Genomic DNA, 72,089 nt, shown 5'->3' with positions numbered 1-72,089 from the left:
GCCTAACATCATCCTCTAAATCGTTGCTTAAGCCTGGGAAAGACTCTGCTATCTCTCCTTTATTTATTTATTTATTTGTTTTTCTTCTCCATTAGTAGCTTTAGCAATTAAAATGCAGTACTGGATATAGGGAAGAAGCCAATCTGGAAATGCAACTCCTTAACAACATCTGTAGATTAAAGAAGGCCTTACTGCTGCTGTAAGCCCTGTCTGGATGGATTCTCTACATCCTCTCAGTTCCTGACCAACACGGACTTGAAATGAGTCTGGCTGAAGCCACAAGCTCCCAGTGATGTCCCAGCACTGTATATACTGTGATTCTTCTTGCAGGGAGTGCCAGCCCATGCTCAGCATCCTGGGAAAAGGAAATGCCCAGAACTGCAAAAACACAAATCACAAAACAAGTTTGGTGAAGTCTGAAGAGCAGTTTTTGAATACCCCAGCATGGACGGTAAACCACAACAACAGTAACAGGAAAAGCAGCACCACAAACGAAAACCCAGCACTCCATTTGAAACTAAATTAATTTAATAAACTAAAAGAAATTGCTCAGAAATGAAAATCTCCAGCACCACCACCCTGACCACATAAGATATATGAGAATAAACAGACTTGTGGGCACACCTCGAGCAAGCTTAAAACAGCAACCTCCTCCAAAAGAGTCTCCACACCCGCAAGGTGATCTCACTATCAGGTAGAAATAATTCTTGTTGGCTAACTGTAATCAATCTATTTCACAGGATGCTTGCTATATATGAAAATTGTGGTTGGTAACAAGGGCAGGACGTTTGTACCACATCACTATTTTCAGACCTCAATGAAGAACCAAACTGGAAGCAATTCTCACGGAAACCAGTTTTAGGTTACAGATCAGGTAATAATTTGGGAACTTCAGCAAAGGATAAGTCATAGCCCAGCTAAGTCTCCAGAAAACATTTGCAGTTATTTTAGATTTGGTAGCAGAACACCACCTGAGGTCTGCTTTTGCAGAGGTTTCCAAGAAATTAGTTTTATTCTTGCACTGGCAAAATACCCCAGCTTTGGAGAGTGGGTGATCTGTCTGCAGAGCCAAGTTATAAAGGGCATGAATGTTTACTTGTTGCAGTGGATGGCTGGTGACCAGGAGACCCTCTGTGATGCTCAGGCACTGGACCAGATGATTGAGCAGGGTAAACATCAAATTTTTCTGATCATGAGCAAGACTGTACATCTAGACACACAAGTGTTGTATGAGAAAAAGGTAAAAGACAACATTTCTTAGAACTAATAGTTCCATTATTAGTGTCAAGGAGTTGACGGGTGGAAGTGGAAAATCAATAAAAAGTATGCAAATCAGACATTTAACCAACATTTTCTATTAATAAACAAAACCCCAACTGCTTCAAATGTGCCTGGTGTTTTGTGGGGAAGGTTGGCTAGAAAAGGCATCAAAACAAGTTTTGTTCCTACATCCAATGGATGTATTAAATAAGGGAAGTAGTAACTGTGCTTAGTGAATGGACAGGCTGTTCCTGGTCACTGTGAAATAGGTATTCAAAGACATACAAGTCCTTAAAGGTAGAGGTGAGCTCTCTATGGCATTTTCCAAAGCATCTCACTGGAAGTTAGTGACAGTTGTGGGAAATGGGAACCATACCTGCTTGAGCTGCAGTTTGGAAAGTCTCAACCACATCCTTTATGTTTCTAAAATGAGCATGTCTTGACCTTGCCCACCTGCTTCAAGTCACAGGCTGGAAGAGGAAATGAGCTTTACTGCTTCTTCCACTCCCAACTGATTTCTTAACTGTGAATGAATGAGTGCAAATGAAGAAAGTGGTCTTTTTCACACCCATTAGCCAAACTGAAAGCAAAAGTCATTCCACTAAACATGTTGCTGCATAACAGAAAACTAAAGTCTTTGCATTTAAAAAGGGCAAATACAAAAAAAAATTATCAATGATACATGATGGTTCAAAACAATCTGAAGAATTAAAATTAGGCTCCTTTTATCCTGTGCCTTTGCACATTGACTTGCAACTGGCAAATCAAGGGCAACAACTGTTAGATAGGAAGAGAATGGTTTGTCTGAAACGTCTTCTCTGCATGACCTCTTCCACTGGGCAGCCTGGACCATCTCCTCAAAAGAACAGGGCCTGATCTCCCAGTGTGCAAGATGTAATGGAGATTGCAGATGGAAAGGACAAAAAGGAATGGGGAAAAGGAAAGTGGTGGGAGCCTGGCTGCATTGTCTGAGGCCACACAAGAAATTTGTGGCGTTCAGGTGAGCCAGCTGCTGGCACCTGTGGAGGGGTGTGCTGATTTCAGTGATTGTTCCCCAAGAAGCCAACTCAATGATACAGGAATTATCGGCTGTCATCCAAGTGTCCCTTCACAGTGACATTATCATTCATCAGCTCCTGGTAGAGTGACTTTGCAGGGAAAAAACCCTATCTTTTGTGCTAAATGACATTCTGCTGCACTTTGCACAAAGCAGGAGGTATCAGACCATCTAGCAAAAAAGGGAAGTGGTGGAAAACCACTTAGTAATACTGTCAGGATACACTTGATACCTAGCAAACTCCATTTCTCTCAGGTTATTGCCTAATTCAGCCCAACCAGAGCACACACAGGCTGCTGGGATGCATCAGCATGGTTGGGGTTGGCACTTGCCATGGTAGGAAAGTTGGCCTTCACAGTGGAGGTCATTTGGCAGGAGACTATAAACTACTGTATCTCATGGTAGCCAGTGAGGAAAGATTCTCCATTTTGACAGCAGCTTTGCTACCAAGAGTGGACACTACAAATACCAATGCGAGCAGAGATTGCAACAAATAAATAGTCCTGAAGGAGTTTCACTTTTTATTCCTGGGAAATTATTATCATTAGCTGAGGAAAACGAGGAGAGTTACCTGCCCTTGCTAAGGCCACAGAGGTAGGTAACAGACTAACCAAATTCCTGTAACTTGTTTGCAGGGATTCCCCCGGGTCTCTTTGCATCCTCTTCACATAAACTCCACAGCCCAGAGGCTGGGGACTGGATGGATCCTATAGGTGAACTTTGAAAATAGTGAGCATCAGGTATTACTTAAATTCTATCAGGCTGGGGAAGGAGAAACAGGGAATGGAAGAAAAACACTACATACTTTCCTCAAGAGCAGTAGGGCAGAAGCTACAAATGGAAAACGGTGAATTTTCCTCTGCAACATCCATAAATCTGGACTCCCTTCCTTTACTCCCCACGCCCTCCTAGGAGCGTCTGCTGAATTGTAGCTCCCTCGACAGGGCCCTCAGAGCAGTGTGTGGCTTTCTGCCACAGTGTTTCTAGCTCTCTTTGGGATACAAACTTTGGGCTTCATTCAAGAAAGCACTTAGGCATGTGTAATTCTTTAAATTTCAATGTGACTATTCATGAGCTTAGAGTTAGCACATATTTAATTGCCTTCCTGAACATGAGCCAAAATAGAGAGAATCCCAGGAGTGCAGGGGAAAAAAACCTTAGTTTTCATCGCTTTAATAGAGATAGTTGCTCCACTTAGAAGCATTTGCAAATGGTTTGGGAAGGTTTGGGACTTCTAGCAAGCGCATCTCTAGAGGGTAAAGCAGGCAACCAACCCTACCACAAATGTGATGAGGATTGCTGGTGTCTGCAACTGCCCCAAAGAGTATGACTCACATGAAAATTGATACTTTTTCTCATTTTTAGCATGTTTGCCCAACAAGTGCTCATGTCCAATGCTCTCCCTCTCTATTTTTGAATTTGTCAGTTTTTATTAATGTCCTTTTGGAAAAAGCTCTGGATTTGAAGTATTCAATTGTGCAAGTAAAAGTAGAAGAGAAAACTTTAAAAGTGCCTCATTTTTAAGACTTTGCTTTCCATTTTAAAAATAACTAGAAAATTGTCAGAAGAAAACCATTCTTTTTATGATAACTAAAACATGATAACAAAACAGAGGTACAAAACCAGTAAGGATGGTACATTTCCTCCTAAATCCCACAAACCTCCTCTGCATTCAAATGAAATAGTTATTGAGTGGGAAAACCCCTCAAAATCTTTAGTGTTTTGCACCAGTTCTTGGTCAAATACCCCTTCTACTTTTCAAAAACTGCTCTAAAACCTGATGTGAGTTGTCAGTGAGTAGCAGGAGTTTCCATTTGGCTTTTCAATTCTAAATAGTGAACATCTGAAACGGTGATGAAATTTAAAAGATGAAGCATTTTTCCCAAGATCTACATTCATTTATCTACCTGTTATGGTGGATAACTCCACATCTATGATGAGGATTGCCTGGTCATAGGATAGATGTCTCTTGGATGACTAATTGAGGCTGAGAGATCATTGCTTAATTTTCAGGCTCCAGTTTGCAGCACTGGCAGCAAGCAAAGAAAACCTCCTTTCCTCAGGATCACTTTGAGTGGTGGCTTGGCCCAGGCCAGCCGTGACCCACACAGGCTCAGAGATCAGCACAGTGACTGCTCCTGCAGGCTCACAGGGGGTGGGCTGGAGGCTTTCCCCTCACCACCGGTGCTGCTTTCACTGGCTGCAGTGCGAGGCGGTGGAGGAAGGAGGTTGAGCAGGACACAGAGCGTGCGTGTCCTGCTTGTGGCAGCATCAGATGTGCCTGCTCAGCACTCTGGGTGGAGGGCGGGTGTCTGGCCTCTGCTGTGGGCAGGAGAGAGCGTCTGGTTGATGCCTTGTTGGCATGAGACTCCGAGGGGGCAAAGTCCTCTTTTTGTGGAGAAAGGAACACGGCCTCTTCCTCTCCTAGGGCACTGCAGAATACTGGAGGGGACACGTGGAATGGCTGGGATGTGATGGAGTCTTGGCACAGTGCCTGTGTATCCCCCTCTGCAGACGTGCTGCTCTTCATAATGTAAAGGCTCCTTCAGCTGGAGGCTCCTGGGCCATTCCCAGTTTTGCAGAGGGCAGGGCTCTCTGGGATGTGAGGGTGAAAGCCGAGTAAGGCACGGTCCTTCTCTGTCCTGCAGGAAATGGGGTCAGTGTGCACAGGAGCGTGGGGCTGATGATGCTGTGCAGCAAAGCACATTGCTGATTTTGCAATGCACTTCTCTGCCTGAGGTGACACGGGAATGTCTCCCTGATGGAGGCCAGAGGAGTGCTTTTGAAAGACGTGTGAGAGAATGCCAAAGGTAATTTCTACTTTAGCTGTTTCTGAGGAGGATGGCCCAGAAAGGGCAAACACAAAGGCCTACTCACATCTACACACAAGAACATTTTGTTATGCTGTGTGTGAGGATGGTGACTGTGGTGGAGAGAGGTAACAGAAAGTTTGCCCGGAAAAATGCCAATTCTAAAGCAAAGCTGTCCTGTACAAAGGAAATGCACTACAACTGAAAGGACTATTTTCCAATTAGAAAACCTTGATGGTTCACTTTGTTTTGTTTTGGTTTTTTTTTTAAATCTTATTTCTAAATATAAAGCCGTGCTTATAGTGGCACCTAGTGGCTATTATACTTATGGAGTCCTCTCCAGGACAGCTGCAAGGGTAGGGCCCTTGGCAACACCAACCTTTGTGTGCAAGGTTGACTTTCCAGTATCTTTCTTGTGCTGACACTTTTGATTAGAATATTGTCTGATGGACCAATGTAAAGATCAACACTGAAGTCAGAGGAGTCCCAGCCTTCAATGTTGGGTTAGAACTCCTTAAAAAAAAAAAAAGTAGGTGAAGTTCCTGATTCAGATTTTCACTTTATTTCAGAATTACAGAGGACAACTCTCAAAAGACAAAAATTTGGGGTGGTTCATATTGATGAAAGCTGGTGGCAGCTCAGATCCAAGTTCCTATTTCATGTGTCAGGAAAGGGAAATCCACAGGGACAGGTTTGCAAAAGGGCATGTGAGCCAGGCTCTGGCTGTGCCCCTCCTCACACTCCCTAGGGTCACTCAGCGGGACAGAGTCAGGGCATTTGGTGAGAGATGGACTGTGCTTTCTCCTGCGAGTGAACGCCCTTAGCAGGACTCTGACAGCCAGGATGCTGATAAAATGACACAGTAAATGCTCTCAGGAGACTAACCTTTTAGGAGAAATCTTCCCACAAGACAGAAGGAAGGAAGAGAGAGGTCAGTGTGACCCCATGCCTGTGGCCTGGCTGCCTGTCTCCTGCTCCTGTCCCCCATCTGCAGCGACCTGACGTGGAGGGGACACTCTCCTGCCTCTCCTCTTGGCTGCCTGCTGGCTCTGCCTCCAGGGCAGCCTGCTCCTGACCCAGCTTCCCTGCTGCTGTCACCCCAGCTCTCCTCAGACCTCCAGCCTGCCAGCTCCTCACTGCTCACAGCTCCTGGCATTTCTTTATGCCCCTCTCAATCTGCTCCCCAGCTGTGTTTGTCTGTTTCCAGTTCTGTGGACATCACCAATAGAAATATTACGGTTATACTGACTTTTCCCAGTTTACCCAGTGCACGTTCCTCTTCTGGCTTATCTGTCTTTGCACTAGCTGGTCTCTCCACTTGCATTGAGACCTATACCAGGAATTGCAGCTCCTCCTTTGGCCCAAGCTTTTCTCTTCCCCTGGGGCACTTCCTGCTGTCCCTTTCTGCAGAGCTCAGCAGGATTTGCTAAGAAAACCAGCGAGCTCTGCTGTGAGCTACCATCTCTCCTGTTTGACCCACTCTTCCTCTTGCACTAGCACAGCTTTGACTAACACAGATATTCTGGGGATTACAACCTCTCCTCCTGTGGAGGGCAGACACAACAGCCATGCCTCTGCTACAAAGCTCCAGTGGCCTTGAGCAGGGGCAAGTCATGCTCTGCATGGTTAATTCACACACTAGAGCTCTCTCCTCAGAGCCGAGGCATTCTCCAGGAGTATTCCTAGCTGTCAGCAACAATTGGACAAGGTTACCTGGGTGCTGTGAGAGGGTGGGTGTTGGACTCTGGAAGCAGTCTCAGGCACATTTTATTTAGTAAGGTAGCTGTAATTAGCCTGATCAATGCTGTTATGATGAATGACTCACTCATCAGCCAGAAGATGAAACAATTCCTCACTGAATAGCTCTCTGCTCCCTTCCTCTCAGCAAACAAGGGCTGTACTGGAATGGCTCTGCACCTCCCATGAGACCTGCCCTTCCCTGACATGCCTGCCAAAAAGGTGCCACACGTTTGGGGAAGCATTGAGGTAAACTCATACCAGAAACACCCACCAAGGAGCTTTAGACCCTTCATTCTTTCTTCAGAGATTCCCAGGTGGCTGTGAGGTGAGAGGAGGATCACCTCACACCTGCTCTGATCCTGGCATGGTTCCCCAAGCATCCCCCACTGGCCAGACTCAGAGTGTGGATGTGCCCTGGGTGGCTGCTCCTCTTGGCTTGCCCTGTAGGCAGCCCCAAAAGCAAGTCCAAGGACAAGAGCACTAAGGGGGATGTTTTCTTTAGTGTGAGGACAGATAGAATTACACACAATAAATGTTAATGTTAAAACAAGTCAGGCAACAGCACTGGGGAAGACTCAGAGAGCTCATATGCTGCAAAAGCCCAAGGGAGTTTTTTCTTATGTGCATACCTTATATTGTAAAGTATGAAATATTGTAGCTAATGAGTCCCATTTACCTGAGATGTTAATACATCCACATCCTGTGCCACTTTATCTTTTGACATTTTAGAGCTCCCTTTTTTTTAATGGAAGCCATAATTTTCTTGAGTATATTATCATGAATTCATTTCAATACCTAAAAGCTCAGCTATACTTTAATTGTGACATAGATATTGGCAATATGAAATCTGATTTTGCAATGCAAATGCCTGTCTATTAGCAGAATATTGTAAATTTGATTTGGACTCTGGAACAGCAGCTGTTTATTCAGTTCACAGGTTTCTTGTGGTTTGTGGTTTCTTGTGGTTTAAACATTTGCAGGGTGTAGACATTAACGAGAGCACTGAATTGTTTATGGTGATCTTTGAAGCAGAATTGCAGATTTGTTATGATTTTTTGCCAGGCCAGCAGAAACCTATTAACCTCTCCTTATGCAAAGTCCCACATGCAGAGTAACCTCTCTAATCCAGCACTTTGGGACCATGACATCATGCAGGTCAGTGAAAGTTTATGCTGCTACTATATGGCAGCTGGTCACGTCCTTTCTTCTGATCTCTTATCTGAAAGATGGGCTTTTCCCCAGAATACACCACTCTGGCATTAAGCAAAAAAGCCCAACAAACCAACAACTCCCCAAAATTTTTGTAGTGCTTACAGCAGAAGCCCCTGTAAGAGTACTGGATAAGGCAGCAGGTTAGTGGCCATCTCAGCAACTCATGATCTAGCTTTGTAAAGCCAGCTCTGCACTGGGAGTGAATGAAGGGATCCTCCTCACAGGAAACATGTCATTGTCAAAACAATATTGTCCTACAGAGGAACAGGAAAATTATTCTCACAATTATTCTCTCTTTTCTACCTAATTCTTGACAACGTGCCTTCTTCCTTCAGGTACATAGGAAAAGGGAGCCCTCTAGAGTGAGTGTCATATGGGAGGATCTTGGTTTCCAGATGCTTTGCAGTTGGTTTCATTTTGTACTTCAGCAGCTGTGAAGGTTCATGGAACACAGTGATTTATGTTGCAGCCTCCAGCTCAAGGGAAGCACAAGCTGCTCACGAGGGCCTGGGACATCCTGCCAGAAGAAAGATCTCATAATCTGTGCTCTGTTTCTCTAAGCATTCGTCAAAGATTTCATCCATCAAAGGCTGGAAGGGTTGGGAGACCATTGTACTGGCTCAGACTGGCCATTCTCATGCTCCCTAAAATGAACAGCTGAATGAATGCTAGGGAGCAGACACCCCTCTCACCATGCTAGCTTTCACCTTTTGCACTTCTGTGAATCTTTCACAGCTGCTGAAGTCCCATGGTAATGCAATGCTTCTCCTTTTCCCACTGTTATCCATCATTGTGCATTGCTCCCAGTCCCACTCACCTGTGTGCTGCCAGCGCTGCAGCACAGTGGGTGACATGACACAGGAAGTGTCATGTCCTGTTTATTTCCTTTGTCTGTAATGACCATGCCTTTTCCTCCCCCTGCTCTCAGACTCCTCCAATAAACCAGCAAACCCAAACTGCTCCGCTTGTGTTAGCTGCAGTGGGGGGAAGGAGCAGAAGGGCAGGAAGAGAAGAGTCAGCATGGTATCAGTGGTGGGCCAAGGAGAGAGATAAAGGAGGATAAAGGGACAGCTAGAATGAGTGGGATGAAAATTCAAAGTAGAACTTTGGCCTTGGCAAATCAAGTGGCCTCTGGTTTATGTATGGTCTCTTCCTTGCTGGTGGCTGAATGCCAGACTCAGACCTGCTCTGTGCCTGTGACAGCAGCCCCAAGGACAGGAGGGTGCAACAAGCCCCTCAGTGACCATGGACATCCTTCAAAGGGGACATGGCAGACCTTGGTCAGCTACAGCCCTCCTGAGCTGCCTCACCATCCCACCCATCCCAGAGGCACCACATCTGATGGGCCCCGCAGCCTCCTGATGTCTCCTCAGTAGAGAATTACTGCTGTGCCAAGGCTGACAATACTCCCTCCATTCCCCATGCCATTTTGGCTAAAACACAGAGCAGTAGCTCAGGTAAATTACAGGCCTGCACCAAAAATTACTGGGTGTAACTCCCTGGCCTGAGTTGAAAGGATGATAGACCTGGGGATTGCAGGTCTTCCTTGTGAGCCTGGGAAACCATGAATCGCCTTGTGGAGCCTGTGGCTTTACTCAGTACTGCAAAGTCGTCTCTTTTTCCAGCCCCTTTTGTTTACAACCCCAGTGGCAGTGCTTTCACCATCTTGGGCAGCTGCATACCTAAAGGGTTACACATCTGGATATTCCCTGGTCTCTCTTTCTAACCCAGAAACAGTATGGAGAGCAAGAAATTCTTGCTCAGAAATGACTGTCAGGGAGGCAATGTGATGCATTTTGATTTTAATGGGATTTCCCATTTCTTCTTTTTCAACTCTCACATCAAATTAACAGAAACAAGCAATTTTTCCTTGGATTCCAGCCTGTGGTGGCTTCTTCATCACGTGTGGCAGCTTGGCCTTAGGCTTCCACCAGGACTGAGTTCTCTGCACAGTGCCTGACTGCAGGCAATGAAATATGCGAGAGAGTGAAGTTGTTTGGGTGAGAAAGACACAACTTTTGTTCTTGCTGTCATTTTTAATATTGGACTAGAACAAGGGTAGCAACAGCAAAATTAATTTCCATTTTTTTCCTAATCAGATGCCATAGCAGAATCAGAGATAATTATGTGAAAGCTTCCTCTCAGACTTCACTGCTGTCCTGGAGTGGGCTTTAGATTTCAACGTGTTAATTTTTCTAAAATTTTTATCCAGTTTTGTACTGGCATAACTTGGGAGACATCCCTGTGCCAATATGTCCCTCTGCTCTGTGCTGGGGTGCCTGGGGGTGCCGTGGGCCAAACCCATTGTGCTTCTCCCTCTGCAGGGATGCATCTCCTGTCACTCCTCACTCTCCCATCTGACCGAATTTCTGAGCTGCATCCTGGTTAACACACAAACACAGAGGGACTCCAGGCATGGGAACATGGCTCACAGGAGCTGGAAGTGCTCCACTGGTACAGCTTATAATGAGATCCATCTGGAAGAGAAGGCAAAGGGAGCACTGGCTGGCAGGGCAAAACATTTTCAGGAGTTGTCATCTGGCACAGTGCCCTTACCTTCCCCTGATGGGAACAGCTTGTCTTCATCAGAGAGGCATGAAGGCTTCGTCTTGAGTCACCAGTGGCATCAGTCCCCAAAAATACCTTCCTGCTTCTGGCACAGCCCTGGTTATTAGGTCAAGCACATTCAATACCCAGTAACTAATGCAGGAGTTTGGCTGTGACACGTGCTGATTGCAAAAGGCTTCACCTGATGAGGAATTGCTCAATTAGTTAATGAGTTGCTCTGAAAGAACAGAGAGTGGCAAAAGACCAGATTTTGAGGTATTGGCTGCCACTTCTGGAGCGACAAAAATCAGAGTGTAAAATGGTGTACACAGAAAAGTCAGACTGTTTCCAAGCAGTGTACTTGTCTCTGAACCAGAATGGGGGGATAAGGTATGACTGTCTTTTCTTTCAAAAAGGTCTTTTCATCCCAGCAAGCTCCATGTTCCCAACACTTGTGCTCCTTTTTATCCAAATACTCCTTCTCTGGAGGAAAATACTTTAAAAAGGATTTGGCAAAAACCCATCCAAGGACAATACATCAGCAAGCAGAAACTTTGGGACCTCGCTTAGGACAACATTCCCACTGCTTCTTGAATCTTTGAGGCTTGTTTCCCACGCCAGTGGGGCAGCACCATAATGCCTAGCTAGGTAGGGATGATACCACTTGCAAATTAGCATCAACAACTGTATTACAAAAATTGATTTGTCAGATGCTCATACAGATGCTGTAGCTCCAGAGCATTTAGAGAGGCAAAGGGTAACTCAAGAGCTCCAAACTGGCTTTTAGAGGAGGAAGCACTGTGCTTAAGGCTCACCAAGAAAAGCAGCATAAGCAACTCCTCTGAGCAAGCAATGCTGCTACACCTCGTGATGCTTTAGCCTCCTGCAGTGCCAGATGCAGCTAGTGTTTTACTATTTCTTTCTTCAAATAGCAGTGCTCAGGGGGGATAAACTTTACTTAACCTAATTAATTTTAATCACAGCTTTCAAATCTCATACTGTGCAAAGAATTACAAATTGGAATACATTAATAGAAGCCGTGGTTTATGCTGCAAGCTAATCGGGAAGTATGCATTTACATTTTCTGCATGAGTTTGCAATTACCATTAAAATAAAATTCAGTTATGTCCTTTTAAATTACTAAAATGTGAAGAACAGATTGAGCTGGTCCCATTTGTTGTAGAAAATTACTTGAAAATGGACTAGATTTCAAAGAATTAAATGATTCTTAGTGAATAAGAGGCTTTAGAAAATGATTTCCAGTCGTCTAGAGTTAAGGTGCTTCCAGGCATTCCGGTTTAAACAATCTTTCTTTAAAAAGAATAGATTGCCTACCTACCTGCTTCAGTAGAGGTTCATGAAGGGAACAGAGAGAGTTCTCCCATGAAGCTTTGGCTGTATCTTCCTTTAGGAGAAAACCAGAGAAACATCTCAGCTGACCACATGCAAAATCTAACTCCAAAATACCACAGTACTGAGCACTAGGGGAGGTTCCTTTTCATGTTATGAAAGAGGGGTGGGTTGGGAATAAAAATACCCCCAAGAACTAAAATGAAGCAGCTCTGGATTATTGTTACAAACACACAACTCCTCCATGTGTCTTTGAAATTGTAATTCTGGTAGGACCAGGCAAAAAATTTTACACACACGCAATGATTTAAGAGCCTTTGTCCCATTTAAAAATAAATGCATGCACTTGGAAGACTGATCCCTCTGGCCACTGATGGTGATTGGGGCCCATTCCCCAGTGCCTGGCTGTGAGACCACTGGACTACTTTTCAGCAATACCCACTCTTGTATCTGGAAAGTTAGGTGTCAAATTCCTGTGGTCTGTGTCACCCCAAGGCTGAGGGCACCAATGACCACAGAAGAAGTAGCAATAATGAGGCCCTGGTTTTGCTGATACATTTGCCAAAAGACCTGAATTTTTTTAACAGGATTGTTACTCCAGATAAAAATGATTTGGCCAACTGGCACTCATCTTCAAAAGCAAATTGATCTTTTAGGAATGCAAGTCCCACCCAATTCAGTGAAATGTAGGTTTCAGGGTGCCAAACACTCTGCTGAGCATGGAGCTCAGGTCTCTAAGACATTCAGTTCTTTGAGACAGTGTTATCTCGTTAGAAATGGTCTCATTTGCTAGAAAAGTTGAATTGCTGTGACAGCAACATTGTCCTGAGGAAAGTACAGGGGTGCAGACTGACAGTGTGCAAAACTGGTTTTAATATGAAGCTTTACGTCATAGCGATGATGTTCAAGAGAGTACAGCAGTGTTTGTATTTATTTTCTGGCATAAACATGCTGCTGCAATTTTCTTTTTCTTTAAATTCAAAATCATGCAAAACGAGCAGGGCAAACTCTAGAGGGAAAACCACAGTGTCATCATAGTTTGTACAGACACAGAAACACTTTATTCTTTTGTATAGCAAAAAGGCCAAAAAGCACGGCTTTGAGGAAAACACAAGCAGATGAATCTATTATAGATGATAATCTTTAGCTAAGTTGTAAGCTCCATGCTTATTAAATAATTGATATTACATCAGAACTTCAGGAAAGCCTTGTTTAACATGCTGAGGTAAAAAAAAAAATAATGGTTTGTCATTATACTTTTTTCTAAAACATAATATAAAGAACAAACACTGACACAGAGACCAACAGGATGGAACATTTCCATGTTATTAAACAGATCACTCTATATAAAATAGCACTAAACCTCACTAAGATCTCTGGAAGAGGGAAATTAACCATGTTTTCATGGTGAAATATCACTTCAAACTTGTATTTGCAAGAGGAAACTTGCGGAGGGTTTATACTCTTTAAAAATGCAGCCTAAATGCTCTTTAGAGTGCTCATAACCACAGAATGATATAAGTAGCTTTAAAGGAAATGATGAGCTGATTCTTAACTGATGTAAATCACCAGAGCTCTGCTAGAGTAAATGGAAATTTATTCAATGGACAATTTTAATTTTAAATGAGATACAGATTGCAGATCCACCAAACTAGTTTCCATATACTTTCTTTAAATTGCAATGAGAAAAGGAAAATTCACTTTTCCACCCTTCCAGTTTCCGTAGGTGACTGTGAGACTGTGTGCTCATTTGGCAGAAGGAAATGTAAAAACACACCTCATTTTCCTCTCTGTCACGCTCCAGTAAATCGCTGGTAAGTTTAAAAAGGTTGCAGTGCTGCAAAAAGGTAGTCAGAGGCAGCATGTAGTTAAATGCAGAAATCCTTCACCTCCAAGTGATTCATCTGCATCTTTTATGCCAGGTAGGAGGATGAGAGTCGTGCAAAAGTCCCACTTCTTCCCTCTAAAGAGCCCTGCCCACTGCTGAAACAGAAGCTGGACTCCAGCAAGTGCTTTTTGAGCTTCTCAGGGCTAAAGGTAAGTGCCTACTATGGATATGGAGACTTACATCAGGGCTTATCTTGGAGCAGGAGAGCCCTGCACTTGTCCTGCTGCTCTCTGGCAGCTACTGCAACTACTGAAAGCATCCTCTGGTTGTTTCAAAGGCTACTCTAGAGATTCATCTTTGGGCCTTATGTACTATGCTGTGGTTTGGTTGGCTTTGTTTAAATGTGGAATTTTCTAAACCAAAAGAAACACAAAAGGTATTTATGAAAATAAATACAGGTTAAGTTCAGATACCTCTGAGATTAATGCTTCTTAATGGCTATAATCCAACTTTTTTTTGATTTCAAGCCTGGCCAGCTATAATCAAGATCAGCCTAGACTGTAAGTAGGCTCTTGGTAGCAGCTGCAAAGCCTAGCCTCTTCCCAAGAGCACATTTTCCTTGTTCTTACATTATTAACAATGTCTGATTTTAGACACAAAAAACCCCTAAACCATTTTGCAGCCATTGGAGATGCTTTGTGCATTGACTAGGCTCTCCATGTGATGTTCTTTCCCAACAATTCCGGACCATAAGGAGGAAACCACTGCAATTCCCATTTCCAAGTGGGAAAACAGCTCTCAGCACCACCAGCTGACTACTTACTGCATTTTAATTAGCTTGAGAATGTTCCCAGGCCACTGCTTTGAAATGAAACGTGCACACAACTGAAGACTTGCTCATTGGCAATCAAATTTTTAAGCTACCAAGCCTGCCAGGTTCTCTTTGTGGAGCAAAGCCACTTCTTCAGAAGCACTGATATTTCTCCAGGGGCAAGAAAAAAGACCCTATTTTTGCATAATCACAGTTTTCAGCAGCACAAAATTCACTGCTCTTTGGGAAATGGCAAGACAAAAAGTCTTAGTAAATATGAGGTCCTCAGTGCTCAGGCATGCTAATGCAAGGGAAAAATTGCCTTGCACAAAAGAGATTATGAGGGCTGTTTGGCATCATTTCTCTGTCTCCAGGTCATTACTCAGGGTCTCATCACTGTTACAGAGCAGAATGCCATGATTTGAAAGGCTCTTCAGTGAGCAGTATATCGCAGAAAAGGGGCTTTGTCCTGCTCAGCTCTCCTTCTGCAGAAGTCTCTCACCTCCAGGAAATCCAGGTTATAGCATGACGTAATTTAGCCCTTGCTGACAGTCTCAGTATTGGTTAATTTTTTTTTTTCAAATTTATTGCAGTTTCTTGCAGATCCAGCATAAATGCTGTGTCTTGGCTACTGCAAAGCTGACACCGAGGAATTTTGCAGAAAAACTACTTGCACTTATGATCACTTACATAGTGAAAAAAATACTGCTTTTGTGTACTAGTGTGCTCAATTAAAAAGGAATAGCACATTTTTCTTTTCCACTTTGCCTGAATTGAAAGGCTAACGAGTGTCTCTCATATATTTATCTCTACGTATTAGGAAATAAGGTCAATGTCTAGGTAGTTTAAAACTCATGTGGGCCCATGTCCAGTCTTACAACAAAGATTGCAGGTAGAGGATGACCTAAGGCCTCAGCTAAGCTTCAGTGATAGAAGAATATGGGAAAAAGAAACCAGAGCTGGGCACGAAGAAGACATTGATCAAAAAATTGACTGATCCTTTCAATCACAGTGTAGGGTGTAGGTGGCACAGGCTGTGGGCATGTTCCTCTGGACAGACATTGGCCTTGGCTGGCTCTCTGGCCAGGAGCCCCAAGGATGGGTAACAGAACCCCAAGCTGAGCACGCACAGGAATTTCTGCAGGACTCAAAGAGGTTCTCCAGGAGAGGTCAACTCTCCTGGCAAGAGATGATGAATCAGATCTTCACTAACACAGCAATGATACACTGAGAGTAAGCGCAGAACAGTGCCATTCTGTAGTGGGCTGGATTCTGGTGTGTGCTTTGGATTACTGCAAGAAACGCTGGCATTAATATTTTATTTTTACTTTTTTCTAAGTAAAGGGAGTTTGACCTGGTTTCTCAAGCCAAGTAGGCCGCAGTTCTTTCAAAATGATGGGCCTCCAGGGAACCAAGTGTAACTGAGCTAAGTCAAGAGACTCCCACAATTTACTGTTCCATAGAGCCCTAAAGGTTTTCTGCAGATGTAAGGGAAACATTTATTTATTTAATTCTTATTTGCTCACTCGCAGGCATCACAAGAAAGAATTGCATTTTTATTTACAGCTTTGCAATCACTGCTAGATTCATAAAAGAAAGATGATCTTATGTTTCCTGTGTTCTAAATAGCAGAGAAGATAGAATTTGAGCTTGGTGAGAAATTCTTTCTTCTTATAAGCACTGCATGTGGAGATACAGCTTTAGGCACATTCTTTCCTAACTGCACAGCATTTAAATGTAATTAAGCACAGTCACTTGTACCAACCAACATCATGAAGTCTATAACAAAACAGATCTCTGTTAACCTCTTCCATCAACAAAAAATGATACCTTAATTTTAAAATTATTTTGTAGAATTTTTAACAAGTTATAATGTGTTTGGTTTAGAATATTTTACTCTCTCCTTGAACCAAAAAGTTCTTTGAGGCATTACCAAAAAGTTCTCTCTTAAGGTTTTTATTTCTTTAACAATTATGATCCTGAACAAGATTAGGCATGGTCAGGTAGTTTCTAACAAGCCTAAAATTCATCGTCTTGTTTTAAAGCCTTTTAAATGTAGGAGACACCTGATCTCATACTAAGATGTAATTTCATCACCCACCCTGCTATGCATACCCAAGAGATGTACCCATTCATTGACTGCCACCCCACTTTCACAACGACAGCTGACCTGGTATGTAATTGGTTTCTTTCCATTCGTGTCATCTTAATCAATGCAGACAGCTGAGAAATTAAAAATGTACCAAATCCTCACTAGCTAAAAGGATGTTTCCTGGATCTAGCTAAACTTCTCCTGAACTCTGCTGCTTAACTGATAATTAAGCAGTGACAGAATCACTGGAGCCCACCACATACATTAATGGAATGACCAGCAGGAAACATGAATTTTATGCCAAAATTCTTACTCCTTTCTGGAAGGTCAGCTGTGCTCCCTTGGGCCTCTATTTTTCTGTAATCATGCATTTTGGAAAGTGATTTGAAGCTTTCAGGTGAGAAATGCTCTGCAAGTGTTATATATCAGTAATAAAATAGGCCTAATGACCACATCTTTTCCCTTAAAGGCTTCCCATGGAGCCAGCATCCTCCATGGAGAGGGGTCTGCAGGATTTTGCTGTTTTTTTCACCCTAGGAATCATTGCAAGATGGGCTCCAGTTACTAGTTTATTGTTATGAGCCTGTGCTGAGACTTGCACATTTAAATACTGGTAAAAATTCAATCACCAATGTAAATGTCCTTATTACTTATGCTCCGTGCATTGCCAAACAAGCTTTTGCCTCCTGGTTGCCGCAATGACATTTTTTACAAGGCACTGCTGCCTGTGAGACCAGATGACAGTGCTAATGACCCATGTCCTTGTTCTCTGCTTCCCTTGCTTACGCCTCTTGTTTCTCCACACTCAATTAAGGAAAAGGAATTGAGGTTAATATTCCTGTCCTTGAAATTAAATCTACCCTTGCCCCACAGTGCAATTAATGAAAACAACTTGGATACAGAGCCTTTCATCTCTCGTTCACTGGTTTATTTAGTAGGAGTTGACAATGACTCACGCCATTAATTTGTCTGCTGAGTGGCAACCACAGAGTGAATTAGTGACGTTATCCGGGATTGTAGGCATAAACCTTGCAAAATCAGTGCCACGAGTTAACAGCCCTGCTGCTCTTTGAGGTGAGGAGCTGTGGTGAGTCTCAGACTTCTCCTTGTGTCACAGGTCCTCCTGCAGCCTGCCTGCAGACACACAAAGGATATGCATGGCCTGTGCTGCTCTTGCTGATACTAAATCTAGGGGTAATTAGATAAAAATGGCTATTATACATAAAACATTAGCTTTGGTCCAAATAACAGGGCAAGTTATGCTATGCACTCATACTATGAGAAGTGTTAATTATATTTGGCTATTAAAAGATTTTAAAGTCCAAAATAATGTTCAGCAGCAGAAACACAACAGATGGGTCAAAATGAGTGTAGGTATCATCTTTGATTTTCCTCACTGGCAGATGCTGATGACTGGGGAGTTCTTGAGGTATTCACAAATGCTAAAGGCATCTGAGAGTAATCTCTCCTGTATCCACCTGTGTAGCCTCACTTGTAAGGCAGAGGGAGTTATTTTCTGCACCATTCATTCCAGGACTCTGAATTAGGCTCACAGCTTGATTTACCATGGAGAAATACGTGTCTCCCTTGCCTGAAGCAAGTGGGAGGAAGAACCTTTGTGAATACTTCTACCAGCCCTCTAGCTACCTGTTCCAAGGTAGCTAGAGCTCTGGGAAAATGGTTGGTATAGGAAGACTAACCACATACAGAGTAGGGACAGCACCATCCTACTGTGACAGTGAAAAGGTCTTGGCCAGCCCTGGTCCTCTGGGAGGGTAACGATATCAGACCAACTGACAGAGCAGAACAAAAGCAAATTTTTCAGAACAGCATCTCTCTGTAGAGGTGTGAGGGTAATATGTGATTTACTTCCTTGCCAGACAGTTTAAGACATCTGGATTAACATGCCAAAATTGCAAATTCATTTTCCTCATTGGCATTTTCTTCCATTTTCCTTGTCAATTTTTGAGATTTCAGCATTTTGTTTGATTTCAGAAATGAACTAACTAGGTTTACTCTCTATGAACCCAAAGCTCTGCTTTTCCCCAGCAGATAATTTCAATATCCAGGCTAGAAGTAACTGTTCAGGCCAGGAAAGCCACAGTGCTGGCTTAAAAACTTGCAACATCAACACCAGCCATGAGACTGGTGTTCTACTTGATAAAGATATTCTGAAAATCACTCACCTGTTGTGAAATCTGTCCCCAAATAAATCAAGTAAGGGCTAAACCTCAGTAGAATCATCTTCTTTAAAATTATATTTTCCTACTTTCCTTAGCAACAATCTAAACTCTGTACACAGAATCACAGAATCACAGAATCATAAAATCATTTAAATTGGAAAAGACCTCAAGAATCAAGACCAACCACTAACCCAGCACTGTGAAGTCCAACATTAAACCATGTCCCTAAGTGCCACATCTACGCAGCTTTTAAATACCTCCAGGGATGGGGACCCAGCCACTTTTTTGGGCAGCCTGTTCAACGCTGGACAGCCCCTTCGGTGAGGAAATTTCCAATCTAAACCTCCCCCAGCAAAACTGGGGGGCATTTCCTCTTATTACTTGTGAGAAGAGGCTGAAGCCCACCTGGCTACACCTTCTTTTTCAGGGAGCTGTAGAGAGTCACAAGGTTCCCCATGAGACTCCTTTTCTCCAGGCTAAGCACCGGCAGCTTCCTCAGCTGCTCCCCACAGGACTTGTGCTCTAGACCCCTCACTTAACCTCACTGACAGAAACTAAACTTGTAGGAGCTGGATTGAATGCAGAAAAGCTGTGTGCAATTGGTTATATTTGCATCTTTTCTCACTCTGGGACTGGGCACCAGGGAAGGAAAAAAAAAATCACCAAAATCTGAGTTTTCAGATGATTAAAACCAAGTTAGATTCTTAATGTTCATCACTTTTTGCACCTTTTGTGATTTACCACAATAGGATTTTATTAAAAAGATATCTTTACCTGAGGTCCTGCTCCAGGAATATATATTCCCTCCTCTGCTTTTTTTTTTGCTCTGAGGGGCAAATTCAGCTGTGAAGGCGAGGTGAAGGCTGAGGTTTATCCAGGAGGTGCAGATTACATGGTCCTAAAACCACTGAATTAAAGCAGCTGAGATTGGAAACTCAGTTCCACCTCTAGCACTTTATGGGGAGATCATGGCATAATATGCAAAACTATTAATAAACCAGCCACATTCATGTCCCTAGCTGTGTTGTTATGGTTTTTCCTTTTATTCCCACTTCTTCCTTTCAGGTCTGAGAACTCAGAGCCCTCAGGGAAGCAACTATGAGAGCCTTTACCACTTGTTTCACCACATGGTTCTTTTGGAAGCACACTCAGAAAAGGGCTTGTGCCAAGGCTACAGGCGTACTTCCCTGATCCAGAGATGAGGGACACAGTGCTCTCAATGACCCTCACCCCAATTTTTTCTACCCCAAAACAAATAAACAAAATCCCTCCTTAGCCATCTCTTTGGAATCAGGGTTTTTGATAAGCATACAACTGCCACCTTAAATCTCACACTGCACAGCAGCTGTGGTGTCTGCCAGCACCCAAGACACCCAGAGGGGTGGCTAAAGGCTGCTGATGAAAAGCAGCAGCCCTGCTCTCACCACCAGCCCTGTGACCTCAGCCACGGCACTGTGCTCTGGTGCAAAGCACAGCGGCACTGACCAAAGGGGCTCCTGGTGCTGACTCTTCTTCTGAGGTCCCTTCTGAGCACTTCCCTGACAGAAGCAGTTTGCTCCTAGCAGCCCTGCAGGCCCCAGACAGCCCTCAGAGGATGAGCTGAATTATCTACTCCTCCTACCTCATGAACAATTCCTGGCTGTGCCAGGAATTTGCCGATGATGAAGGTGATGTAAGAAACATGAATAAGAATCTGATTCACATGTGGTGGCTTCGCAAATATGGATATCCTCACATGATAGGATGATTTACTCCCTCTTTTAGCCTAATCTTTGTGACTTTGCCTGTTTTTGGAAGGGAGTCTGAGTAGTCTAAAGCATCTACTGTATAGATCCAATAGCAAAGCTGCATGAGGTGTTCTCCATGCCTTAAGCACCTTTTTGGCCACCCCTCTTTCTACACTGCAGGAGCTGCCAGGTCAGTCATGTGGCTTTGCACATCACTCAAAGGTGGCCACAGCTGTGGCATCCACGCTGCTACTCTTAATGAGAAAGAAGGGGAACAGACCGAGACAGAGCTCTTTGCATAATGACCTCATCATAGAATGGTTTGGGTTGGAAGGGGCTTTAAAGATCATGAAGTTGCAATCCTCTTGCCATGGGCAGGGACACCTTTCACTAAACTAGGTTGCTCAGAGCTCCATCCAGCCTGGCCTTGAACACTGCCAGGAATGGGGCATCCACAACTTGTCTTGGCAACCTGCTCCAGAGCCTCACCACTTTGTGAGTGGAGAAAATGTAAAAATTATATAATCTCCAAGCTTCCTACACATAGGAAATCTTTTCTAATTTTCTGGTATAAACTAAGATTTTGTTCCACAGCACATGCTAAACCCATAGATTATATGAATGCAAGCCACCACTCAGTCTTTTGCCTAATTACCACAGGAGAGCAGTCTGCGTGCAGTTGCTCCATTGCTTTTCCTGTTCAGTGGAGGGGAAAAGCACGACCAGGCAAAGGGAAGGTCAGTGCATTTCCACCAGGCTGCGCATCAGTGTTAACAGATTCACAGAATGGGTAAGGTTGGAAGGGATGATAGTGGATCATCTGGTCCAGGCTCCAAAGGTCTCCTAGACCATGCTACTCATGACTGTATTCAAACATCTTTTGAATATCTCCAGTGGAGGAGACTCCACACTCTCTCTGGGCAGTCTGTTCCAGTGCTCAGTCAGCCACACAGTTAAGTTCTGACTCATGTTCAGGTGTAACTTCCTGTGCATCAGTTTCTGTCCAGTCTCTCTCTCCCCTATTGCTTGGCACCACCAAGAAGAGACTGGAAACACCTTCTTGTCACCCTCCTTTAGATACCAATACACACTGATGAGACCCACTCCCAGTCACCTTTTCTCTAGGCTAAATAGGACCAGCTACCTCAGCCTTCCCTCATGAGAGAGATGTTCCAGTCCCATCATCATCTTCACTGTCCTCCACTGGACCTGCTCCAGTAGCTCCATGTCTCTTCTGTACTAGGAGCCCAGAACTGGACACAGCAGCTTCACCAGGACCGAGCACAGAGGAAGAATCACTTCCATAAACCTGCAATGCTTTTTCTAACACCCCAGGACACCATGTGCCTTCTTGGCTACAAAGGCATTGCTGGCTCACAGACAGCTTGTTGTCCACCACATCTTTTCCAACCTTAATGATTCTGTGACTCTATGATGTGTTCCTCTCCATCCATCTGTAAAAAGAAATGGTTCCCAAGTGCATGGCTGACTTTATCCTAAGTTAGAAGGGGACTACTGACTAGCTATGTGGAATTATGCAGACATAAGCCTGTTGTATCCTTTAGAGTATCTCAAATTTTTAGCTACTTAGTGTAAAGCACACAGCTATGAACAAAAATCTTTTCTTCATTAATACTTGTTTAGGCTAAAGCCCTAGGATTAGTAGTGCTATAAGTATTTTAAGACAGTATTTTATTAATAATTAAAAATTAAAACTACTTAGTCTACATTCCTTTTGGCCCTTTAATTAAGTACTGCTCCATAACCAGAGAGATGTAGGTTCAAAGTTAAAACATTTGCAGCAAACGTCTCCAAGTTAAGTAGAGGATGTGAACTGTCCCTGCAAGAAGCAGTTAACTGCTACATGGGCACAGAAAAAAAACTAATGCACTCTCACACCTCTATTTATCTGCCTCTAAAGAACATGATCTTCACAGGCATAGAATATCACCCATCTAGTGACATTACCGAAGTAAATAAAAACTAAAGAAAGCTGATTTTGGAAAAAGATATCTATCAATTCTGATTTGATATATGCAGCTATGTACAGAATCACAGAATCAATGAGGTTGGAAAAGACCTCTGAGATCATCAAGTCCAACCTACGACTGAAAACACCACATCAACCACATCATGGCACAAAGTGCCACCTTCAGCCTTTCCTTAGGCATCTTCAGGGACAGTGCCTCTACCACCTCCCAGGGCAGCCCATTCCAAAGTCTAATCACCCCTTCTATGAAAAAATTCCTCCTAATGTCCAAGTTAAATGTCCCCTGGCATATCTTAAGGCCGTGTCCTGTCCTGCTGCTGGCTGCCTGTGAGCAGAGGCTGACCCCCCACCTGGCTGCATGCTCCTTTCAGGTACGTAAGAACACACAAACATGTAACACCGTGTTTATATCTGCATATACATCTACACAGGTTTGCTTTTCTAACATCCTGCTTGTCAACCAGCACACCAGGGATATCTCTATTCTGAGGGGTTGGGTATGCCACACCTTTTTTCTTTCCCCTTGTTTTTTCAAACTTTCCTGGCAAGTTACAGCAGGGCACCTGAAAGGATCAAGCTGTTCAGAACACTTCAGAACAGATTTGAAGCACAATTTTGTGATCTTCACAGGCAATGAGAAACTTCTGGGGGTCATCTCTGTCTCTGGTATGGCAGCAGAACCTCTCAAACTGTAACATCCAATATGAACAAACAGACAAGTTACAGGGAATGGAATTTTTCTGACCTGAACAACAGAAGACAATCACTTATCTCTTTGCACTACATCCACAAGGTAGATGTGGCATTCTTAAAATATCTTTATACTCAGTTATGAGTAAGACTATTCATCCTACACCCTAGTTCTGCATACAGGAAGGAACAAGCTCATAGCAGAAGAAGTTTTTTTTGGCAGTGGGAACAACTGCACGATGATTATCTTCCACCCAGTGTGGGATTCCATGAGAGATCACGGATGCTCTGGCAAGTGTTGGGGCATTACTACATGTTTGTGGAAGTCTCTCAGCTTTTATTAATTAGACTCCTGACAAAGCAGTAAAACCTTGTAACAGAAAGCCACACTGCTCATTCCTGAATCATATGAAATCATTCACCATTTTATGTACAAGTTTTGAATTACAATCTTCAACTCCTCATCAGAAAAAATAACAAACCAAAAAGCCTAAAAAAAGCATTTTTGGAAGAACTGCATAGTATACAGAAGCATACTTCAATTACAAAATATCTTACAGAACACAGACTGTAACAAAAACCAGAGCCTGTTACCTTTTCTGAGAAGGCAGCGCCCAGCCCAACCTAGATGTTTCACCTCCATTATTAGAGGACCAGCTTTAACTGAAGAGTACATGAAAAAAGTTCCTGAACAGTCCAAATAGTTTAACAGAAAAGTAAAAGTACATTTGTAAACAACTTTAAAACAAGAGCCTTATGAAAACAATAAAGGTCACTGAAAGTTAGGCTGTTAAACTCTTCTTAGCCCAAGCTGCCTTGTTTTACCCTTACAGTTTTTTAATGATAAAGAAATTTCGTGATATAGAAAACCTCAGTGAGAAATCTGAGTATTTTTAAAATTTTTGGTAAAATTAAGAAAAGAACAATTTGAAGGGAAAAAGCCAAACTCCAAATTCCTTCTGAAAATTAAAAGAGTGATAAAACCAAACTATTGATTGAAGCCAACAGTGCATGGTAGCACAGCACTTATTTTATAATCTGAGACCCTTTTTAATGTAAACCCTGGAAAATCATAAACAATTGCTAGAAATTAATTTTATATTATGTACCATTAATTTATCACTGCATTCAATTTCATTATTCAAACCCTGCCATAAAGTGACTTTTCACATACAGCAGATTGACCTTAAGCATATCTTTTACTACACAGCAAAAATGTAAAAACTGTCCTGAGAAATGATTTTGCGTATGTAACTATCAATGCCTCTGAAGTTGAGCATCAGTATTTATGCTGCTCTACTTAATGCTTCAGCATATGTTAAGTAAGCTGCTGATCACTGAGTGTCTCCATTTTGGTAGATAGACAGATGTATGTGAACAGCAATGCTTTGGAGAACATGTGCTATTCCTAATACTAGAGTTATTTTCTCCCTCAATTACATTTTGCTATAAATATGTGTGCCCTTAAGTTGATCCCAATATCAGTTTCAGCTAACTAATCAAATTATCTGTTAAGGTTTTGGGAATGAGAACCCTTCCTTTATTTAAATAAAATGAGGGAAAGGTTTCTAACTCCCAAAGCTTTGCCAACAATAGATTTAGTTTCAAGACAGGATGTTTAGTAAGTTGTTCGTCCTCTTTGCTGTTCACAGATAAGCACAACTGCGTTGATGGTTTTTATCAAGTAGGCAGGAAGAGAAATAGAAAATAGTATGAGGTTTTTCCCTTAGGGTTTTTCTAAGTTCTGCTCATGGGTATGAGTAAGTATTAATTTGAAATAAGAGTACTTCAAATTTCACTACTTCTCTTTTATTTATAGGGTGCAGCAGCTAAATTTCAATTTCCTATTTTGATTTTGCACACATGTGTTATTAAAACCCTGCCTGTAACTGAGAACATATTGAACTTATGTATGTACGTAAGGAGTAATTTAACATTGTATACAGAAGTGCCTCCTTTTTGTACCAGTTAAAAGTTAATTCATAATCCAAATAATCAATCTGCAATGTAAACAAGTAATTATTTTCTCCTATGAAATGATGGTAAATATCAATACTGAGCATTACATATTCCACTCCAGCTCATTAAATGCAATTCTTCAGTCACAAAGGCAGCAGGCATTCTGTGATGAACTTCCTTTGAGCTATGTTCAAATGAGTGGAATAACTGAGATTCCTGATGGAGATCTAAGCTATTTCCCTCATTTACTTAATAGTTTCCACTATTCACATACTCAACTCCATTTTATAATTTGCTATTTAAAATAAAGTAATTTCCCCACACTCTTTCCCCATTCTATCTAAAACAAACTTATTTACATTTATGGTAAATGCTTTTCACCAAATAATTTTAAGAAAAAAAGCTCCTGAAACAAAATCAATAACGGAGCAAAAACATAAAGGGAGCAAGTATTTCAAGTACTGTATTAATTTTCTTTCTGAATTTTCTTCCAAAGATTCTACAGGGACAAAGGTTTTAAAAGTTTGAAACACACTTTTACATACTTTTGATGATATCTCTTTTATACAAGGGACCGATTCTGTCCAGTGATCACCTTCCTAACTTTGGGCCCGTATTTAAATGAAACTGCATGTCATTCACCCCAAGAAAGTAAACAAAATACAGCCTTTTACTTCAAATATTTTATGAATGCAAGATTACAAGAAATATATTAGTCAAAATGCAGGGTTATCAAGCACTGAACTGAGAATGCTGGCACCAGCTTGCCTACCATTTTGCATGTGGAAAAATACACTGTCTACAGGCAAAAGGCATCACTAATGCATCATGAATTACTCTGGTCAGCCAACATCACCTCTGCAGCTTGGTGCATGTTTCAGTTTATTATGAAAATAATCATCATAATAATAGTTTGAGATGAGACACTGGAACAAAACCATTCTTAAACAGGAAAGTCTTTTTTTTTTTTTGCTCTTACTGAGGCAACACCAAAAACTAAAAATAAGTTCTCACAATTTAGCAGCCTCCTCAACACTTGTTAGGCTAGCCTTCACACAAGGAGCATGCAAACAGCCACTCTTCTTGCTTTAAATTGAGGGCTATTGGTTAATTCAAGTCACTGTTTTTTCACCCTATTCAATTAACCTGTTGAACTGGATTTCACCTAGGAAAAAGAAAATTAAATGATGTTAAGTGTAGCAGACACATACAGATCACACCAAGAAGCTAACACTCATGAGCTGTCATAATAAGGGGTAAGAATAACAATAAAAAAAAAATCAGTCTTTTCTGTGCATATTTTTCATTTGAAAGGTCCCAGGAAATCATGATGTGCCTGGCCGCTTCTGTTGCTGATTTCTGATGACCTCTAATTGTTTTTTGCACTGCTGATAGTATGTTGAGAGACTTTTGTTTTCATCTAACAGCTTTTTATGTTCTTGTACCAGACGGGATGTGTTTTGCTGGTCTTTTTCATCCTGGTCCAGTTCTGCTATTAGTTCTTGTCTGAAATGAAAACAAAAAGTCATTGTCATTTATATTCTATTTTTATTTGTGTGTAGATGACTTCATATGTTTCAAATGAGTATTTGATTATCAATCTGAACTCACAGCTGGTGATATTCTGTGCAAAAGAAGTTGACAAAAGAATGTTATTCTTTAATGTAGTCCGGGGAAAAATTCCCTTCCAAATCAAATCCACATTTAAACTATAACAGCTGAGGATTGAGCCTCAGCCTCTAAAACTGTTCTTTAGATAATGTCTTTCACATGTAGTTTTACAGGTCACAGTTAAATACCTAAGGAGCCACACAAAATTTCATGAATACATTCAACTCCAATTTTAGCTATCTATATGTACATTTAAAATTTTTAAAAGGCAACTTCAAATACAAAATTGCAGTAATTTTTGTAACTTTTTAGTGAATTGCTTTTTTCTATCTTGAACTTATTAAAGCAGTGGAAAAGCAGAATCAACGCAATTACTTCTGTAACTGGCGTTTCCCATTATTTATGCTGTAAGTGTTCAACATGTTTTTTTAGCAAAGACTTTAGAGGCCCAAATACACTGATAATCTTGCTATTATTTATTCTGCAAAACTGATATGGCAGTTTGTTTTACTATTTTGTTATGAGGTGTCAAGAAGGCAAGCTGCCAGCAATATTTTTGCAACAAAACAGCAAAGGAGAAAGTTAATTAATTGTTGCCATATGGTTTTTAATTACAGTTAAAGAAAATTTAGTAATTATATGAGGTTTGAACTAGTAACTACCTTAACCGGCATTAAATTCATCCATCACAACATCTTTTTTTGCTTTAATATCTATGGACAATTACATTCTGACTAAGAAAAAACAGTTTGGAAGAAATGTGAACAAAAACTTCCTAGGGAAAAACCCCAGTAGGAATCTAAAAGTAGAAAATCAACAGTTTTGAAAGAAATATATTTAAAATAATTTATTGACCAATGGGGACAACATAAATAGAATCAAAATTAAGACATTAACTCTAGCATCATTATCTCCTCATTTAATCTAAAAATCCTAGTTACATGTGAAAAAAACAAATTATTCACAGAATACTAAGCCCAAAGTGAATATGTGATAGGAGTTCAATCTTACAGTAACATTTTCCTCCCATTCTGTATGCTATTTCTACTGTACAAAAGGTACACACATTTTTCTCATTAGCTAATCCACAAAAACCAAGGCAAGATCCCTATTAACAGCTGCCAGGGGCCCAGACACTGGAGGGTCATAAGCTGATTATTTGGTCTAGTGTGCGATTCTGAACTGGTCCCCGGCATCAGGAAACAGAACACAACAGAACTTGTTATGAACTCAAATTCTGAATCAGCAATAATTTTTGACCTTACACAACAATATGTGCAGCTGCTTTACATGTTTACATGTTGTTTACATGTAAACACTGCAAGAGGAAAGACTTTATTTCCAACACACAAGGAGAAGGCACATAACAGCTTTTAAGCATCAGGTCCTCAAGCCACGGCAGAAAAATCTAAGATGAATGTTGATAATATAGTTGTAAATGCAGTGCTTGACAAAAGTCAGAGATAGGATTAAAACTAACTGCAAAATGAGTTACACTGACATATTACCAAAAGTTCTGTAATCCATTAACTAACCAATTATCTATAAATTACAACAGAAAGTACTTTAATGGACAGTGTAGCAAATTAAATTCCAAGTTCAGGTATTTCATTTGAGATGATAAAATCAAACATTACCAGTTTGTTACTACTTATGTAGGACTTGTCCAGTCCTAGGAGAAGTCTGGATATTGATTGGAACTTTCAATTACCTGCTCTAAATATTTCCTCTGTACTGAGCAGCTCAGTATTCCTGAGTTTAAGGTTGGAAAATAATTATGCCCTATGAAGTGTTACTTCATAAAGCCAGATAGAATAGTCACAGTGACTATTATTTACTTTTTATTATGTATTTTTATTATTATGCACAGACTTTGTGTATAGGAAAGACATAGAAGAACAGAAAAGTTTAAACACATTTCACTTACTTCCTCTGCAACAGCAATGCAATTTCTGTCTGAACTTTCATATATTCTTGTGCCATTTTGCAGTGCTGTTCAAACACAGCCATAGATTCTTTGGAGTTTGGGCATGGTGCTAGAGGCTGAAAATAAATCAGACATGTAAAAGACTAATGAACTGATATCTTAGTAAATAGTGTGTTAGAATGTCTCTGCAGTGTATTTATAACGGTCTTTTAAAAACCAGTAAGCCTTTAAAAATAAGTGTTAAACCATCCCCTGGAAAATATTACTGCGCCGATGTCAAAGTTAACTCAAATCTGAAGTTTTAATCTGACACTTGTCACAAAAATCAAAGCAATGTTTAATCCCACACACAAAAAATAAAGTGTATACAACAATTTGATTCAGTAACACTCAAGCAAATAATGTCTTATTTTGACAGTCAAACTCAGCTTACATTTGGTTTTAGGGATCATGTTTCCCAGGGCTTGTTTTTAATAGCTTGATCAAACCTGAGTCAACCAATCTCAGATTACATAATATATTTTTTTAGCCTTGGTCAAAAATTAGACAGAACATAAACCCAGGTAAATATGTGGCACTATATTTTGCAGCCCCAAAGTCACATGTTAGAATGAAATGCAAACTTGAGAATCTAATAAACTGTATATTTATTACCTGTAACTGATGATCTAATGTGAGATATGCCATTGGGATGGAGTTATCTGACCCATTGGTCTCTGTAAAAATACCAAGAAAACTTTAATGTATTTAAAAAGAGTTAATTCTGTTCTTACAGGACAAAAACAAGAAGTCTAAGTAATTACACAATACACAATCTGAATGTGGATAAGCAGATGGAAATAGCAGCGTTCCAATCCCAAGGCAGATGAATCATTTTGTTTTTCGGATAGTTAAGAACATCAAAAGTATGGTCTATCACATCAAGAAAAAAAAAATCATGGTTATCAACCTACATTTCTAGAAGCCATGTAACAGCACACAGATTTTAAAAATACCATTTTTGTACAGTTTGCGATCATTTCTGTTTATAAAAAATTTGCCATTTCATTCTTGTTTATGAAGGATCAGCCAGCCAGCCCATGCATCTAATGACTTTAAAATTAGAAGCTCTGCAAATCAGCTCTGCCAAAATAAAATAAGCACAACCTCCTGCTCAGTTTTGAAACCTGCTCCCAGTGAGGTCTCTAAGTATCTTCCTCACAACATGCTCTAGGGCATCTTCTCTGCTCCATATAGATACTTTGTGGGTAGTAAGGAACCCAATAATTGGTCTGTCTCCTGGGCATGGCTGCTCTCTTCTTACACTGCAGTTGCTCTGGATTTCTCTCTAGAGCTTTCATTCCAGATTTAGTATGTTTCTGCATTCTTATCTTTCAGTAGCCCACAATCTGGGGATCACAAGGTTACTGTTAAGCTTAAGAGACACGGGAGTAAAGACACATGGAGAAACTACTGATTTTACAGCCGCATAATTGCTACTAGAGGATTATATGGAGGAGGGTAGGTGGGAAAAAAAAGGGGCTGCTTACCCATACCCCAAAAGCACCTGCCACAGAGTAGTCGTGGTAGAGAAACTAAGGTGTTGCCCTCAAAGACTATGCTATTTCCAAGAGCAGCTTCAAAAGGAAACAGAAATAAGAGGGTGGGAATGGAGAAAAAGTGGTTAAGTGTATGCTTGTAAGGAAACTGGAAGGTGGTAAAAACAAAAAGGAAAAAGAAAAAGAAAACAACCCTAAAACCAGAGACTTAATCACCATGGTATCTTAAACGCAATCAACATGAGAAGTCCTCCCCTACATTAGACTATTGCCATATAAGGATATTGCGACAATGAATTGCAATGCTTCAAAAATACATCAATACATGTCAATGCTTCAGGCGACATTCCCAAATGTTTCAGCACCACGTCACAGAACTGCAAATTCTCCTTGATTGACCAGATACGGCTGCATCCTTGTTTTATCACTTTGCTTCATTAAATTAAAAACATAGCATCTTTTACAGAAAACTAAAATTATTTCTCTCCTCAGAAATTTGAACAATTCTTTGTGCATGGCCTACATAAACCCAGCAAGAAAAAACATACATATGGCACATTCTGTATTTACCTGAGTATAAGGTGACCAATTTCTGTGGGCCAGAAAACAAACTTGACTTTTAGCTCCAGTGCTGTGCTGCATTTAAGAGCAAAAACTTGGCACAAACTTTGTTGTACTGGCTTACGATTTGCAGCTTTTGGTTCCCAACGAGCTCTTGATTGGGTAAGAGCTTGCTTCCAATGTGAGGCAGCAATTCCCATGAGTGCTCACTGCCTAAAGCAACTCGGGGTCCATGCTGCACAAGAGGGCCCACGGTGGGCTGCAGCAGTGGGCAGAGGCTTGGAAAAGTTATGAGTGACAAGGCACTGACTTGTGGTCAGGCAAAGCAAAAAAGGACAGAAAGAAGAAAACTGGGAAGCAAAACACAAGAGTGTGTTGTCCTCCCACTAACACAGGGGAAAAAAAAGTACATCTTACATAATCACTTTATATTTGGTTAAATGCAAGTGTGCAAATATACATACATAATTATGTACATATACATATGCTTGTGCAAGAGTCAGTCACCACATGAGTCTCCATTTTGCAGTTGGTTACAGGAAGAGTCTGATCATCCAGATGAAAAGATCACAAGAAAAAGATTACAGCATTTGAGGCACTCTGAAGTACCATCTTGAGACTAAATTTAAGATTCAACATGTACATTTTGGTATCAAAAATGTAATTTTTATTTGTACTATAAAATGGAATTTGTGGGGATCCATTTTTTCCTGCATTCCAGTACTGGTTATTTTCATAACAGAATCCATTATGACTTTTAAAATCAAACTGAACTATTAAATTATCTTCATTCTTAATCCTATTTCATAAGAACAGTGATGCTACAATAGAAGTATTTACAATGTTTCTACAGACACGTGTTAGTGCATTTAAAACCAGCAATTTTGTGTGCACATCTATATCCTGCATAAGCAAAATTACAAGAGATGGTGAACAGGAGTAACCTACTCCAGATGATACTCACCTACATAACATTTAATTCCAGATGTCAGGGCAATGAAATCTTTAAATGTGCATTCAAAATACAACTGGACAGATTAAAATGTTCCAGGATGTCTATTCCCCTAATTCTCCAAAACCACACTATAGTAAAAAGTGACTGCTAACAAGATGCTCATTAAGTATTATTATCACTGCAATTTACAGTACTTTCTTACAAGCAAAAAGTTTACAAGTTTATGTAATTTACCAATCTATAAATAAGTATTCTTACAGTGTATGTGAAAAACAAGGCAGTAATGTAATGACTGGATTTAAGCAGAACTTAAAAAATCATGATCTTCATTGCTTACTTTTATTAATGCCTGAGCACACATCCCATACCACAATCAAATAAATATTTAAATTTTTTTACAGGCAAAAAAATTATATAATAAACAAAGGATTACCTGCATCATCTGGTGTCCATGGATTACGTGCTGGCTTTTCAGAGGTTGGTCCCGAGGTAGTGATCATTCTCACACTAGGACTAGATGATCTACTGCTGTTTCTACTCTCCTGAAATGACAAAATAAAACAAAACGACAAGTTAACAGAAGATTTTTTGAGAAGTTCATTAAAAAGAAAAAAAAAATTGAAGAAATCTGCACCTATTATCCTCCTTAAAAATACTTTTCCTCCCCAAGCTTTTACCCTGAATGCTCTCCTGATGGTTTGGTCAGCTTTACATACATTGCAGGGATAATTTCATCCTCAATTCTTCTTTATTGTGTAAAAGAAATTGATACAATTTTGCTATTCAGCACAACAAAAAAATCAATGCTGAATAGTGTGTTCAAGATCTTTATAGAAAATCATGACAATATGTCTTGGGATTTTTGCACCATTGTTCAGTGAAATCTAGCAGCTCTGTAACATAAAGAGGAAATAAAGTTTATTTCCAGTGTTTAATCAATGAATGGAATTACATTCAATGAAAAGAATACAGCTTAGTAGCTGCACTAGACGACCATGTATTAATCTACAGTTTTTTTCTGGTTCTTTTGTCAACTCAGAGGTTATGTGATTAATCTTCAGAAAATGTGAAGAAAGCCTAATCAAAAAGGATCAGTCAATTGAAGCACATCAATCAGAAAATTAGTACATTCTCCCTCATAAAACAAATTAAGAACTAAACCAAAATTCTGAAGGTTGTTTTTTCATGTACTGTTTGACTCCTCCAATCTTTTTTTTTTACCAAAGCACAAAATCATAATACAGATTTCATTATTCTACTAAGCTGCTTTTTCAGAAATGTTATCTACAATGTATGTGTTTCTATTTCACATACCCCCTCAGTGACATTAAATTAACACAGTAAAGGATTTAAGACTATAAGCCCCAGCAAGTTTCTCAGAAAAAAATGAAGTAAAAGGAAAGATGCTATTAAAATACAACTACTTTCAAGATGGTGCGTTTATCATGAAATGATTCATTAAATGACTCAATTTTTCAAAATAAGCACTCAAATATACATTAACTAGTAACTACATTTATTTATGCCTCTATTTGCAAATATCCTACTTTAATTTAAGTTTTAAAATTCAGAATTCTGGCCCAGTAATGATCCAAAGAATAACAAGATTATACACACTGAAACATCCATTATTTCAAATGCATAGTATTTCTTCTGTGATGTTTATTAAGCATTTTGTGGTTTATGTTAACATCTAGAAACAAGACAATAAACTGTAGAAATAATCTGATTGATATTATCAAAATGATGGCATCAAACATTTTGAAAAATCTTTTCTATTGGAGTCTTTGTTGACATTAAGTAAGGTTTAAGTTGCTGACCTTACTGTTAGTGTCCTCAAACATGAATGATAAACACACCCTGCTGATGTAAAAGATCAGAAGACTGAGAAAGCACACAGCATAAAAGTCCTTTAAGCAAAAGGAGATTTGTTGACTATATACAGTGGATAGTGAAGGGCACCTGAGAAATACTCTAGTTACAGTAACTTCTCAGGCTTTACCAGATTGTTTTGGTCCACCAACCAAAACCACATTTCTTTGATATCTTTATTTACGTGAAATTCAGTAGATACAGAAATGAAGGAATCACATCTGAAGCATATCTAAAAAGCACTACAAAGCTGAAGTTTCTCAAACTGAACACTGGTTAGATTACAGTGTTTGAGTGTTTATTGAGTGAGATGATTTAGGCCACCTGCATGGCAGCTCCTCTGACAAGTAAAGTCCATTGTCTGGACTTTAGCAATCAGTTTCTGCTATCCCTTCATCCTTGCTTCCTTCAGACTTGCTAGCAGGTTACTCTCAAATCATCTTTGCCAGGTGGTCAAACCCACATAGCATTCTTAGCTTCCATTTTTTAAAGACTTACTGTCTTGGAAAGCGAGCACACTCTGAGTAATAATCTTCCCTGAAGCTTAATTTAAACAGGCAACATGATTTAAAGAAATCATCATTACTAGTCCTGTTTCTTCATATCATCTGTGAATTTTCTCTTACTGTGAAAAGGGAGAAAAAAACCCGAATGTGCATCTGTGACAAATTTCACAATCTCATGGACAGAATGATTCATTTGTGTAATATCAGATCCCCAGATTATCCCACTTAGCTTGCATGCATGTGGGCATGTACATTCTGACCTTGTTTCTCAAGTGTTCATATCAGTACATGGCTTTCTTTAATACAGAAATTTTTTTCACTTCAAAGTAAACCGTGAAAGTTATGAAGGCCCAACAACAGTTACAACACCTCCTCTCCCCCAAAAACCAACAATCCCAAAACAAAACAAAAAAATGTTTAAAAGGGGAAGTAGGTAGTTTTGGTATTTATGGTAGTACTGTGAAAGGTGAGCACAAAACAATAAAAGACACACAGGCAAGGAGATGGATACCACACTGAGCAACAGATCACAACCTGCGGATCTTGGGTCATTATGCCAGATATGTTTCTCAATATCCATATAAATCATGAAATTTTGTAAACAATGCATGCAGTATAAATAGCAATTTGCTGTGTTCCTTGAAATCCCCAAAAATATTAGTAGTTGTAGTTAAGAGACTGCACATGTAAAGGTGTTTAAACAAGAGCAATAGAACTAGACGGATGACACACTAAAATGTTTTAAAGTGCATGTACAGGGAAATAGGCAGAAGAAACAATTCTGTTCAAAAAAAAAAGAGAAATTAACAGAGCATCACAGCATATAGACAGAAACAAATGAAAATGTAGCATTTGATTTTACAAGGGACAGTTGCATTAGTGATGCTTATGTCACTTGGAGTAAGGACCAATCTAAGGTCATCAAGTGCTAAAATTTGTGAAAATTCAGACCTGAACTTGTGTTCTCAACACCAAATCACTCTAACAGCTGATCCAAAGATGGAAAACCCTTGACCTAGCAAATTTCCTATCTAAACTGTTGATGCTGAGTAGTAAAACCCTCTGCAAAGCACTATTACTATCTGCTGTTGAGAACACCAGTAAGAGCAATACTGTTAAGACTGTAAGTGTCTCAACAACATAAACATAGCAATTGTCAGCCATACAAGCCACACAGATAAATCTTTCAAGAGCACACAGACATAAAATAGACATAGAATCATAAAACATACAAGGTGGTCAAATGAAAACAGACAAACAGGTACACAGGACCAAGAGTCTTGTACTATCCCTTTCAGGTAAGCACCCAAACTTTGGTATATGTATTGTTAAATATTGTATGTATATATATATATATATATATATATATATATAAATTAATATTATATATACATATATTTGATTATTTATATACAAGCCTGGTGTTTTCCTTCACTTTAGGAAAAATTCCATTCTAATTTGGTAAAACCTTTCTAATTAAAAACCTGTAGTAGTAACAGAACCATTTTCTATAGACACAGCAGCAATTTTAAGGAAAAATACATTCAGTAAAAATATTTCTGATCAGTTTTACTGTGACAAATAGTTAAAATCCAGAGAAGAGGCACCGTGGCAATCCTTCAATTTTGAGTGGGATAGGACCTTTCATGGCCTGGGTGAGGGAGCAGAGGGGCCATGGCTGTTTGGTGAAGAAGGCTGTGCCTCAGAGTGGGTGTAAGGGAGAATGGAATGTGGGGAAGAAGGATGTTTGCAATGAAGGGAGGGAGGGGAAGGGGATTTTCACATTAGAAAGGATACCCTAGATATGGTATGGTGCATATGGGGAGATTGGATAAACTCACCAGAGCTATGCCACTCAGATGTTTTTTCTGCTTTGGCTCACAGATTGCTTATATGGATTGTAGCTCAAAATTTCTAACAAAAAATCAAGGCACTGAGGTCCAGATGTATAGAAACCCATAAAGATTAATCTTAAGACTTTAGCCATAATTACATTGTTTTGTTTCTTCATTGTTATCCAATTTTTTTTTTTTAATATACAAGCATGTGTACATAAAAACTTAGCATTAGTTTCAGCAGACTCCTCTATCTCTCCTCACATCAAAAAGGGGATAAAAATTCATTATTTGTTTATATGCACAGGGCAAAAAAACATATTTGAAACTGCATTTTTCAGGCATGTTAAAATACTATGTTTTCCAGATTTTACCACGTTTCCAAAGAAACTGCAGGATAGCAACAGACAATTGTAATTCTTCCACTTACATTTCCAATTTGTACACTATCAGAAGCGAGAAAGTAAAATATGACTCTGGTACTTCTATAGACCCACAGGAGATATTGGTGAGGTAAGCATAAAACAAAATTTCTGTATCCTCCTGCTAAATTGTTCACAAGGACAATTTAGCAAGAACACCCATACAAGCAGAAGAATAGCTTTCAAATAAAGATTATTATAATAGTTATTAAGATATGAAGCAAATTATGAAAATCTGAAATATCAACCATTCATTAAAATGAACAGAATGAAAACTTTTAAATAAAAAAGCTATAATTAAATATATTCATACATCAATCAGCACAATTTGGTACAACTGATGTATTGTCACTTAATTTTTTCCCTCAAGTCTTGCATAATTTTAATTCTACAATTAAATGAATAAGCTAAATTAATTCCTAAATTTTGCAGATTAATTTCTTTCTAACAAACCTGTCTTCTCTGAAGCTATTAAAATACATTATGCAGACTTGTTATTTTCTGGTAGATATACACAATAAATTTACTAATAACCTACAGGATTGATGAGGTTTCTGTGGCTATCATACTCCATGGAATTAAAGAAAAATCAAAGGTTATCTTCCTGATAATTACACCCCCCAAGAATTACCACCCATTTTATATTATTGCAGTAGGCTGTTTAATAAGGAAACCCAATTAACCTGATCAATATGCAAAGCACCAGTATCCCACACTTAAATAATAGTAGGAATCTCAAAATTGCCAATTCGCACTAAGGACCAAATAGCCGCTGTGAATTGTTGAAGCAATTAAAAACACAAAATAACCACATCTGAATAAAGCATTAGCTATACTTTTCTCATTTAAAACTGAAATGAAACTAGGAGCATGTTATGTAGCATACCACTGTCTCTGTTACCATGGCATTTACAATACCAGACATATAGATATGTTATTATAAGATATCTTTTTCAAACAGTATTTTTTTAAACAAAACTTTTTGACAACACCCTGCTGTAAATCTTTCACAAGACATAGAGAGATATGTCTGTAATTTACAATTCAGGATTCAGAGACTGATAATAAATAACATTTATTGTACTGATGCACATGCTTTTTATTTTCATGCAGAAAGTGAGTCTATATATAACTGTTTTACACAATAAGTAGTAATTACAATTGTTTCCTACATACAGAAAAATGAAAAGGCTTTCCTGTGTAACATGTGCCCTCAGCCAAATTAAGCAATACACAAAAAAACATGTGTACACAAAAGTGATAAATACTGCATAAGCTATACAGAAAATGCTTCTCATCTAGAGCTCATTCATAGTTACTCGCATGGAATCTCATTTCAATGCAATACAAACAACACTACAGTCTGCCAAACTTCCACATCATTTCTATGAAAGCATCAAAGGTGAAGATTTCCAGATCAGTTCCCCAGTACAGATTTGGTACTGACTTTACTGAAAGGCAAAGAAGAGATGAGAAGGACATTACCTGACTGGACTCTGTTCCAGCAACACTAAGATCTTGAATGGATCTGCGCCTCTGCTGTCCGTTTCCTGCTGGGAAAAAAAAACAAAACAAAAACAAACCAGTGAAATATATTCAGAACAAAATAAGAAGGGTGCGACTGTTGAGGAGCTTGGAATTTGTACAAATCCACAGAGACAAAGTGAGAGAGGGGGAGAGACAGCTGCAGAATTTTAACTCAAAACATGCTGGCCTGTCAACAAAAAGTAGACCCTAATACAATAACCACTCCTACCACATGAATAGCTGCTGCACTCTACTCCACCATCTTCTGTCACATGTATTTGGTCAGGCTTAGTACTTGGGGCAGGAGCTGATGACGACATCTATTTCAAGTGCGTTACGTTATGGGGATTTCTAAAAGCTAAACCACAAAGATAACAGGCTGCCAGCTTTAACCTGTTGCTCTTTGGCTTGCTCAAGGAACACAGCAAGGACTTCTGCCTGCGTGACGCTCCCCTCAAGAAAAGGAAGAAGCGAAAGCGCTTCCTTCTGCTCTCCCGTCTCCTTCAGGGGAACGAAACTATGTCCTGTTCTCATGCTCTGGGAAGTGTGAAAAGGGGACCGTTCAGCTAAATCACATCTCACCATCAACCTACAAAGCACAATGCTGTAATCTTTTCCTCTTCTCCTTCCACCTGTTTGCAATTATCCACCAGTGACAGCTACATAAAACAGTTTAAATTTTAGCGCTGACAAGCAATCAAAGGCATTTTCAGGAAACAAAATCTCCTTAAAAATAAAAGGAGATTACTCAACAGAATCTCCCTGACTACTTTGATTTTTATTACAGTGATTGTTTATATTATCTCTTGAGAACAGGTCAGCTGTCCAAAAGGAAACACCAAAATGTCCCGAGTAACAGCTGACAATGCTCAAAATTCTTGCTCTTAGCTCTGCATTACGTAACTCTGCTACTGGAGGGGAGCATCTGAAACATGTACTGCAGCCACGGCAGCCCCTCGCCCAGCAGCCCCACACTCAGCCACCAACACAGCTCACTCAAAGCCCTGCAAAAGGCATCACATTGCTGACCTTTTGGATACTTCTCATTCAGCATAATTCCCACGACTCCAAGCCTATCCTGTCACGTGCTTTGAATTGCAACAGTTACTACAAAAATGTAAGACTATTTAATATTGACTGATATGTTCAATAAGCCCTTAAGTTTTTAAATATATATATTACTACATGTAGGAACACACTACCACAAAACAGCAATACAAAATGCTTGGTGTCACTTTATCAATTTGTCAGGATGTTTCAAAATTTATAGAAGGTACTATAAGAAACAATCATATAAGAAAGTCAAGCAGGATTCTAAAAGAGAAATATACTTTTTGCTCTGACTACAAACAGATTTGAATTGCAACTGTTCTGTGGTCTTGGTATTTTGCTTCTGAAATTCAGGGAAAATAAATACTTACCTAAGCAACAATGGCTAAGTTTAATAGTTTCGTATGGGGATCTTGTGAATTACAAATCTATGTCAAAAAGTCTGAACTTGTTCATCTGCAGTGAACTTTTCCTCTATGCAATTGTTTAACAAACAAGATTATACATTTAACAGAATTCTGTGCTGTGGATACTTCATCTGGCTGCCACAGCTCATCTCAATATGCAACATATGTGCCATCCACCCACGACTGATACAAAATTATGTGCACATTTCATTCAACAACATTGTTATAAAATTAGTTCAGCTGAAATAGGCTTGCAAAAATATCTGAAATTCTCATTTCAGATTAGCAACATTTGTGAATTTAAAGAACCCAGTGCATGTGTTGCTGAAATATTAGAACATGGCTGCCAAAATGTTAAAATAATCAGGGTGGGGTGCAAGAAAGAAAAGAAAATGCCTTGCGGGAAGTGAAGGGGTGGGGGGGAAAGAGGGGCCAAAACTACTGTTGTAAAAAATGAACACCTTTAAATGAAATATCTTCAAGTTAGTAGCATGAGGGAAGAGCAAGCTCAACTAGGCAATGCCATTTTAATTAGTATAATACTGCAGACATCTGGCAAATAGCTTCAACAAGGCAGAAACAGACTACGAATCAACAAATACTTATTGCTCCAGATTCAACACAAATTTCAGTTGAAAAATATGCTGTACAACACAACAAAAAAATTTATTTGAAAAGATCATGGGTACTTTTTTATGCTTTTCTCTCCCAGTTTTGATCTTGTTCTTACCTCTATGTCCATTTAAAAATATTTTTTCCTCATTATAAAACTAACAGATTTGTACATGGACCCAAGTTAATCCACAGTAACTTGATGCAGTGTTAGGCTTTTGCTGGTTTACAGGATTTTAAGATTAAAAAGCAAATGTCACAAATATACTTCATGGCCTCAGAACAACCCATTTCACATAGTGTTGTTTATTTTCTAAAATTAAATTCTAAAGGAACAGGAAACTTCCATCACGTCCTGCCCCACATACTCTAGGCAAAAATAAATTGTACAACTTATTAAGCTTTTGATCACCACCCCCCCTCAGCCGCCAAATATCCAGACCAGCTATGACCTCTTCTCCCTGCCCTTTAGCAGATACGTGCATCTCCTTTTACACTTTCTTATTTACTCACAGTCCTCTCTCTTCCTTACACACCTACAGTGTCCTCTCTCACAGTGCAGGATGATTAGGGACTGCAACACTGCTATAAGACTTTCTGAAGAAGTTAAAACATTGATCTGATTCCAGAAGAATTAAGTGATCTGGAAAGACAAGGGTGGGATTTCTTTACATTGATTTTAAAAGTAGATAGAAATCTACAGACCTACAGCATCCATAATTCCTATCCACCTTCTAAAGACCCTCTACACAAAATGTGTCTGTCTTGAGTAGTCATTTATGCAGTGTCAATGCTATAAAAATTGTAACGCTGTGGCACAGTTTCAGATGACAAAATTACAAAGCCAAATGCACACATGCTAAATGCACGAGATGTCTAACACTGCCAGTGAAGAGAAGGCTGTACTTGTAGGTATATTTGCTAGATGCTGCTTGAATGGTTTCTACCAAAAAAGTATACAAACTAGAATTCAGAATTTTTTTGTTTCTTTAAACATAAAGATATTTAACCTTTTGTACTTACGAGGGCTTTAATTTTTTATATATAAATATGTATATAAAAATAAAGTTGGTGCTTATAACCTGTACTATACATACTGTAAATGAAAAAAAAAGAACTGATACATTACTAGGCTATCTGGTTACAGGATACCACCACTGCAAACTCATTTGCTAAGTTGCTACGCAAAGGAGGAATTTTTTGACCCATCTTTCAGTTTTTAAGTTTTGTAAGCTAGTAACGCAAAATAACATCTTAAATGAACAAATAGCTCTCTTCACTCTTATAGTACTTAGAAAGAAGAGCAAATATATTCTAAAAGCTTCCCCTTCTGACAATATTCTTTACCTTTAATTGATAAAGTATGTATTTTACGACCTTGGAAGCATAATCAGCTCATGGACGAAATGCAGTTGAGGCAACGCATTACGAAAACCCCCAATGATAGCAGATGTAGCACTCATCCTTCCAAAATAGCCCTGCCCAAAGCAGCTGACTCACGGTAACATGCCTGCCTGGTGCTTCCCCTCTCCGGGCAGCAGCTGCTCTACCATGTGCTCAGCACAACTCCAGGCAGCAGCACAGACCGGCACTTGTGCGGCTCCAAGGACAGGGACGAGCTGCTCGCCCCACCGAGGGACGTGCCCAGGGAAGTCCGGAGGAGCTGGGTCTGTGGCAGAAGTAGTATGGAACATAACTGGGTGGGATTGAGATGGTGGTGACAGTTTGGGGGTCTTGGAAGCTTAGGGGTCTAGAAAGTAAAAAGTGTGTTCAGAGGCCAGAACTGAGAGCCTTGTGCTGAAAGAGTAAAGAAAGGAAAGAAGTGAGAAATATACAGATGAATATAATTAGTTTACTGGGCAGATGATCATGTTCTGTCATGTAATGATTAATCTCATTTTTTTCTGGCTTTGGGATTATTACTGGAAAGCTGCTCTGACAACCGGAAAATTTTCAATATAAAGCCCAGATTTATTTGCAGACAATTTACATATTTTTTCTGTAGTGCCAATACTGTCTTTTAGCTTAAGGAGCTATCTCTTCCTAGTTCTTAGCAGCAGATTCATCTATAGAAAATAATTATTCATTCTCAGCTTTCACTTTGTGAGCTAAAAAAAGCCACGCTTTCAGATTTGTTTTTATACTCTCTATACCCTTCATATCCTAGTAACTCTTCTTCATATTATTTGAGTGCATGTATGTTTCTTTTATATGGCTGACCAGAACAGTATGTTCAATTCCTGATTCAAACTCAACAAGGGCCAGTAATAGTGTCAGTGCTTTATCCTTTATCTTTCCCGGAAACACACCTTACGATTTCACAGTATTTCACAACTACATTAGATTCGTGGCTCATACTACCTGGAATTAATCTGCATGCATGTGCTATGATCCCATGTCATCTTATTAACAGAAACTGCTGTTAGTGCATGACCCTGGATTTTATCCTATTTCTATTCAGTCACAGCAAAATTCTCTCTATGTGATACTCTAATCCTCCTCTTTAATGAATAGTTGCTTCTGACAAAGCATTAACTCAAACTCATTTCACTTAAATACTTTAGGAATAAATTTTGAGAAAACTTCTTAATATGCTTGCTCCAACCCTATGCATTTTTTTTATTTGTACAGGTTTCTATTTCTTTCATATGTATTCCAAATTCTTGAAATTCCCATCCTGTCAAGTTCAATTAAAATAGACCAGGCGAAGAATTTTTAATGCCGGCCGCTGCTTAACTAAGAAACCAATAGACTGGTGCAATACAATCTGTTTTGTGAAAACAACATTGTATTTTATTTCACTGTTTTTCATTACTGCCTAGAAGTTTCAAGGTTTCTTGGAAGCCCCAATGCTGTTATGGGCAGATAGTGTATAGAGACAAGAGGCACTCATTAGCTTCTAGAGCTTATTTACCAGGCTCTCATCAAGAGTTAACACTGAAACTGGACAGATGGCTTCACTTTCGCTTTTCTTGCTTTCTCAGGATTTCATTTATGTCAGTGCAGGCCAGGACCGCTTGAAAGTTACAGTGGAAAGCTACTCTAGTAAACTCTTCTACCAATTTGTTAGCCTCAGTGCCAAAGAGGTTTGCTTTTTTATTGATGCTATTGCTCTTTGGAATTGACTTTCTCATATTGTGTATTTTTACAGTAACCTTCAATAAAGTTATTTGAAAGAAACATTTGTACAAAATTATCTTTTGCATTCAACTTTTTAATACCTAACAATATCAAGATTTATAAAGAAAGTTCCTAAGATGGTAGAAATTTAGAATAGGAGGGCCACAAGTTTTAGTGGATTCCTAGATACTTTCACTCACATATCCTCATTTTCTGCTCCTGACATATCACTCTGAAGTGACTTGCATACTGTTAATGGTATGCCTATCACAGTTTGGGATTGATTATACTTATTTTTAGGCTTTGAGAAGTATGAAATGAAAGAAAGAAAAATGTCATTCTACTAACTAAAAAAAGACTTGGAATACATGAGAATTGTTCATTAAATTCCCAAATGATATTCCCATCCATGGTGCCTGATTATATTAATTTTTTTCCTATCAAAAGCCTCTCCTAGTAATTTTAGTTGGCATTAACTTAAACACAACAGCAATATCTCATGCACACACATTTTAGCCCTAGAAAAGTGTACTCAAATATCAGAATTACACAGACTAAGTGTTAATGTTTTAATCACAAATATCACATGGATTTAAAGTTCTGTACATCATTTATCTTCGGGTTTTTTTCTACTATGATCTGATTAAAAATGGGAGCCTAAACACAACAAAGATCAGGGCAAAACAATTACCTAGACAGGAATTTTTCAACTTAGTTCCATTTTCACCAAATGAGGTACTGTAATACAAGACTGCATATATAGTTTTCCTCTATAAGAAGACGCTGAACATCAAGATCTTAAGAGGAAAAAGTTCTTTATCAGTAGAAGTAAATTTGATTAGAAGATTGAACAATTTACTGATAAAAGTAAGTTTGTAATAAAATATCATCCTCCTCTTTACTGAAGCATTATGAAAAATTTAGTAGGAAAATTTCTGGGCCTGTCCTAAAGCAACTGGAGCAAGAAGTATTTTAGCAGTCTGATCATTATTCCGGCATCTTAACCAATTGACCCGTTCACCTGGTCTGCGATACCTGGTATGATGATCTCAGGGACATCCAGTATGTTGCCAAATGAAGCAGTTTTACGATGGCCTCGTTTAGGCTTGGAATAGGCTGAAAAAATACACATATACAATACACATGCAAAACACTAAAATGGCGAGAGCAAAATTATTAAATTCCTAATACTGCATTTTTCATATATTTGGTTAAACTAGAGTTCATGCAAAAATGTGTCATGCAGAATAAACTGCATTGCCTTCCACTCATGCTTACACATAGTAAAGCAACTGTTAAAAAGCAAAAAATGCAGAACTAGCCATCATTACAACACAGTGTAATTAGTTATAGTTAGCAACACAAAAGTCAAACACAGAAAGCAGCATGGCAACACAGAAGGGAAAACCAAATGTAATTATCCAAACAGAAAACAAATTAAATTATTTCAATTCACCTATACATTCAGAAAAAAAAAAAAATTTGATTGCCTGAACTTAACTAACATTTTTTCTTTAATGTTAGATACAAATTATTTTATTAAAAAGTCTAATAGCTAGGTACTTCTGCTCCTTTAAATCACTTCAAAACAAATCTATCTCTGAAAAAATATTTACTTTTACTACATTTGACAATCATTCCTGCCAGTTACTCTTTTGCCCTACCAGTGAAGATTTTTTGTTGTGAAAACTGGATATAACTACTAGCTTTTTAATTTCTGAATAATGTTCAAGAAATATTATACACTTAGAAATAAAATCTAATCATACTTTTTTTTATTTTACCGTTTCTGTAGTTTAAGATAAATAGTTCCTATTTAAAGACAAATCTGAATGCATGTCCCAAAAGTAGAACATTGTAGCATACTCATCTCAGTAAGTAATGGTGATGTGCATTACATGATTTACTCTTACAATTAATCTAGAGTACGATGGAACAAGATTAAATAATTTTCAACCTGATTAAACAACAGCCCAATCCTCACCCAGCCATGCAATTTTTTTTTCAGGTTCACAGCACATTATTTCTGTCACACAGTTAACAAGATTAAAAAAAGAAACCAATACAGTGCTGTTTCACCTCTTTTTGAAAAAGTTATGGTCAGATGGGCTTGACATCATTTCTCATAGTCCACTACTGCATGAAGTGATTTCCCAAAAATTATCCAAAGAACCCCAAACCAAAAATAGTACGTTCAATATGTACTTTTATTTCAAGAAAAAGAAACCCTACAGTCATAATAAAAAACCACCAAAAAGCCCTTAGATTATCCCGAATAGTTATTATTATTTCAGAGCAATGTACTTAAAGAAGACAAACTAGGAAAATTAAAAACTCGTTCAAAGGAGGGCCAGGCTATCTCTGATAATGTCAAAAAGTTACATTAAGAATGTCAGTGACCAAAGTGGGTCCTGACATGTTTTAAAATAAAACCAGCGCGGTGTTCTTAACAGTTAAATACACAGCTACCTTCTGTGTTAAGAAACCTTTATAGATATTCAGGGTGAGATGTGCTACACAGTCATCCAGTCAAAGACTGACAATACAAAAGACAGAGTTTGGAATAAGGTTTTAAAATAAAAACATTAAAGTAAAAAAAAATTAGGGCAAGATAAATATTGTTTCAGTACCTCAGTATTTAATAAAACAAGATCCTGGAGTAATCATAATACAATGAAGAACAAAAATGAAATAGCCATGGTGCACAAGAAAGCCAGAATTTGGATGCATAATTTCTTATTAATTGCTGCTACTTGACTACCCTAATTTTAATGTTGGTATAAAACCACTCAAACAGCTAAATAATCCTGAACTAACCAAAGTAATTTTGCTTAATTATTTAAATCTGTGCTTATATACCATAACACAAAAAACTTTGACATATGGAACTTAAAACCTGAAGTTTACATATATTAACAAACAGTGTCTTTGATGAAGAAAAGAGACAAGAAAGTGTTTGCCAAGTGTACACATTTTTATTAATTCACTCTTCTGTGATGAATCAAGATTGCTTTCACCATAAAATTATGTATTCATACTTACAGATAAATTCTAATTCTCTCAAAGATTTAAGGTTTATATATGACAGTTTATATCTGAAGGAAACCTGGCAAAACACCTGCAGCTTTATTTTAACAAAAGACAATACTTCCTCAACCTGGTGAATAAAGTCTAATTACGTTTCTCATTTTGAAATCTGTCACAGTGGAATTTTAAACTTATTTGGGAACATGTACTTTAAACCTACCTCTTATTTTCAAAAGTATTATAGAGACAACCCTGAAGAAAATGTTATTAAATAAATAATTACGCTAGCAGAGATGTAATAACACAATTTCAGATAAAAAGGAGAAAGTTGTGCATTTGGAATAGGACTGATATTCAGAAGACTAATAATGCTTTTTTAAAAAAGGTAAAAATCGAATTCAATAAAAGCTCTAAAACCTTTAAAATACTCCATTAAAATACTCAGTCTTGCTAAGTGTATAACCATAAATAAAGACATTTTCCCCCCACAATTAATAAAGGACAATCAAGACTACAGGAAAACTTCAAGTATTTTCATATGGCTACTATTGTCAACCTTCTGTAAGACTAGGCATGTTTTACATTTTCCTTCCTCCTTTATTTCTTTCCAGTTGTTTAGTTTACTCCCCAAACATCATTAAATTTTACCTGTGATGGAAGCTATTCTTGCTTCTATTTCAGACATGTCAGCACTCATCCTTTTGGCTTCTCCAGCAACAAGGGCGGACGGTGGTCGTGCGCGAACATCTGACAAGCTCTCAACACTGCTCCCACGAGAGGGGGGCAAACTCAAACGGCCAGGGTCACTCTGTTTAACAGTCACACTTTGTGAAAACAATATTCTGCACAAGCCCCTCCATATTATGCACCAGTATCTTTCTACAATATGCATTTTCAAAGGGACAAGATTTAAAATTCACAACACGATAAATGGCAAAATTTAAATATTATTGGTATATACAAATGAAATATCTGCAGCTTTGAAAATAATCTAACTTCACACTGCTGATAAAAAAATCAGCAGAATTAGGCCAATATTATCATAAGACAATCTTTGTATTTTTGCATTCTACTTGAATTCTACTTCAAAATTCACCTAAAATATTTAATCCCTTCATGTCACAATTTTCAAACATATTCCAATGCATTTAAAAGGATTTATTAGATTAAAATTAGAGCCTTCCAGTTTACCTTTTTGGCACCATACAGCATTTTTCTGGCCCTTTTCTTGTATATTCTTCACCTATAACTAACTGGATCCAATTTTGCACTATTTTGAATGAGGACACAAGTTTCAGAGCAGACACAACACTTATGTCTACACATGTCCATTTTGTTACTATGGTTTAAAATTGCACACATTGGCTTACCGGCTGCTTGGCTGTATTTTTGATTTGCTGTGCCAATTTTGATTCTAAACGTTTAATAGTGTCATTGGTAGAAGCTCCTTGGAAGTCACTTGGCTCCATGTTAGCATCACTCTTGTTACTTGTGTTTGTAGAAGTGATGTCCATGAATGAACCTAGAAACCAGTAACAAGGAAAAGCATTTGAGAATGTCCGCTAAAAATACTGACGTGAATCTCTTCACAGAAAAGCTCTCAGATGTCTAACTTGCCTTTAAAGCAACACTTTTGAAAACTTTTAATGAAAGACAAGTAGCAAGACTGCTACAGATCAATTAGTGTAAGAAGCAAGAGGAGTGAAAAAAGAAAATGTATCTAAATACTATGAAAACATTCTATAGTCAATCTTTATCTCTCTTTGAAATTTTTAGGGTAGCTGTTATATTAACAACACAACAGCAACCTCATTCACAATTAATGACAAAGACCATCATTAACCACAGAGCAGCACAAATACCTGAAAAATATCAGTCAATATCTATTCATAGTTTGAAGTGATAAATTCACTTAAAATCATGTGCTGAGAGGTGGAGAAAAACTAGTAAACTTAGTGAAATGCTAAAGCTGCAAAGATTTTTCTAATATAAAGATCACCAAGCTGCAAAGTAGTCAGTGAAGCTTTATCCAAAATAGCAGCAATTTCTTTGGTGATAGAAAATAATTCAACCAAGCAGAGGAAGCTGAAGACATGCAAAAAGAAAAACTACTTAAGTGGAAAAAAATGTACTCCAAACAACGAGGAAATGAAATGATTTTTTATTATTATGATTAAAAGGATTTATTTGAGGGCAAAACTACCCGAAAGTCTAGCCCACATTTTGTTGCATCCACCAAAATTTCTAGTGATTTTTTTTGCACTTATTTTAAATTACTGTATTTACTGCAACTTATCATAAAACAAGTTTAAGTTTAAATTGCGGAGATTGCAACTTAAATCAGATGCAGCTTTCAACTCTTAAACATTACATATGAGTAAAAGAGAGTCAATTGCTAGCAACATTCATGGGGAAAAAATGGAGACATTAAACCTGGGCATTTGGAGACAGATTTTATTTTAAGCTTTTTCTTCATTACAAGTACATTTCAGCAAAACCATTTGGCTGAGAACACTAAATATGATGTTGTATGAGGTATTAACAAAATAAATGGGGTCTGCTGATGCTTAAGATTTTGGAAGCATCTTCAATTTTGAGTTCAAAATCAATGTAAGAATGTGCTTTATAATCTATCTGCATCATTTCATGTTGCTGTTCTTTTTCTCTAACTTATTCAAATGTACCTGTGCTAGTGGCAGAGTTGCTTTGGCCTTCATCTGAATACTGGCAAGGATATTGCAGAGGTTCATCAGCTCCTGGAAAGTACTGTGAACAAAGAGTAATTACTTAATAAAAAAGTAATTACAATTGTTTTAAAACTATTTAAATTGCACCTCATAACTTATAAGTGTAAATTATCTATCACATTTATAATAATTTATTCAGAAGAAAAAGGAATGCTATTATTTTTAATGATGTAATACATTAGATACACCTATGACTTTGTTTATTTTCTCAAATCTATTATGAGTTATTATACCCTTCAAAGAGGGAATATATATATATATATATATATATATAAATATATATATATATATAAAAAAATGACAAATGATTTCCGTTCAATAACATGATACTTTTTGTCAAAACATGCAAGCCCACCTTTGGAATGGACTGAAAGGCATAACTTTTGTACATGAATTTTCCAGCTTAATAGTTTAAGAAATGTTTAAAATACTTGTATAAATTTTTATACCCGCATCAAGTGTGTCATTATTTTAACAATTTCCTCCATGGATGGCCGTTGTGAGGGATCCTTGGACCAACAACGGGTCATTAAACTCTCAATTGGTTTAGGTAAATTTTTGATCAGTGGTGGCCGAGTACCTGCAATTGAAATTAGAAAACACTTTTAAACTTTCTAAACAGACTCTAAAACAACTGAAAGTGTCTGATCTCTCTCCAGTATTTTGCTAAATAAATAAAGGAAAACACAGAAATAGTTGTAATCTGGATGAACTGGCTTGTAATTAAATTTTCTTTCTCACAAACAAAAACTGACAAGAAAAGTTCCTTTGCACTACACAGCAGCAGTAGAAAAAAATTAAACTTTTCCTTCAGTACAGGTTTGAATACATTCACTGACTGACCAAATACAGCATATTACAAAGGGCAATGAAATGTTACTCCTTTCTGAAGAATAAAGTTCTAGGCCAAACTAGGAAGCAAATAATAACAGTCTTTGGTTCCTAACGCTGCATTCACAAGAAAAAAAAAGTCAAAACAAAAAAAACCTCAAAAAAACCCAAAAAACAAAACAAAACAAACAACAAAACAAAACAAACAAACAGAAAAACCCAAAAGACTTAAAGCATTTTTGAAAGCTGCTCCTAAGAACATCCTGAGAAATTATCAGGCTCTGGAATTACCAATTTTGTGTGACTTTTTCATGGTCTATACTCATTTTTAATAACATTTTACTTCAACTATTGTATAACTATTCAGCTGGTTTTTGCTTCAAGTTCCTCCTCTTATTACAATTTCTATGAGAACAATTAATGGACAACCAGTTGTGCTGGATATATGAGACACAGTGATGGTTTGCAAAGAAAGTAAGTATTTCAGAATATATTAAACAGAACAAGTAATATATCAAGTAAGAATGCCAGAATAGTTTTAAGTGAGATGAAGTGCACTAACACTTCCTTCTTAAGAAAAAGGTAAAAGAAAATGGAAAAATATAAAGAAGATAAAATTTTAAAGCAAAAGTAGGTACAGGTAGTGAATTTTAAAGTATACTCCCACACCTTAGTGAGGCTTCCTAATTTAGTACTAGTTTTACACTTAGTTTTACAGTAAATGCTTTTATGCAAGGCACTTAACACTCCTAATCTCAATGTCCAGTGTCCTTGAAAAATGGGAGAATCCCATTCTTCACTCAAAAATGGCATTTGCAAACATCTCTCTATATGTATTATAAGGACTATATTATTCATTGATTCTGTCTCTGTCTGCCCCATTCTCTTCTTTGAAGAGGGTATGCCTGTGCTCACCTTATGCTTCTATCATTTACTACTGAAGCAATGACACTCAGGCAGAGTACCAGCCTTCATTGCTTGAGTTGGGGCTCGCCTTGATGTTGTCTCTCACAAATTGCAGAAACTCTTTGCAGACATTCACTGAACTACTTCACTATCATTACTTTATTACTCAAAAAATTGTTTTGCCATGGTACCTAAAAACACAGCAGTAAAAAAGTTACACCTCTAGCATGAAGACACTACAGTCTACTCTACTACACTGACCAATGTTATACTACTGCTTTAGAGAATGCAGTCCATTTGAACACAACCACTGTGTCCTGCTCATAGTCTAAGCTCCTGAAAATCTGTTCTGTACAGCACCTAGCACAGTAGAGTGCAGGTACCTAGGCAAGAAGGTAAAACCATTCAAACAGCAGAATAAAAAATACAAACCCCAAAACACCACAGATGAAAAACAAAAGTGACATTTTTAATGCCTAATGGTCCTGGAGGCGGTTTCACAGTTTCTAAGATTTCTAAACACAGGTTAAGTTACTTAAAGTTACACATTTCTTGTAGATGTTTAGTTATAAAAAAAAGGCAAAAGAAAGACAATGTAGCTAATAAAACCATCATTCAGCCAGGTAAGAGGTTTTTCTCCGATCACTTTTAAAATGGAGTGTTGTAATAAAGAGGACATCATGCTTTATCCTTCTTTGTTCATACACCAGTTACACGTAGCAAACACTGTAGCAGCCAAGTAACTCAAAACTCATACTGACACAAAGTGGCAGTGTCTAACTGTTTAGTCTTTGTGACAAAAATGCATATTCAATGCAGTACAAAATGGAAACACTAGTAATTTAAAGCTGTACAGTTAAGAGTGTTTAGCAAATTTATAGGTCATATACACAACTTCAAATGCAATAAAGTATTTTCAACTCACCATTGTGAACTGCCCACATTATTCGGAAAGCTGGACCACCAATCTCATCAAAAGGTTTCCTACGGGTGATTACCTCCCAGAGAATAATACCCCAACTGAAAACGTCACATTTTTCACTGTAATTGCTACCTGGAAGAAAGCCATCAATATAATTTGACTCTTTTCTATGTAACACATCAAAAAGCAATATAGTTTGAGCAGATCATGGGATCAGGTTGGAAAAGAGCTCCAAGAGCACTGAATCCAACCTTTCACTAAACACCATAATGTCAACTAAACCACGGCTCTAAGTGTCATGCTGAGTCACTTCTTCAATGCTTCCAGGGATGCTGACTCCACCACTCTCCTGGGCAGCTTGCTCCAACAAATAATTAGCTTTACATACTTACTTGCACTTCACATTTATTTTGCTGAGAAAAAACAGTTTTCTAAAGCTGGCTGATTCATGCTAACTTAAGTCTGAAACCACTTGACAGTATGGCTGTTAAGAATGCCCCTCTCTGGGAATCAATCCTTTTCATTTGGAGTCATCTTGAAAGGATAAAATGCATCACTTTTCTCATATAATATAAACTGCAATTTATTAGGTTTTAAAAATCTCTTGCATTCAGGGTTTAATTGATTTTCTTTGCTTACTCTAAATATTCTTCAATTCACTTCTTCCAACCTTAGTCACAATGCGCCAGCCAATAACATCTGTCATATCCATTACTCTTACTTAATTACAGGTCTTCAGAAGAACTACTAAGTTACCACATGAACAAAACAGGAGAGTCCTCAATTCCTCACCATCTTATTTCCTCCTTGTTTATTATTCTTATTCTTTTTGTAATGTCATTACTTAATTAAAATTCTTTGACTGTAAGTTCAATATTTCTAAGACTCCTAAGGTGCTGAAGACAGGCTGGAGACATAGAATAATAAATAAAAATGTTCAGAGACTACAAAGAAAGAATGCATGCTTTGTAACCATAACTCATGCAAATGCTAACAAGAAATGTGAATGGCTAATGACATGAGAATAAATGTACGGATATGAATTACAGGAGATTTGCTCACCTATCTTCAAAAATTAAGATTGGCAAATAGTGGTTGAGAGATTGTTTTTGTTTATACCTAATCAGAAAGCATTATTCAGACTAATAATTTCAGTAACAGTGGAATTAAAGAAGTCTAGTTATATGTGAATATCCACCATATAGCAATAGCTGCAACAGGCTCCATCAACTACCTGTGAGACAACTTCCTCTGCCCCCATACCTCTGACAAACTGCAAGGCAAACAGCCTGTTCTCTGGTCAGTTATTCCAGTCCAGCCACTTTGCAAGGCAAACACAAGAAACAGGCCACAGCATGAACCACAAGCCCTCTTTAAGTGAAGAGACTAATTTGGACTTTACAAAACTCTCTAAGAATGTGGATCTCAAAAACTCTTTATACATGTATCAAAGTAGCTGAATGTGGCTAATGAGTTCAAAAGGTACGAAGAAGAAAATGTCAGCTTTATCAGTCAGCTTATTTTCAAAGATGCTGTGAGAAAAAAGACATGCAAACAATGGCAGATCACTAAGGAAAGCAAAACAGCCTAATCTATGCAGTCACAGAACTTCTGTAACACACAGCCTATAAAACTAAAATAGTACTATTCCCCTTTTTGAGCAACGGAATTCTGCTTTATGGCTGAGAAGTCTTGGACTAATTCAAAAATGAGAGTCCAAAAGAAGTGAGAAAGTATTCAATATTGTTTCCTTATTATCCCAAACCAATTTAATTTTTTTTAATAGTTTCTTCTAATGGGAGTTCTTATATTGGAATTGCTCTCTTTTACTTCATCCTGATCTATAGCATATTATTTTCATTTAGATTATTTGATCTGTACAAGGCTTTAAATGCTCTAAAACCTTAGGTTTAAAATGGGGGAAAAATTCTTAACATTACAGTAACTAGTTCACTAAGCACCATGTTCTGCAACAGATGCTTCTCATGTCTTTATTGTTCTCACCTAGAAACCTTACTACTAGAACAGCATCAAATTAATATTAGCCTTTATTCCATTGTTGATTTCTGATGCAGTAACACAAGCAAATAAATTTTTAACAATTTTGCCCTTTAAAGTGGTTATTTTTAGTAGTTTAATGATTGCTCCAAGAGTAATTTGATATGCTGCATTGTAGAAGATGCATCATACTAGATTCTTTCCTGTCCTTGATACTTGTGTTTTTATAATGATTTGTCTATTTATCAGTAAACGCTTTTAGTTAAAAGCACATAAAAACAACTGTAAGCTGAAGGCTTCTTGTGCTGTCTGACAATAACTGCAATACAAGGTTTCTTTCTACCTGGCTGGATTCATTCACTAGGGGAACTAGGATATGTACTGTAAATCCCTACTACAATACACTTATTTATATCCATTTTATATTAAGATTTTTCATTTTTCATGAAAAAAAATCTATCTTTAACACTGATTGTTCAATTACTTATTTCTAAAAGAAAAAGAATCTCCTATTTATACAATTTAATTTAATAGAAAACAAGTGCTAAGAAAAGAAGCAGTCCTGCTAAAAAAATAGAGGAAGTGCCTGAATAAAAAAACATAATGGAAACATTTCAGGCACCTCAGTGAAACAAATAGCCCTTCAGTTGGTACTCTAAGCAATATGTGGAAGAAAACGGTACCTTCAGAACAAAAGTTCCAAAGGTGATGTTTGGGAGGAATCCTAAAACTGTATATGGACAGTCTCTGGAATAAGGACAGTAAAAAGGAAAGAGGCCACCTGGATCCAGAATCTGGGAAACTACTGCTGCACATAGGCACTTGCCAAATTTATCAAATCAAGGGCACCTGCTTCCTAAAGCAGGAGGTTGACTTTTCCAGACCATTGCCAAATTGCATTGATAATTAAGGTACAGACAGATTAAAAGGTGTTTAGTCTGCAATTTAATATCTATGGGTTTATTTCTCTGATAATCATGTAGCAATTACAGGTATCTAATTGTCAAGTATCATCAGTCTTCCCCAATTACACTCCAAGAAATAGCTTTGTTTTTCCACCTAACCAAATTAACTGTTATTAACAAGTTCCTCAGTATGTAGGAAAGAGGAAGCACATCAAATCTCTAGATTACACAAAAAGCAGATGAAGATGGAGTTACAAGAAAGTGGGGGATGAAAAAAGAAAGCAATTATGTTCAATTTAGAGACTCTAACAGGGAAATTCTAAAGTTAAAAGCTAATCAGAGTAGGGAGTGAAAGTAGTGACAGTGTATTTAAATGACAGAAGAGTTTGAAATTATTTAAGAATCTTAGAAAAAGCAAAATTGTGGGGAAAGAGCCCTCTGGCTGTATTTTACTGACTTACAAAACTGCAGCTGTCTAAAGGTACTCCTTATGCAAAATCTCAGCAATGACAAATAAAGGTTCTACATCTTCACGTAAATAAATATCTAATAATAACATGAGAGAATTGGTTCAGTGCTGTTCTTCAAACCTCTGCACAATTATTTGACACTTGTAGAGATTTTTAAATAAATGTTAGACTTATGCCAAAACTCTTTCAGTTGTTACCGCAACTTTAGTAAACTTTATTTTAAAGACTACATGACGCCCTTATTCTTATACCACATTAATTCACAGTTGCATCCCTTTAAAGAAAATGTAATATTAACACTGAATTTTTATTACCTTCAAAAACTTCAGGTGCCATCCAAGCAGCACTTCCTTTGTTGTTGGTCATGTGTGTTTGAATATCACAGGCTGTACCAAAGTCACAGATTTTTAGAACTGTCCCCCCAGCTACTAAGAGCAAACTGTCAAAGAAGAAAAAGGATATTAAACCACTTTTTTTTTTTTTAATCCCAACAACTATCATTCTAATATAGGTGAATATCTAAGGCTTTGTATCTCAGGGCTTTGTTTTATAATCTGGGAAAAAAAGAAGGTAATTTGTGTCTAATGTGAACATATTACGTATTTTAAAGTAACCCAATATATCATGTAATTTATTAATATTTCTATATGCTAGGTCTTAAATAAATATCTTTAGCCATAGTAAACCACTAAGCATATACTGACAAAAGTAGACTTTCAGATGCCAGGGGCTGAAAACCAACAAGTGCTGTAACAATTTTACGAAAAGAACAATCAAGACTCCCACCAATGTCAATCAATGTAGCTATTTATTTAAATGGAAGCACTTGAAGCTACAAGTGAACTCTCTAAATCAAAACTGGGGAATACAAGAAAGGACTAAAGATTCAAATTGTGGCTTCATGTTATAATTTTATCTGGTAATAACTGCAGATTACCACCAAAAAGGGATGAGTCTGCTTATCCTCAAATATCTATCTAATCTGTGGAGCCAGATCGGAAGCTGTAAAAAGAGCTGGATAACAAACTGACTGGGTAGGAAACTATTAAATTTTGTTTTGGTGGAAAGTGATGGGAGCTTCTGGCAGGGGTAGTGGAACAAGCAGAAGGAGGGGATAAAGGAGGATGGCCATGTGGCGAAAGGGCTCTAATGCAACAGATTAAATATGACATTAGAACCAATCAACGCACCACCCCCCCCCCCCCAATGTTCTCTTATTGAACACCACAACCATTCCAAAACTGGAAGATTTTAAATGCCTCTGATTAGAAGCCCTATTCCTAATAAAATCCTCTTCCATAATGGATACCCTGCAGGAGCAGGGTATTTTTCCCAATGAGCAGAAAGTAACTGAATACAGTTAATTTTCTGTATCATAAACCATCATTCTGAAACTGAAGTTTCATATGCACAGCTTTCATTTGGAATACAGTACATCTAAAAGTTAGTACCAATTAAAGGTATTTCTTTTAAATGCAATGAAATTATTGTAAATGATCTTAAATACCAATTGTAATAAAATATGAAAAATGAACTCTAAACCTACTTTGGTGGTTTCAGGTCTCTGTGAATTAGAGCCTTTGGTTTCATACTGTGGAGATATGCCACTCCTTGGGAACACTGTAAACACCAACTCATGGCATGTGCAGCAGTATAATGAGGCAGAGGTTCAGCACCATGCAGCACTGCAAAACAAAGGCACAAACTAAAAAGAACTTTATTGCATATTACAACAGATACAATGGAGTTAACAAAATACCAGTCAGAAAGCTCTATGGAATCTAAGTAATCACCAACACCTCATTACTGAACTAAAAATACCTTTCTGCAGACTGTTAAAATAACAGAAATGTCAAAATATTTCCCATTTTTTTAGTACATTTTCCATAATCATTTATGTTAAAATTCAATATGAAAAGTGTTGCTTGTTCTCAGCTATCCCTGGTAAAATCTATGTTAAACAAATGTCCAGGGAATTTACAAATTAAGGAAGAATGTTTTCAGATGTTCCACTGGAAAACCTTACATTACTTGTATATAAAATATAAGAAACTGCTATCAAGAACAAACCAGTGAACTGAACAGAGGTTTTAAAAGGTACACTCTCTTCTCCTTAAAATTATTGTAAGAATTTCAAAGAACCATATAATAGTTGGAAGAGACCTCTGGAAGTCCACCAAGCAGGTCAAGGAGGCCACCTCCAGCCAGTTGCCCTGGACTGTGTTCAGGTGGCTTCTCAATAGCTCCAAGAATGGAGACATACTTATGAAACAACTTGTACTTTACATGTTTGCCCTAATACTAGCACTTTAACTCCAGGAAGTTGAAATGATACTCACCATTGTATAGAGAACCTCCTTCAGCATACTCCATAACAAGACACACCTTTGGAGGGAAGGGGACAAAAAATAGGCATATTTTCAATGCAGAGGCAGAAAACAGCTTTTGTAAACTGAAAGAGAAGTTCTTTGAGCGCAACTGCAAAGCCTCCATACCTAAGCTAATGGAAAATACATCAGTCAGTTTGAAATGTATGTATTTACATGTAAGAAAAATCAGTTTTACACTTAGTTCCCCACTGGAAGTTAGAAAATAAAAGAATGACCTCCCTCTTCCTCAGACATAAAACGCAAATACTGTCTTCCAACTGAAATTCATTGTCCTTTGCTTTATTCCTTTAGTGGCTTACAAAAAAAAGTTTGTTAAATACTATGCCAGAAGAATTTCACTAGTCCAAGAAAGAAAATGGATGAAGCATCATTTAAGCAATTAAATAATCCATACAAGAATTAGCTAAGGATACATCTGTCCTGTCACAGTACCCTCTTTTCTGCTTAGAGAATTTGTGAGACTGTTTGCAGCTGTGGCAGAAAGCAAGCAAATCCTGAAAATTACATGTATGAAAATAGGAGCTGATTTACAAGACACAATCATGTCTGGACACTGCATTTCTATTTGTACTGATTTACAATTAATACGATTGTAGATATGAAAGCAATTACATTATGGAATACACTAGATGCCATTTTGACAAACTGAACTATAACTGTTGAAAAACAGATTCGCGGTGTTCTTGAAAGAATTTATTTTTTTATAGTAGTAGAAAGGAAAAACAAATACCTGAAAACACCAACCAACCTACATATCTGTATATTTCCTTATTGTGGCTAAAACATGAAAAATACATAAAATATATATTTTTAATATAAAATACATGTTCTGTGCATTGATGCTTGCATATATTAAGCTAGTTACCTTTTGCGATACTGACAAGCTATAACTTACTGGATTTAGGCAGGCTCCATATAACTTGACAATATTGGGATGGTTTACCCGTGACAGTTGTCGAAGCTGCAATACAAATCAGAGAGTTTCAAACCACAGGAAAAAAAGGCTAATGCTTTATATTCATAGCTATAAATAATACACCACAACAGCAAGTACAGTTTTCTATGTCTGCATAACTCTAGATGGTGATTTGACGAATTACAATATTTATGTCACTCTTTGCATTTTAATTTATGTAGTCAGGTTTGTGTCAAACTGGACCTGTATTTTAAAAAGCAGTTTGACGAAATTATGTTTAAAGAAAGTATTTTTGTCATGCAATAGTAAAGTCACTCAAGGCACAAGCACTGTGCAACTATGATGTATATAGATTTAGTGCTCTTCCTGGAGCCTTCAATTTTGGGACTACATAAAAACTGCCTGATTAAATTAAAAAAATCAGAATATTACTGTCTGTTTTATAGAGGACAAAAGTTCTAAAGTCCCCAAGCCCACAGCCCCATAAAATAATTAAATATTAGAATGACATAGTTCCAAGAACCTATTACTGTTTGTACTGACAACTGCATTATTCTGCATTGGGATTTTTTTACTTTTACTTACACAGTAGAAGCAAGCAAAAAGGCATTTTTTTCCCTGTACACAGATTGCTGAAGTACTTTACGCTGTCTTTAGAACAAATCTTATTTTTTCTATACACTTCAGAAGATCTAAAACATCAGAATGAAATATTTCAACTGATGCTTGCACTGTGAAGGGTTTCCCGAATAGCAGTAATTACTGAAGCATTTCTGGGATTATCTACTCAGATCTCTTTCAAACACAAAAATCCCAGTCGACTGATCGGATTTACTCAGTGTTAAACCAGACTCAAATTAATAACCTTAAAAACTTTCCATCATAATGAACAACATATAAATATTTACAGAAACGCATACTACAAACATGTTTTTTTCAGCCCATTAGTGTGTCATATTTTATAAGAGTTAGTTTGAAATTTAAGACTTTTATTTTTAACATATTTTGTGTATCCTGAACACTCTAAGCTATAACTGAATAAATACGAAGCAGCATGTCACAATGTATGTCATTTAAATTAAGCTTTTGATTCTAGAAGCTTATAGAAGCTTTTGATTAGGAAGTTTATCAGTGTATCTGAACTACTCAAGACATTTTTAAATAAGCAGACATTGAATGAAAACAGTAATTGCCTTTAAGGTAGCAATGTACTTGCATAGAAGAAAAAAATTAAATCAAATTATCAGAACTGCTGAAAAACCTCAGAAACAGTTTCAAATATCAACCTGATTGCACTGGAGAACCTACGCTGTGGCTCCTGGAAGTGTTAATCAGTTTCAAGGCTTTGGTGGGTATTCCAGCTGCACCCTGACTTCACACTGGGACAGAAGCTAAGAACTGTTATTTCCCTACTTGTGTGCCCTTGTCTCTCCCACACTCTTGCTTTTCAGCTTTTATGAGAAGCAAACTAAAGGAGCTGCAATGCGCTTTGACAGGTCTCCTGCTCTGCAAGACAAGGGTCCAGGCCTGAACTGGGTACTGCAGGGAGCATTTATCTTGTGATAAAGACATAGCTTTTAGTACACCCCTGAATGCACCCATGAATTTCAGGAAGCAATCTCTACCAAACCTTATATTTTCCATCAAACATACTGTACCTCTACGATGAAGGCTTTTCTTTCAGATTCACTTTCTATCTGTTTAATGGCTACATCTTTAGCTCGCCATTTAGCCTTGCAAACCACACCAAAGGCTCCTCTTCCAACAACCTAGAACAAAATATAAAACACTAGAGTTAAAATTTGAAACAGTTTCATTTGCTGTGCAGGACTTCACTAACAGAAAAGAAATTTAATTTAGAAAACTGAAGACACACAGGCTCAAGTTTTGCAGTAGGAATTGAACGCCATTAAAGCATAACTAGTCTTAGCTAAGCTTGCTCAAGAGATTATTTAGGCAAGAATTGGAAAACACACATACAAAAAAAATTTTATTACTAATGTGCAGTGACAGTATCTCAGAAACGTATAATCTCAATTATTTAGAACAAGATCAAGATTTGCTCAAAGGAAATTAGAGGAATGAGACCTTTTTTTTTTTTTTTTAGGTTTCACCCCTGAAATTACATCTATCTGCTGTATTTGTTTTTTCTTGCTAAAAACCAGGAATTAAGACTTCTGAAATTTAAATGCATACACAACTGCACAGGACCATGATGAAATTGGGACAAGATGTTCCGTGTGCTCAAAGTTATCAGTTCATTTTCTCACAGATGACTCAAGGGTGTGATAGCAGTAAATTAACCTGCAAGTTGTCCAAAAAAGTGTCTATGAACTAAGTTTTCCCTATTTCTGTTGAAGTCTGCTTTCTAGCTTATTTGGAATTAACATTGCCTAGAACTATGGAAAAAAACCAACCCCAGACAAGAGTCACAACTCTTCATTTTAACTTTGCAAAAGCAGTAGTAGCTGCTTCTGCATACTATAGTGTTTAAGTAATCCTTAACCTTTGCTGTGAAGAAGCTCCAATACCACCATTATTTAGAACAGCTCTTTGAAATCAAGCATAGAAATAAAAGCAGGGTAGAAAGAAGGTCACTTTCAGTTACTGGTGAATTACACATGATGTTTAATTGAAAATACACTTCTTTCAATAGTCCTCAGAGGAAAAATAGCAACATACAGGAATAATGACAAAACATGTATGTGAGACATAAAATTGAAATTAAGGTGTTGCCAAAACAGTGACTGCAGCCACTACAGAAAAGAACAGACAGGTGTGTTGTTATTCATATGCTCAAAAAAAAATGAGGAGGACAAAACCTAAGGCACACACAGGCACAGAAGGAAAAGGAGCTCCTCCAAATCCAAAAAATGCAGGGCAGGCAAGCTGAGAAGTAGAAGAGAGGAGGAGAAACAAGGGGCTGACTATCATTTATGTAATCCTTGAGTTAGGTTCTTACTATGTGCTTTCCAAATAAATAAATAGTGAAACTGATTTCCCCTGGGAATGGGATGGAAAGGGCTGTAGATGCATAACTCAAGACCTGCTAAACTGTCATGATGGATATGACAAAGTCTGCAATCAAGACCCCAATTTGAAGAGATAAAAAAATATAAATTAAAAAACTCCACCAAGAGCCTAAATTAAGAAAGAATAAAAAAGGGAAATTATGCTTAATATTTCTTAGAAGTTTCATATGGATATAAGATACAGCTGCCCCCCTGACAGCCATGGTGATCAATGGCACTTTCTTCTTCTGATTCCCTTATTACTGTAAGAAATATTTTTCTCTTTCACATTACAGCATGCATTTAGCCTTGCAGAAGTTCCTGCCATCTCACGTTTAATTTCCACAGCAGTGGTTCACAGACGGAGTCTGTGATAAGATGTGCACCGGAGATGCACAGAACATGTCCAATTCTGCTCCATTAAAGAACAGAACCTTTTGATTGTAACCTCATCCCACAGCCAAAGCGCCTTGCACTTTGTGTTGCCTTGTTTCATCTTGTCCTGATGTAACACGTGCTAACTATTTTCTTGCATTCCACAAGTGAGGTTGGAAACACCAAGCCATGAATGATAGATGAGCAGCCTACAAAAATAGTACATATAAACAAATTGGAAACAATGAGTCACTGGAAGACATAAAAGTCCCGAACAGTCTTCCTTGTTATTTCCTTTTTTCTCAGACCATGTTTTGAATAAAATTCTCACTTTCTAGGGGTTGGCAGGCCCCCCACCTTCACAAAAATTGTCCATTACAAAGCCCCTACCCACCTTATACAGCACATGACCAGACCTACAGAATAAGGAAAATCTCATCAGTCGGTGTGTGTGCTGTAAGTCTCCATTTTGCAGAAATGGTGATTAGTGAGCACATAAGTGCAAGCACCTGGGAAATACTAAGGACAGTTAATGAGAGAAGGATGCCATAGAGCAGCTTGTGAAGGATGAAGTGTATTGGCAGCAGCAATACAGTTTGTTCCACATCTGCTGCTCCCCTACACTGTCAAGAAATCCAAACCGGGTTGCCCAAGTGAGTGGGAAGTACTCTCACTTAGGGAAAAGGAGATGGGCATATAATGAATTCTCCTAGATGGATCCAATTGGCCCTATGGTTCAAGCCTCTGTGAGTCACCTTTTAAGGCTCCTTTTCTTAGTATACCTTTTCTCACACACTTTCAGAGTTTTCAACTATAACTCTGTTACATTTAATCCAGTGGCACATACAAAAAGAGTGGTTTGAAAATAGTACATATATGTCAGTTAAAAGATTGGTCTCAAAATTTAATGAAGTCATTTGAGGTTTTTTTTCCACTTAGCCTGAATCACTTACAGCAGGTGGTGATGGGTCAGGCCTACTTTTTTTCTGGCTAGTTCTATCTTTCCCTGCTGTAAAGACTTGTATATGTCCATATGTACAAATACACTATATGTATTATGTATATGATTTTAATATTACGAATATGCAATATATACTACATATATTTTTATACATTAAATATATTTATTTTTGAGATGTATAACAAATAAAAGAAAGCCCATGTATCTCTTCCATTTGATTCCACATGGTTAAATTCAGCTCATAAGTCAATATAAATGCATACTGCTCCCCTGCAGATAAATTCATGACTATTTGCACGTTTCATCCTGAGAACTGGTACATGTACTTCCAATTAATATACTAAAGAAATCATTATTTTTTAATGTTGTTGTATTTTTTTAACAAATACAATTTGTTTCTATTGAATGAAGAAACTCACAGAAACAAGTATATTGCCATATGCAGCGTTTTACTTTGAGCCATGAATGCCACAATATTTGGGTTTTATCTGAAAAGTGGAATAAATTCCAAGAATTAGATGTAGTTTAAGAAGTGCCACTGACTACTGGAAAAAAAACAATAATAAAAAATAAAATCAGTGTTGCACACCAAGAGGAAGAGTTTACCAGGCAATTTAAACCTTAATTATGTAGTAGAAAGCTGTGAGACCATCTGGTATGTAAATTTTATTATTGGTGAAAATAGTTTGACAAATGATTATGCAGTCAAGGTTTCATAACAATTTATCAGTGACTTGGTGCCTGCTTAGGCAGAAGGTTGAACTTGAGAAGAGGACATGAATACAGTGAATATTTACCTAGGATACAGGGAAAACAGAAGAGCTGATCCTCCATTAAAGCAGGTCAGGCTCTTGGATGGCACATGAAAGGAGCAACCATCAGAAACAATGACAGATCCAATAAAAATTGGTTTCCCATATGTGAAAACTCCATGTGTTTTCCTACTTAATCTGGAAAAAGTACCTTACTCATAGCAAAAACCCCTTTATAATCCACAGAATGCAGACTATGGGAGTCCATTTACATATCATTTTCTTCCCTTAAATTTATTCTTTAAAGAAGTAAGTTTTAGATATTGCCAGAACAGTTTAAACACTGTAGTTTCCTTCAGCACCTCGTGCTGGAACTAAGTAACTTAATATCACAGAAGGGAGGCACTGCCTGAACTTTAGTTTCTTCATGCTCATTCCTTCTTGTCCCCTGCTGTTGGTGCCACACCATATGTTTGGGCAATAGCACATATCTGGAATTATATGAAGCAGAGTTAATGGAATTATTGACACAACAAATCAATAAACAGCAGTTGATCTGTAGTTAAACTGTGTTTATTTGGAAAATATTCCAAAAATAAACACATTCTTTTAGTAAAAGATTCTGTTTCTTTAAATATCTTCTAGGAGAAAAAAGGAAGATATAGGGTAGATGAAACATTTAGAAATAGAGTGAGAACAAGTCTGCTTCTACCTTTATCACAGAAGATAATTAAGTTTGTCAAAAACCACTTAGTACATGACACAAAACCATATTAAACTGGAAGCAATACTTAAAGAGGTTCAAAGATTTAAAAGTGTATTAAAATTTATTCTTCTACCTGTAAAATACATACCAGTAAAAAGTTACATTTTACTGTGTGACAAAGTGACATGGTGAAGGACAGTGACACTTGCATGTTTTCCAGATAATGTATTTAGAGTCTTATTTAAAGAATATGAACCATACAAGAACCCTGGAACAAGCATTACCTCTGTCTCTGTGTACAAATAGTATCAAATGCTGTACATAAACAAAGATACTTGATACTGACTTGTAAGTATGTAGACTATACTGACTGGTAAGTTATGTAGACTAGAAATCATGCAGGAAATAGAGACTGCAGATATGTTAAGAGCTTAAGGATGTATTTTGTCCTAAGGGATATGACCAAAAATTTCCCCTCCCCCAGTAAAACTAGAAAAATGCATCTCTATTTATTCAGATGCACCATAATTCCCTAACAAATGTCAAAACTTTGGAAGAATTAATTTCAACTTTGCATTAACTCCACAAGTTCTCTATTAACTCAAAAACATAAAAATGCAAAGTTTTTCTCTTTATCCATAAAGTTTCCATATAAGGTACTTCTGCATGCAGGATACCTAGTGCTTTTCTTTCTAAAAAAAAACCAACTTGCTGGATATGTAAGACAGCAATAAAATATAATAGCTCCCTGATTAGCAGACCTAGCATTCTTTAGAGAACTGACTTCATAATTTGCAGTATCGACTGCATGACGTGCTCATTCACGATTTTGGAAAGCAAGAAAATCAGTTACAAAAATCCAAAACCAGAAATTCAACAAAACCTGTGCTTCCAAAATGACAACAGGCTTTAAGTTATCTCTAATATCTATATTGCTTTGTTTACTGGTATATTTGCTAATGAAATGGGATGTATGCAAACTGAATGTTTGGATCTCTCAAGCTCCAGACACTACACAAGATCGAGTGGAAAAAACTGTTCTGTAATGTGTTCTACAAAATACAAAAGAGATTCACATTTTAAAATTCAGTTGCTTCTACTCTCTCTGTCTACCAGAGCTCCAGCAGTACCAATAAAGTATACTAACATTCTCAATTTTTCACATATGTGAAATGCATGGAACATGCAGCACAAATTAAAAAAAAGTGCCAAAAGAAGCCATGAACAACAGTTTAGAGCTTCTAAAATTATATTCCTACACTTTCTATCATTCATTCAACCAGCGTCAAATTCCAGTTTTGGTTCCTCTGTGTGTGCTATGCTTTATTAAGTAGGTTGAAGCAAATCGGCCCCGTGCCACAAATGTCTGTGGCCAATACCCTGGCAGCACTTTTAGGAAAGTGTTCAGATCTATCTGCCAATTCTTACAGCTATGTTCTTTGACTGGTTAAGTTTATTTGTACTAGTGTCAGCACAACTCGAAATGTTGCTTTTCCTTTCTGGGATTCATACAGCAATGAAGAAACCTCCAAAACCCCTCCACTCCCCCACCCTCAAAGCCCCTGGAAGCAATCCTACTAATTTGAAGTAAACTAAGTAATTTAGCTTAGATTTAGTTTCCAAGTTTGAACATAGAAGTTATGCAAAACACTGTAGGAAAAAATATTTCTTCCTCAAAGAAACTGGTTATTAAAATCAACTTAATATAGGCAAGTTCTGCGTGACAACCTCATCCAGTTGGTCCCTATCTAGAGTTTCATCTGTTAGAGCTGTATAACACTGTACAGTTTTCATTCAGTGTTTTGTCTATCTGAATTTAGTTCTGTTTTAAGAACTAATTATCTTTTCAGCTTCTTTGGAACATGTTTATGAAGAATCAAAGTATCATCATACATGTTCCTGAAATTATAGAATCATAGAATGGTTTGAATTAGCATGGACCTCAAACATCATCTAGTTCCAATCTCTCATCATGGGCAGGGACACCTTCCACTAGACCAGGTTACTCAGAACTCCATCCAGCCTGCTCTTGAAAATTATGTTTCCAGAAATTCTTCCTTTGCTCTGAACATGCAACAAACACTCCCTGTATTTTGATAGCTCAAGTCATTCCAAGAAATGCATGCATCTCAAAGATAACAGTTTATCAAGTTATACTTTCATTCTGGCTTATCACATATTGAAAAGCTTTCATGCACTGATAGGATTTTATACATCTGTCTCGAGAACTGAACTCATTTTAATTAACGGCAATTTAAAAACATTAACAAAGCAACTGTCTGATGTTCTAGTATGAATCAATTTGTTCTGTTAGAGCAGCCCAGAAAGTGAATTATTGTTTTAGAAACAAGATGTTGGATAATGTGGCACTCAGGGTGCAGCACTCTAACATGAGCTCTCTGGGCTGGCACTGTCTAAAATTACTGGTCTTTGGGAAAAAACCAAACCAGAAAACAAAAAAGCATTCTGCAACTAATAAAATACTGGTAGCAATCCACAGGGTGGAACATATAATGGACATGTGAAACTTGCTCTGTTGTTTCAGTTTTTTTCTTAGGGAAAGGTATTAGACATAGAACTCTATTATTATCTCATAAATATGGATCTTGCTTTCATCACTGGAACAGGAAGATCAGTGAGATTTCTTTCCCATGTATTCTTTATGAAGTAAAGTATGAGTCTCTTTAACAGCATACAAACTGATTCACTGAATGTATCTGCATGTGCAGAAATTAGTGTAGCGTCACATTAAGAGTTTAACTAGCTTATTAGCTATCTTCTAACTCACAGCACAGTAAATTTCATCCACATGGAATAGGTGTTGCATAACTTCTGCTATAAATTCACACCCCAGCTGACACTTCAGCTATTTCTTATATAAATAAATAAAGAGAATCTTTCATTGGTGTAACTAAACTACATTTAAGTAGTTATTTGAATTAATTCAGAAATTTATTTAGAGTAAAATCAGAAAATATACTGGCATATGTTTTCACCATGTACTTATTTTTTGCCTTTGTTTTTTAATACCCAGCTTTGCACCTTGAAGCCTTGAAAAAGGATGAGAAATTTGACTGAGATCAAATTGATTTCTAACTACCACCCTTGGTTCTTGAGAACCAATCCTTCTGAACTCATGTCAGATATCCAGTAATGCTGTTCAGATCTCAAATCACATCTGGTTCTTCTCCAAATTTCTTCCAATTTTTCAGATAGGTATTCTGCAAGTGGGGATGATCCCCTAGGACACAAAAACAATGGAGGTAGTAACAGCTCCATGTTCAACAGCAGCTCACACAAATCTGCTTTACCTTGTAATGGACATAATCAGACACTGCATCTCACTAACTTTTAAAAAGTTAACTATATAAAGGGGAGCAAAACCCAGTTGCCTTGTTGTATTGATCATTCTCTTGCTTCTGAGCTGCTTTGCTCCAGAATTGGAAGGAACACATGAAGTTCTCAGCACACCACTCAGTTAATGAAATTAATCAACTATTTAAAAAATATCTAAGATAGGTGGATATACTATAAATTGCATCTCCTTAGTTGCTGGGATCCTAAGTAAATTTTCTAAAATAAATATTTATAAAGCTTACCTCTTCATCTCAAAGAAAACATTACCCTAATTCTCCTAGAATTAAATACTGCCCAAATAGACTGTTGAAAAGAAACTTCATTGTAAACTGCAATATACCAGTAGAGCATTAAAGAACAGTTTTCTAATAATTTATATTTCAGATCATCCAAAAGTAACTTGCAACTATGCAAATATGGCATTAGTTTTTTAACTTGTCTACATCAGGCAGTGACTGGGCAGGGCTGCAGTATACATGACCAGACATGTACCTTTGGCTGAGCAATCCAAGCATACACACATCATGTGATGAAGAGGTCTATGTTTTGGTCATGTATGGGACTGTTACCCAGTTACCTGGTAGAGGAAAGCCTGTGGAATTTTCAGGAAAGAGTGGCAGGGAGTAGGCTGCCAGAACAATTAAAAACCAAAGTGTGTTTTAGCTTAGATGTGGAAACTCCCCTAGGAAGAAACAACCAGAGTGTTGTTCTAGTTTAAATATGAGATTTTAAAACAAGGCTATTAGGCTTTTTATTGTTGACTTGATTTCAGTTATATTAGATTTTATTTTTTTCAGTTTCTAATGATTTTTCTATACGATACTAAAAACTTAAAATGGCCATTTTCACAATCAAAAACTTGCATAGTTAAATAGAGAGCACTTCTGTTGAACAAAAGTTTTGTGTTGTTTTTCCCCTTCCAGTTTTGAAGATGCTCCTGCTATGTCACATCAATTTTGATTTGACTCCAACTCTTTCATAATAATTGTCTCTATGGTTTACTTCATTTTAAGCACTTGAAATAACAAGAAGGCATTCTGAAGCTGAAGTTGTGTTTGACTGGTGGGAAGTAATACTACAGTTAGTCATGTGCATGGTAGGTAAACCAAAATATGGTATATTCTTGTTTTTATCTTAGTAGAGTTCAGACAAACCTAAAGGAAAGTGCACTTATAGATCTCACATTTATTAGCAAGGTCTCTGGGCCTGCAAGTATTCCAGAACTTCAATATCTATTAATAAACCAGTGGCAGAGTGGGACTGCTATCTGCTGACAAGACAGCCTTGATAATACAACAGCAAAGCTATGATTATAAAAGCAGTTGAGTTTCCAGTGTAGATCTCTTAACACTCCATTTTGAAACATTTGAAGTTTGCCAAGCATGAATATGACTATTTTGAGATATTACAGCCACTTAAAATCCTTGAAAACCTCTGAGCCTAAAGTAAGAGCACAGAAAATCCTCAGTAAGGATGTGTGTTTTGTTATGACTACAAAGTTGACTATTTGTGCTGAAACTGCATCATGAGTAAGAAATCAACACCCACAGCTCAGAAAAGCAAGGCCTAAGTAGGATCTCCAATCCATCTGTTTTCTTGTAAAGTAGGTCTTATTTCTTCCTCTGTGCAATGACATTTAGACTTTATTCAACAGTAGTGTATTCCCTTTGCCTATAAGAACTTCTGGGAAGACAGGAACACTCAAAATGCTATGCCAACTGTGACCACATTTTTTCATGGAGACAACACTATCAAAGTTGTCTTGCTTATATCACATGAATTTTGTATCTCTACAAAGATACTGTGTTTAGAATAACAACAACTGCATTAAACAAATTTCTACTTTAGCATTGTCTCTACATACATTTCTGTACTGACAGTCCTGTTTCTGTGAGCACCAGGCACATGTGTGGGACACAGTCAAGCTCTGAGCACTAAACCTTAGAACACTAGACTCTACTTACACCAATTACATACTATGCAGCTCCACATTTTCTATATGTAAAACAGCAATACAATCCTTGCTAACACCTCCCCAAGGGTGTTGTGAGGATTAAATATTTGTATAGCACTTTACTCAAAGGGCTATGTCTAACACAGCAGATGTGGTACTCACTTCAGTGAGGGACCACTGGGCACCTTTTTACAATGGATAACCTGCTTAAACTTTCTTCATTGGGTGAGAAATGCTATTTCTCCCAAAACACGTGATTTGATCTGCAGCTATTAGTAAGTGTTGCAAAAACAACAAAAAATACCTTCACTTCAGAATAGCTAAATGCATAAAGGGAGGTGGAACAATGAGACTTACAGAAACAAAAGTCTTCATGGTTGCCAAATTCACAGTAAGAGATAAAGGCAATCTTTTGAAATATACTGTCTTCTGAAAATTTCCAGTGCCCAGTGCCTGCTATGGTGAAAGCCAAAGTTACCACAATACTACCTGAATGCAGCAGAAGGTGCCCTGGTGCTCCATGGTAGGTTTTAAGGTCCCTGAATTATCCCCAGGAGACCCCAGCCCAGTAGGATAATTATGAAGAAACCAGTTTCTAGGAAACTACTGTAAAAACCTGAGACACCAGTTGTCATACCTATAAAAGCTACTACACAAAACTCCACTTCCACACAAACTTTTAAAGGAAAACAGGGTAATTATTACTTTAAAAGAAAGATGGTAATCTACAAATGAAAGCACAGGGACTGTTTCAGCAATCTTGGATGCCTGTTAGGTCCAGATTCTACAACCTGGCCTCATAAAATTTGTTATGGATCTACATGAAGAAACTTCATTGTTGTAGAGAATTTAGCAGGCAACAAAGGAAAAAACAGTAGCAGTATTTTTGTGTAATTCTGAGAGTCACACAACTCTGTAATATATAGAGACTACTGAGCCCGTTATTAAAGCACACAAGCTACCCTAGATCACACCCACCTTACTTTCACAGGAACCACAGACAGATGAAAGGTACACCTGAAGTATTTTCACTATGTGAAGTTCACAGAAGAAAGAATTACTTCCAATTTTGATATACAATAACTGAATGTCACTTCCTGTGTAACAGGCACGGGTCACAAATGAAATGTTAAACATCGATGAGTGCAACATCACTAGTCTATGTTAAGAAAAAAACTCCTGTTTATCCTTACAGCTCACAGAGCTGTAAATTTAGCAAATCATTAAGAGTGGTATGACCATCATATATACAATGGCTCAGTTTGGTGGCAGAGGGTGAAAGCAGGGGCATAGAGAAATAGAGACCTATAACAAACATTAGAATTAACAGTTCCCTCTTGACGACTATGTATGCCACCCATACTAAAGTGGGTGGCAAAATGGGCGGCGAAACTTTAAAGTCCTGAATAAATCTATCCCGTTCAAATAAAACTCCACAGTAAGGCATCCAGCAGCAGGGCCGGCAGGAGTAAGCGGGCACCTCCGCTCCCAGCCAGACCGCCTTTGTTCGCTGGTGCCAGCCGCTGTAGCATCCATAGGAGCACAGAACCCCGGTCAGGTACATCGGGGGGTCGCGGCATCCCGGCGCACCCGCGAAGCCTCCGCGGACCCCTCCGCAGCGCAGGGCCGCCGCCAGGGAGGAGAACCCCTGGAGGGGCCAGGCTGGCCCGGCCCGGGGAGCGAGGGGGACGGCGGGACCCTCACTCACCTCTTCCACCTCGATCTCTTTGTAGTCGATTTCTTCGAAGTTGAGGACCGGGGGGGTTTCAATCATTTCAGCGGAGGCGGCAGCGGACATGCCTCCTCTTTCACCGCAGGGAGGAGAGGAGGCCGGGGCTACGCGAGGGTCCGGGCACCGGGCAGCCGAGGGCCGGAGCCGGGGCTACGCGGGGCTCGGCGGCGGTTCCTGGCGCAGGTCGGGGCGGGCCTGGCCGAGGTGCCGCCGGGGCCGCATCCGCGGCGGCCTCGGGCCTCACTGGCGGTGGGCACAGGCCCCGGCGCCGCCGCTGCGCATCCCGCGCCCTCCCGCACCCCCGCGGGGCGCCGCGCCGACTCCCCTAGGCCGCGGCCTCTGCGCAGCTCGGGACCGCCTCGGCCGCGCGTCCCCGGGCGAGAGAAGGCGGCGCCCCCGGGGCCGCAGCTGGGCTCCGCCGCCAGCCCCAGCGGCGGCAGCGGGAGAGGGGGCCGCGGCGGGGGTGGGGGAGCCGCTCAGAGCCGCGCCGCGGCCGCCGCCGCTGACATCAGAGCCGCTTCCTGCTGCCCCGGCCGAGGAGGGAGGGAGGGAGTGAAAGAGTAAGGAAGGGAGGGAGGGAGGGAGGGAGCGCCAGGCGGGGGCGGGCGGGGAAGCGCCGGCAGCAGCGGCCTCTAGGGCGGCCGCGGCGGGGCCACGGCCTGGCGGCGGCACCGCCCCCGCCCCGCCTCGCCGCCCGCTGCCGCCAGGGGGAGCAGCTGCGATCCCTGCCCGGCCCCGCTTCCTGTTCCTGCCGCAGCCGGGAGCCGCTGGCCGGAGCTGAGCGGAACGGCGGGCAGCGCTCCGGTCGCGCGTATCAGCCGGGGCTGGAGGGCACAGTCCGGCTGGGCTCCTCGAGTTCCGGGCGGCTGCCGGGCACGGCCCCATCCCGGGGCTGCGTGTTACCGCCATGCGAGTGCGGGCCGCAGGCCT

The 72,089-nt window shown here is 38.5% G+C and overlaps 1 protein-coding gene across 5 annotated transcripts; it reads right to left on the bottom strand.

Moving 5' to 3' along the window:
* Nucleotides 1-23,613: 23,613 nt before the first annotated feature.
* On the bottom strand, nt 23,614-71,371 carry MAP3K7 (mitogen-activated protein kinase kinase kinase 7). 5 transcript variants are annotated; one of them, XM_059842453.1, is made up of 18 exons: nt 71,136-71,371; nt 59,970-60,080; nt 58,291-58,356; nt 57,345-57,390; nt 56,552-56,690; nt 55,320-55,444; nt 51,636-51,764; nt 49,423-49,553; nt 48,911-48,992; nt 47,597-47,748; nt 46,875-47,034; nt 44,235-44,315; nt 37,969-38,036; nt 32,282-32,390; nt 30,324-30,410; nt 29,449-29,510; nt 28,795-28,910; nt 23,614-26,762 (listed from the first exon to the last, which is right to left on the bottom strand). In XM_059842453.1, exons 1-18 carry the CDS (start codon nt 71,223-71,225, stop codon nt 26,582-26,584), a joined length of 1,935 nt encoding a protein of 644 aa, XP_059698436.1. In that variant the 5' UTR covers nt 71,226-71,371; the 3' UTR covers nt 23,614-26,581. The 5 variants fall into 5 exon arrangements, with proteins under 5 accessions (XP_059698436.1, XP_059698432.1, XP_059698433.1 ...); XM_059842449.1 differs by lacking the exon at nt 30,324-30,410; XM_059842450.1 differs by lacking the exon at nt 30,324-30,410 and having other exon boundaries at nt 37,969-38,033.
* Between the last annotated feature and the right edge of the window lie 718 nt (nt 71,372-72,089).

Source organism: Haemorhous mexicanus, chromosome 3 (genome assembly GCF_027477595.1).
Source record: "Haemorhous mexicanus isolate bHaeMex1 chromosome 3, bHaeMex1.pri, whole genome shotgun sequence".
NCBI lineage: Eukaryota > Metazoa > Chordata > Aves > Passeriformes > Fringillidae > Haemorhous > Haemorhous mexicanus.
Note: the sequence above shows the minus strand (reverse complement) of the source record. Positions and strands in the feature narration are given on the sequence as shown.

Bases quoted from the DNA above. Each gene is read 5' to 3' on its own strand.
- MAP3K7 (XM_059842453.1), bottom strand. From the start codon at position 71,225: ATGTCCGCTGCCGCCTCCGCTGAAATGATTGAAACCCCCCCGGTCCTC. The intron at 48,993-49,422 runs GTATAAAAATTT...CTTTGTTCACAG, and splicing joins TAATGACACACTTGATGCGG to TACTTTCCAGGAGCTGATGA. The intron at 28,911-29,448 runs GTAATAAATATA...ATTTATTTTCAG, and splicing joins CATTAGATCATCAGTTACAG to CCTCTAGCACCATGCCCAAA.